Raw genomic sequence first — 72,089 nt, 5'->3', positions numbered from 1 at the left:
TTGAAAAGCCTGCTAATTTTGCAGAAAGCAACATGGGGAAGATAAACCAAAAATTAATGAAAGCATTTGTGCATAAAGGTGGATAGGAATGAGGTGAAAGGGACAGGCGAAGATTTTTTTTTTTATCATTTGAATTGGAGATTGTAGTTAATGATTTATATGATAAAAAAAAGAAATAATCAAAGATGGGGAAAATGCTCTAAATTGAATACAACCCAAAACAAACGTTCCCTTATTTCAAATGAATGAGATACCCACAGTGAAGAAAAGAAGAACTCATCTAAGTAACTTCTGAGCATAATATTTTACCATATATCCACAGGACCCTGAAGTCTCTTAGCAGGTTTATTTTTCATGGCACAGTGGAGTGATTCTGAAACAATTTGGGGTATGTTTAGAGTTGAACAAATGAGCAACCACATTGATTGAATTAGGAGCCAGTGTTTCTAGTGTTGAAATTATATAAAAATATAAGATGGCAGAAGGCAAGGAAGGACCCTGTGTCGTATAGTTCATAGACATCATTCTGGACTCAGAATAAGACTCAGAAGTTTCCCATGAAGGCCTGGAAACGATGGCAGCCTCGCCGGCAGCAACGAGCACACCTTGCATACAGATCTTGATTTCTCAATACCATTCCATACTGAAGGGCACCCTAGTTACTGGGAGAAACAGCTGACTCCAGGGAAGGGACGGGAAAAGTAGAAGATAAACCTGGAATATCTTGGGCCAGAGTATAAGAAAGTGCTCAAAAAATGAAAAGGATACGTCAAAATGGCTAAAAGTCAGCTGGAAGAGGTTTTCTTCTGGCCAAAGCTGGGACAATTAAGCACATAAAAACGAATAATAGGCCGGGCGCTGTGGCTCACGCCTGTAATCCTAGCTCTTGGGAGGCCGAGGCGGGCGGATTGCTCAAGGTCAGGAGTTCAAAACCAGCCTATAAAACCAGTCTATAAAAAAATAGAAAGAAATTAATTGGCCAACTGATATATATATATATAAAAAATTAGCCGGGCATGGTGGCGCATGCCTGTAGTCCCAGCTACTCGGGAGGCTGAGGCAGAAGGATCACTCAAGCCCAGGAGTTTGAGGTTGCTGTGAGCTAGGCTGACGCCATGGCACTCACTCTAGCCTGGACAACAAAGCGAGACTCTGTCTCAAAAAAAAAAACAAAAACGAATAATAACAGCAATGCATTATAAGCCATCAAATAAGAATCCACGAGTCCAACCTGGAAAGAAAGAAGAGAAAGGAAGGAAGGAAGAAAGAGAAAGAAAAGGAAGGAAGGAAAGAGGGAAGGAAGAAACATTACTTACAGTAGAATGCAACTAATAAATTTAGAATGATGGAGTTTAGAAAATCAACATTTTGCAAACAACATTCTAATGTTTAATTCAGGCAAGAATCACCAGTGGACACTAGAACTAGTCAGTAAAATATGATGAGGAACAATATATTTATGTGGTCCCAAAGTAATCCCCTCCACAGATACACATGGTTCACTAATTATCAAGGGAAAAGTAGAAACTTTACAGTGGAAAAATTTTGCAGACAGTATGCTAACCAATCGATCAAAGTTAACATGACCAGCAAGGGGAACATCACCATTATGTGTCATCTGATAACCATGCACCGAGGAGAAGCCACCATCGTGTATGGGCTGTTCTGCTGAAAAATGTACACCCTGAATCCAATCATGAGGAAACAACTGAAAAACTGAAATTGGGGGACATTCTACAAAATAACTGGTCTGTACTCATAAAAAAATCAGTATCACGAAGGCAAAGAAAGCCTGGTGGACATTCCACAGATTGACAGTGTTTAAAACAAAGAGAAAACAACCAACAACTAACTACAATGTATAATTCTGCATTAGATCCTTTTCAAAAGAATATTATTAGAATAACTAGTTAAATTCTAATATGAATTATATGTTAGGTAATAGTTTTATGTCAATATTAAACTTTCTGACTTTGATAACTATACGAGTGTTATGTGAATAAAGGTTCGAATTTAGGGATAAATTATGTCTGCAACTCACTCTCCAATGATTCAGAAGATAGGTGAATGGATAGATGGAAGGAAGGTAAAAAATAAAAAATAAAAAACCCTGGACATCAACCATAGAGACCATCACTCCTGTGAGGAAGCACCTCAGACTTTCATAAGAAAAATTGAATGTGCAGACACCATATTTCATTCAATCCACAAATATGATGGACTTTGTGTTCACTCTGGGTAACTGTCTATTTCTATCTACCTATCCCCTTCTATTCTATCTCACCTATCTTAAAATTAAAATTCAGAAGTAAGAAAGTTGTATTCTATCTTATAAATACAAAAATATATGACATTAATATACATATTTGAATTAGAAGAGCAAGGTTAGATTTCATCTAACTGGTATTTGGGTCTTGGCATATAGACTTGGCAGCAGGACTGGCCTTGCCAATTAGGTTATATGACAGACATTCTGCATGACTAAATGAGCCAAATCAGAATTCCAACATTTTGGCAAAAATCTATTTAAAGCATATTTAGAACATATAATATTCCTAAAAATACACTCACTGAAATTATGTAAAAAATTTATAAAACTTGAAATTATGTGCAGAGATAATTATTTTTCAAAATTCTTTAAGGAACTCATGAACAAAATTTTAGAGTTTATTGTGCAAATATATAGGTCAAAGAAGCTTAAGGGAATGAATATAATTTATTTTTACTTTTAAATTTTTATGTAATTTGAGACATAAAGAAAAATTGCAGCAATAGCACAAAGAATCCCCATATGCTATTCTTTACCCAGAATTCCACCCAAGTTAATATTATACCATCCTCTCTCCCTATCCTCACCTTTCCAACACTTTTTACACCTGTGACTGTCCATCTTCTTGGTTATAGCCATCTTAGTGGGTGTGAAGCTGTATCTCATGGTGGTTTTGACTTGCGTTTCCCTAATGGCTAATAATGTTGTTCATCTTTTCTTGTCTTTGCTGACAATTTGTTTATATTGTTTATACAAGCAAGGGGTTTGAATAGAAATTTTTAATCACATTATTTATCTTTCTTTGTTGAGTTATAATTATATGTTCTGCACAGAAAATCATTATCAGATATCTGATTTGCAAATATTTTCTCTAATTTTTTGGGTTGTGTTTTCACTTTTCTGACAGTATACTTTGAAGCACAAAACTGTTTAATTTAATGAAGTCCAATTTATTTATTTATTTTTTTGGTTGCTCGTGTGTATGGTGTCATAATGAAGAAATCATTACCTAACTCAAGGTCACAAAGATGTACTCCTATGTCTTCTTCTAAGGATTTTATAGTTTAGCTCTTGTGTTTAGGTCTTTAATCTATTTTGAGTTAATTATTGTATGTGGTGTGAGGTAGGGGTCCAACTTCTTTTTTTTGCATATGAATATCTAGTCTTCTGAGCACCATTTGCTAAAAAGACTATTCTTTCACTGATGCTTTGTAGTTTTCAGTGGACAAGTTTTGCAACTCTGTGGTTAAATTCATTCCTAAACATTGTATTCTTTTTGATGCTCTTGTGAATGGAATTGTTTTATTAATTTCATTTTCTAGTGTATAAAATAAAATAAAATTTTGTTAGCTTGATTTTCTATTCCACAATCTCTCCAAACTTGTTTATTAGCTGTGATAGATATTTGGTGATTCATTAGGATTTTCTCTACACAAAACCATGTGATCTGCACATAGAGTTTTAATTTCTCCTTCCAATCCATATTAGACTTTTTCCCCCCTAACTGCCCTAGCTAGCAACTTCAATAAATTGCTGAATAGAAGTGGCAAAAGCTCAGGGGAAAAACTTTCAGTTTTTTGTTTGTTTGTTTTTTGCAGATGCCTTTTCAGATTGAGGAATTTTCCTTCCAGATTAGTTTCCCAGGGTTGCCATAACAAAACCCCACAAAGTCAGTGACTTAAAACAACCAGTATTTATTCTTTCATAGTTCTGGAGGCTATAAGATCAAAACCAAGCTGTCTACAGGACCATACCCCTCTGAAGCTTCTGGGGAAGGCTTCTTTCTCACCTCTTCAGCTTCTAGTGCCCCAGGCATTCCTCGGGACATCTAATTCCCAGTTTTTCATTTTACACATTTTTTTTTGTTAACTTATTGTTTGTGGCAGGCAGTCACAAAGTGAAACAATTGTCTCTAATTCTTTCAACAAATTCCCCCAGAGAAAAGGCTTTTCACACTGGATGAGTTCTGAGACAGGTCAAATAAATTCCACTTTGTAAGTGAGGACTTCCAGGCAACCACTAAACAGGTCAAATCGTGATGATTCTTTGAGAAAGAGGCCTTGAGTGAGTGCCTATTCTGCCCTCTCTGGTGACAGCCTGGCTGCTGGTTTCACCACAGCTGTGGGCTGTAGGTTTAAATGCTATAGCAGAATTGGAGAGTGGGAGATGGGAACATGGAAAGTTAAAACACCACAAAGATCACTGTTCTTACTGAGACTCAACTATTTTCTTGAAATACTCCCCCCCTCAACAATTGCTACAATCATTTAGTTAATTTCCAGAGCTTAAAAAAAGTTGATTCTGACCACTTTTGTGATTTATTTTGTTTCTTTTTATGAAAGAAAGAATTTTCTGATATTCTTACTCCACCATTTTTTGCTGATATCATCCCTCACTTCTATTATTTTTAAAAAATTCTGGTAAAATACATAATATAAAGTTTACCATTTTAGCCATTTTAAAGGTGTACAGTTCTGTGACATTAAGCACATTCACACTGTTGTACAATCATCACCACCATCTATCTCCAGAACTTTTTCATCTTCCCCAACTGAAACCCTACTTACTTATTAAATGCCAACTTCCCATTTTCCTCTCCCCCAGACTATGGTAACCTACTTTCTGTTTCTATGAATTTGATTACTCTAGGTATCTCATATAAGTGGAATCATATGGTATTTATTTATTTATTTATTTTTTTTTTTGAGACAGAGTCTCGCTTTGTTGCCCAGGCTAGAGTGAGCGCCGTGGCGTCAGCCTAGCTCACAGCAACCTCAAACTCCTGGGCTCAAGCAATCCTTCTGCCTCAGCCTCCCTGGTAGCTGGGACTACAGGCATGTGCCACCATGCCCGGCTAATTTTTTTTTTTTTATATATATATATATATCAGTTGGCCAATTGATTTCTTTCTATTTATAGTAGAGACGGGGTCTCGCTCTTGCTCAGGCTGGTTTTGAACTTCTGACCTTGAGCAATCCGCCCGCCTCGGCCTCCCAAGAGCTAGGATTACAGGCGTGAGCCACAGCGCCTGGCCTTATTTTTTTTGACTGGCTTCTTTCTCTCAGCATAATGTCCTCAGGTTTACCCATGTTGTGTCTTGTGTCAGAATTGTCTTCCTTTTTTAAAGTATATTAAAACACCATTATCATTAGTGGGCTTTTTCACTAGATGTAAAGTTTCAGGTTGATATTTGATTTTGAAATTATCCTTTCATTGTCTTCTGGCTTTCATTGCTTCTCTTGATGAGTCAGCTGTCATTCTAACTATTGATCTATGAAAGTCATTAGTATTTTTTCTTTGCTTCTTTGTTTGATTTTAAGTTATTCTCTTTGTGTTTAGTTTATTGCAGTTTTACCATTCAATGTTTGATCCAAATTACTTGTTTTTCTTCCTGCTTGCAATTGTTTGGATGTCTTGAATCTGTGGATTTTAGAGTTTTGGAAAAATCTCAGCCCTGTCTTTAAATATTTCTTTTTTCCCATTCTCTTTTTTATTTTTCTGGGGCTTTATTTATATTTTTCCACTATATTCTTCATGATTTTTATTCTCTTCTCTGTTTATTTTTTCCCCAAACTTTTGTCCTTCATGCTTGATTCTGCATATTGTTCTTTTGATATGTCCTCCACTTTGTTAATTCCCCTTTCTGCTGTGTCCAAACCACTTAAACCCAACTAACTGGATTTAAAATTTCATTTTGTTTTTAAATTCTAGAATTTCTATTGTTTTTTCCAAATATACTATTTAATGTTTTATAAATTCTGGCTTTGTGATTATAATTTCAATTTTGCCTTTTGTCATCTTGAATATAGGAAGTTTATTTATCTTAAGCTCTGTATTTAAGAAGTCCATATTCTAGAAGTCTGTATCTACTTTGTGGGTTTTGTCTATTGTCTATCATTTTTTTAATTGTGTGCCATTTTTGTTCATCAAAAGGTGTTAATTCTCTACTATTACAGCCAGACTTGTGTTTTAGAAAGAACTCTGCCCATGATGTGGAAGTTAGATGGAAGTATTCAAACTAAGGAGATAATTACAGTCCAAGAAATAATAAAAGCCTGAATGAAGGCAGCATTAGTGGGGAAGGAAGGGAGAAGAGATCCCAGAAGCACTCAAGAATTATAATCAGCATGATCTGGTGGCTGGCTACTGGAGGTGAGGAAGAGGGAGGAGTCAAGGGCCACATATGTCCTTCAGGTTGGCATTGGGTGGATGGGGCTACCATTAGCCAGGACAGAGAATACAGTAGAATCATTGGGTTTGAGGATGAAAATCCAAGTAGAGCCTTGTAGATAGCAGGTGAATATTCAGAGTTGAGGCTCAGGAAGAGGGTTCAGGCTGGTTAACAGAGTTCAGAATCCAAAGCATATAAGTGTATCCACAGATGTGGGATAAAGGGGGTTAGAGGAAGGTGTCAGCTGAGCTCAAATTTGTTACCTCTTCTCTCACCCAGCAGGCTGAGGAGTGAGCAACCACTGCAGAGGAGGAAAAGGTGACCTGCTGTGGAGCCTGGTGGGGTCCCACCAGCATGTGAGGCCTTGGCTCTGAAGGCCCGTGGGGTGCTCACGACACACGGCGGTGTGGGCACCCTGCCTTTCCGTTTAGAGAAGGGGGGGCTCGCAAGCCCTGTGGGCTGAGGGGCACATGGGTGCAGCATGGTGATTCTTGGCTGCTTAAGAGGAGAGAATATTTCTCCCATAGGCAGGGTGGGTGGCCCACCTCAAGATGTGCAACCAAGGGTGCTCCCTCCTCACCTACCCTGGCTCCTCTGCTCCTGGTTCATGCCCGTGCCCCGACGGGCCCATTATAGTCTCTGGGGCGACACCTGCGTCGCTCCCTCCAGGCACTCCACCTTGCACGGAGGGCGCGGGTGCCTTCCTCGGCTCCTTCGGGACATCCCGGACAGTCCTCCCTTGACTGTCCCAGCCACTTCGAGGAGTCCTCGAGCTTCCCTCGAATGAACCTTCATGTCCAGACTTCAATATATAGGAACAGTGGCATTTCAAGAGTGTAACTAAAGAAGCCATTCAATAAATATTTTGGGAGCAATGCCTATATATTTAGAAGAAAATAAATTTACTAATTTTTTCATAACACATGCAAAAATAAATTGTAAATAGATTAGGAACTGAGTATATAAACAAGAGCATAAGTGAAGAAAAGCACGTGTAGCAGAATATTTTTGAAATCCTGTGGCTGAGAAATCAATTTTATATAAGAAAGTACATTCAGAAACCAGCAAAGAAGAGGACAGATTGGACTACTTGAAGACAAATGCCTATAAGTTAAAGACACTAGGACATGGTATCTGAAATACTTTGTTAAAAAGAAAAAAAAAAAAAAAAAAAAGACACTAGGACAAAGTTCAAAACCAAGGACCAGAGAGGTGAGAACACACATGAGCAAGGATAGATAGCGTGCAAAAGCTTCTGCAGACCAACCACAAAGGCAATCTGGTAGTAACTGGACAGAGCCCACAAGCAGGTCACAGGAAAACAATTGAGGTGACCAACGAGCATATAAAAAGATTGCATGTGGAATTTTCCTGTAGGGAAACTGGCTTGAAATTATGTTCAAGCCCTTGTTTAAATTCTGTTGAAAATGTCTCTCTGCGTTACCTAATCTTTTAATTCTTATCAAGTCTGACAGGCACAAATGACAGCTTGTGTGATTTTTTTAAAATTTGCAAATCTTTATTCATTACACAGAGTGGTCAGTTAAGTTGCCTTATCACTTTAAACACTCTCCTGATTTAGGCAGAAATACTTTCTGTCACCTGTCATAAATAAAATTAATAAAACATTTTAGGAAAATGTTTCTGTTCTTTAACACAGAAAGTAAAAGCTGGGTAGGAGGAGAGTAGCTGGCGATTTATTAATCCTAGGAGATGGTGCAGGTCACATCAAGAAAGCCAGCGGTGTGACTTAAACTGCATTTTAAATTCTCTTAACTTCCCTCTATGAGCTGCCTCTTTCAAGGTGAAGTGAATTACTCCCTTTGCAGCTTCAAAAATAGCCACTAATACTTACATATATATCACCATTCCAACTTTAAAAAGCCACACACATTCAATGAGCCAACTTAATTAAAGTTGGTTTCCAGGGGTGATATATATCTGAAGTAATTTAAATAAAATAATGAAATTAAGGCTGGACTGGGCTGTGCTGGGCATTTCGGGTAAGTCAGGGAGACGGCGGTTTCCCCAGGCTTGCCGGGGAGCACGGCTGATTGTGAGGGCGACACCCCTGCTATTCGTTGCTCCCGTCCTTGACTCTGTCCTCCTGGAGCAAAATTACTCTTGGCTCCCATCTGGCCCCGGACTTCCTATCACGTGCTAATTTTTTGTCTCCTTGTTCCCCCCTCTCTCTGTGCCAGTTTTTACCATCTCTTAAAAGAGATTTCTTTTATGACTTAGCTAAATAGATACATTTTTATTACACAGATAAATGCTTCTGTGTTTAGGAGGAACTCGTAACTTCTTTTTAAGACTTAAATATTTGCAATATGCAGATTATCTGCATCGCTTAATTTTCAATGACAAACACCAGCCGGTACATGGGTCCGTGTGCTGTGAGTATCCGAGAAGGAAGAGTTAGTCATCACCCTTTCAGAGAGCTTATAAGCACAAAACTAGCTTTCACTTATCACAGCCTTCTGTAGTCTCCACCCAAATTACCTCCCCTACATCTCTGTTCCCAACCCCTCTCCTGACACAAGCATTTCTTTAAAAAAATAGTGTGCCAGAAGTCAAATGTCATCTTCCTTTTGGAGATTAAATCAGTCGTGTATATTAAGGGCCTTGGGAATATTCCTGCAGTCGACCAGGCATTTCAGTTATGGGTTCTATCTTAAGGAGCAGATACCAAATATGGAAAAAGCCATGCATTCAAATATATAAATTGTCTCATTATTTATGTGCTGAATGGGATTGCAGTACCCCAGGGATGGCCAAGCCTCACTGTTTCCCAGACGTCTCTTTCTGGACGGGAGGAATGCTCTGTCCCTGCTTGCACAAGCTCTTGGAGAACGTGAAGCCCTCGTTCTTCAAGAAAGGAAACTGTTGGCTGAGTCTCAGTCATGGACCGAGTGAGAGAAGAACCACATGAAAGACCTTGAGAGGGCAAAAAAGGAAAAAACTCCAGGCGTGCTGAGGGGCAGGGGCGCGGGGCGGGGCAGACCAGACGCCCGGGCTGGGCCTTGGGGAGAGCAGCGGACAGGTCTGCGCCGTCCTGGCTGCTCTTGGCAGCGCGCAGTCCTTGAGCAGAAGCGCTTTCTTGGGGTGCTGAGCCTCTTGCTTGGGTTCTCTAGAAAGCTGAGGCAAGGAATAACGTGGTCATGCTGGATTTGGGGGGCACAAACCCCAGGCAGCGAGGCTGAGGCTGAGGACCTGCACCGTGGGGAGTGACGCCCCAGCGCAGGGCTGTTCCACGCAGGGACAGAGAACCGTAGCGGGTCACATCACGAGTGCACCAATTTAGCACAGGGCTGCCAGGAGAAGCCACCAAAAAGAGCAGGGAGAGGAGGGAGGTGTCTGCTGGCCTCCTGTGGTCTGTTTCCCACTGAGTGGTGCTTGCCCTGCCAGGCGGTGCCGTTGCTGTGCTGGGGGTGCCCGCACCGGCGGCCAGTCTCCCCACAGAGGAGGTGGCTGTTCCAGCCCCAGGACAGAGGTGGGCAGAGAGGTGGTGGGCTCAGCCTCTTTGTCCTGGGGTGGCTGTTTGGAAGTCCGGCCACGCCCTGAGTGTGGTGTTGGTTCCCATGCAGCAGAGTGGGAAGAACATGATGCGGAGTGTAGCAGGGCTCTCAGGCCAGGGGCAGAGAGCACAGCGCCCGGTGGCAGGAGGTGGGGAGTCCCTGGGGCAGCACAGTCCGGGTGGGCAGCTCGGATGGAAACCTGGAGGTGCAGATGACTTGTTTCTGGTGTAGGCAAAATTGCACCAGCCTTTCAAAGGAAAGTGTAGGAAACATATTACAGTCATAAAAGCAAAAATTTGAAGCACCTATATGGCTAAGAGCAGGGAAATGGTGAGCAAACAGTATATCTACCTGATAAAAACATTATTCAGTTATTAAAGTAATGCTAGGAAGGGTACACTAAAGCATGAGAAAATGTTTATAAAATAAGCTTTAAAAGATCAATCTATATTCAAAGTTGCTGGTATACTGTGATTACAGCTATCTTAAAGCTATCTATAAAATATAAGTAGGGGGAGGCCGAGGCGGGCGGATTGCTCAAGGTCAGGAGTTCAAAACCAGCCTGAGCAAGAGCGAGATCCCGTCTCTACTATAAATAGAAAGAAATTAATTGGCCAACTGATATATATATAAAAAAATTAGCCGGGCATGGTGGCGCATGCCTGTAGTCCCAGCTACTCGGGAGGCTGAGGCAGGAGGATCGCTTGAGCCCAGGAGTTTGAGGTTGCTGTGAGCTAGGCTGACGCCACGGCACTCACTCTAGCCTGGACAACAAAGTGAGACTCTGTCTCAAAAAAAAAAAAATATATATAAGTAGGAAGATCCACTTTCAAAATGACAGAATGAGGGTCAAAAGATTCTTTCTTCAAAAAGGCCAGGCTCAGTGGTCCTAGTACTCTCGGAGGCCGAGGCGGGTAGATCACTCAAGGTCAGGAGCTCAAAACCAGCCTAAGCAAGATCGAGACCCTGTTTCTACTATAAATAGAAATAAATTAATTGGCCAACTAAACATATATATATATATATATATATATATATATATATATATATATATATATATATAAATTTAGCTGGGCATGGTGGTGCAGCTACTTGGTAGTCCCAGCTACTTGGGAGGCTGAGGCAGGAGGATTGCTTGAGCCCAGGAGTCTGAGGTTGCTGTGAGCTAGGCTGACGCCACAGCACTCTAGCCCGGGCAACAAAAGTGAGACTCTGTCTCAAAAAAAAAATAGATAGGCCAGGCGCGGTGGCTCACGCCTGTAATCCTAGCTCTCTGGGAGGCCGAGGCGGGCGGATTGCTCAGGGTCAGGAGTTCGAAACCAGCCTGAGCAAGAGCGAGACCCCGTCTCTACTATAAATAGAAAGAAATTAATTGGCCAACTAATATATATAGAAAAAATTAGCCGGGCATGGTGGCACACGCCTGTAGTCCCAGCTACTCGGGAGGCTGAGGCAGGAGGATCGCTTGAGCCCAGGAGTTTGAGGTTGCTGTGAGCTAGGCTGACGCCACGGCACTCACTCTAGCCTGGGCAACAAGTGAGACTCTGTCTCAAAAAAAAAAATAAATAAATAAATAAATAAATAAATAAATAAAGCAACTATAAAACTGGACAAAACTGGCAAAAATAATCCTTTCAATGCTCTGGGAATCATCAAAAGTCATACAATAAATTGTATAAAAAATGAAAGTACAACATATCAAAATTTGTGAACCTAGCAATGCTGAGAGAGAAATTTGTATCACTAAATGCACACCTTAGGAAAGAGGAAAAGTCTTAATTCAATAATCTAAGCTAAGCCTTCAAGAACCTAGACGAAGAAGAGCAAGATAAACTCAAAGCAAGTAGAAATAAGAAAGTAATGTAGAGGAGAGAAATCAATGAAATTGAAAACAGAAAAACAATAAATACAATCAATAAAAGAATAAGTTTGTTCTTTGAAAAAAATCAATATAATTGACAAACTTCTAGCAAGACTGAAACAGGAAAAAAGAGAGAAGATAGAAAGGACCAATATCAGTAATAAAACAGTACCACGGGCAACGTGTCCACGGGGGGTGTGGGAGGAATACATGATTAGCGCTAACACGGAAACTCACAGCTTAGAAGAGATGGATCAGTTCCTCAAGAGATAAAAACTATCATACTCACATCATATGAAATTTATATTTTGAACAGCCCCATAAATATTAAGAAAATTTAATTTTTAATTTAATCCTCCTCTACTCCCACTGCCAACCTCAGAGAAACTTCCAGGCACAGATGGTTTCTCTGGGTAACTCTACCAAATCAACACGAATTCTACATAATCGCTTCCAGAAAATGGAAGGCGAGAACTTGTCCCAACTCATTTTATGAGGCTAGTATCATCCTGATACCAAACCAGACAAAAATATACAAGCAAAGAAAACTATAGACTAAAATCCCTCCTAAACATAAATACAAAAACCCTTAACAAAATGTTAGCACACTGAATCTAGAAAACATTTTTAAAGGATTAACATGATCTAATGTGATTTATTCCAAGATACAAGGTTGAATTAACATTCAAAAAATCAATTCTCCTTGTAAAACATATTAATAGAATAAAGCACAAAACCACATTATCATCTCAATAGGTAGAGAAAAAGCATTTTTGAACAAAATAAAAACTATTCATAATTAAACAAAGAAAACCTCTCAACAAACCAGGAGTAAAGGGAGCACCCTTAACCAAATAAACAGTAAGGGACAAGTACGACAAGCCCGCAGCTACGCTCATCCTCAGTGGGTGAGGACTGAGAGCTTCTCCCCAAGACTGGGAGCAGGAGCAGGACGCTTGCTCCTCACACCCCTCCTCAACCCTGCGTTAGGGTCTCACCAGGGCAATGAGGCTCCGTAAAGACATAAATGCTACCCGCATTACAAGAGAAGAAGTAGAGTTATCTGTATTTTCACATGACTCCATTCAATAGGTAGAAAATCCTAAGAAATCCATAAAAAGCTAATAGAATTTGTGAGTTTAACGAGATTGCAAAATACAAGATAAATATACAAAACTCAGCTCTCTTTCTATAGAAACAAACAGGCAATGAACAATCTGAATATGAAAGTAAGAAAACAATTTCATTCAAAAAGCATGCAATTCTTACAGTAGTATGTTCACACCAGTGACCAGGACTTATTTAAGGATAGCCATAGGGTAGCTTAGAAAAGGGGCCCACGAGGCCAGATTCGCATGGGGGATGGGAGAAAATGGTAAGAAAAAAAGAAGTCTTGTTTGATGTCCTGTCGCTGAAGTGTGTGTGTGTGTATGTGTGAGAGAGACAGCAGTGTGGGGCGGGGTGTCACAGCATGTGGGACTCAGCAGACCCAGCTGACTCCTAGAGAGGGCACTGGGACTGGGGAAACTGAGTCTATGCCAGGTGGTGCACCAAGCAGGCTGGACAAATGGCGGCTTAAGAGCAAAGCCCCAAAGAAGGCGTGCAGGGTGTGCTTGTTTCTGCAGTGGCTGTAGTAAGTCGCCACTAATTTAATGGCTTAAAGAACCCAGATTTACTGCTTTACAGTTCTGGAGGTCCCAGGTCTAACCGGGGTCCGCAGGTTTCTGGAGGCCCTAAGAGACGGCAGGTTCACCCCTTCCTCACTTCCCCGGGGGGCTGCAGCTCTCACTCACGGCCTCAGTCACTCTGCCCGAGGTGCCAGCACCTTCCCTCGCACCTGCCCGACCCTCCCTCCTGCCCCCACTGCCAGTGTGATCTCACGGAGGCCGCAGACCTTCCAGAACAGCCCACCCCAAGATCCTCAGCTCCCTTCTGTCTGCAGAGTCCCTTCTGCCGGCTCAGGTTTGGGGGATTAGGCTCAGGTTTGGGGGATTAGAATGTGGACGCTGCGGGGCGTGACTCCGGCTACCACAGCAGCAGGCAGGGGACTCAGAGAGAGGAATGGGAGGGTGAGTCGGGAGGACCCTGGAGCCAGCCGCAGCAAGTGGAAGGTGGGCTTTTTAAAACATGCTCTTACTACATTGTTTTTCCATTTTCATTTTTTTTGCTATTGAAAGTAACCTCAGCTCTTTGTCCAAAATCAAATATAGAAAGCCACTTCATAAAAATGGAGAGTCCCTGCCCAGCCACCTGTTCCTCCTCAGAGGTAGTAATGCACGCTAAGCTGCTGAGTGTGTGCTACAGATTTAAAAAACAATGTTTATGCTTTGCCAAATATTCTAACGTGCTTACTATCCAAATGAGATGGGGAGGTTTGTGAGATGCCTGCATGATGAACAAACTCTTCCATGAAATCCTTGTGTGCATCAGGTTTGTTGTGGTATAATTTACATATATTAAAATTCACCCTTTTAATGTGCAGTTCTGTGAGTACAGTACTGACAAACACACGAGTCGTGAAGCCCTGTTACGGTGGAGAGAGGCGAGTTCCAGCTCCCCGCACTTCCCTCCCACCTCTGGCCCCGGCTGGCCTGCCTCTGGCCCCATACTTTGTCCTTTCCAGAATGTCACATAAAGGAAATCACGTGTATGCAGCGTTTTTATTTGGCTTCTTTCACATAGCATGATCTCTGTGTATTTTTAGTATGAATCTCTGTCCATTATCTCTTTTGTGTCAGAAGTATTTTTGGAAATTTTCTATAAATCTGCTTCACTTTGACTCTGCCCTTGATCTCGTCAGGTGGGAGAAAACCCAGGTCTGCCATTCCCAGATTGTCCTCCAACCCCGCTGCCCCCGACTGGAGAGTGTCACCGTCTCTGGGTCTCTCTTGGGTCCACACCGGGCACTGCTGAGATGCCCACAGGGCACTGACCCTGGGGCCCTTCCGGTCCCTCTGCTGCCCGCCTCCTGGGTGCCTTCGCCTCGAGGCCCAGGGGCACGCATCTCTCCCCACCCTGGCCCCTCCATGAGCTTAGGCTGCTGAAAGCCAAAGCTTGGGGGTCTTGCCAGCATGTCCTTGAAGCAGGGAAGCCCTGAGCAGGCCTCCGTGAACTGGGGAGAGGGAAGGGGACTGCAGGAAGAAAACAAGGTTAGCATCTCGCAGAGCCACGCCACCCCAGACGTCCTTTGGCCGAATGGTTCACTTACCCACCCCCGTACCAGGGGCACCGCTCCGCAAGGACACGTGACCACTGGGAGGGATGGGTGTCGAGGCCATCAGGCTGGGCGAAGAAGCCAGTCTAACAAGGTCACATGCCGTACTATTCCATGCATGTGACATTCTTGAAATGACAAGATGGCAGGGATGGAGGGCAGATAGTCGTCAGGAGGGTCGGGTGCGGGCTTGGGGGCTGTGCTGTGAGGGAACAGGGCCAGTGGTGACGGGACAGCTCTGTGCACCAGTGTGGTGAGGGTCACACAAAGCTACTTAAGTGATAAAACTGAGTGGAAAGGAGCACGCGTGTGCACACACCCAGTGCACTGAACACTGTGACGTCCCAGTGGGCTCCGAGGCGTGAACCAGCGCGCAGGTCTCGGCGGCCATCCTGTACTCCGGTTACGCCAGAGGCCGCCGCCGGGGTCGGCCCCGTGAGGGCGCAGACTGCCCGGCACGTCCGCTCTGCCCCTTGCTTCGGGTCTGTACTTATTTCAAACTGAAGAGTTAAAACATGTGTCCTGTCACATGTAGGCGCATGTTTATAGTTTTGTTTTTACAAAATGAAATTATAATATCCATGTTACTCTTCTATTTTGGAGAAGTAACCATTCTTCACATGTAGATTTGCCCTTTCATTTAGCAGCTGCATATTTCTCACTGTAGGGATATTCCATAATTTATTCACCCAGTGTCCCCTGATGAAATGCTGTCTCCCCACCCGGGTTTCTGCCGTTGCAGTTAGTGCTGCGCAGCTGCCTTCCCATGTGGCTCTGTTCAGTGGTGCGTGTGCCCTTCCGTGCGTTCCTGTTAGCCCACAGACGTTCACGAGTGCCAAGTGCTATTTTAGGCACTGGGAACATAGTGGGGAACAAAAGTCTTTGCCCTTTGAGGGCTGACACTCTGGTGGGAATCGTGTCATACAACATAGCATAAAATAATATATCGAAAGTTGTGGCATGCGCAGAATCGCTGGGGCCGTGGTATGCGCCTGTCGAATTTCGAGGGTGATCTGGTCATCTTTTCAAGGATATGACCAAGGCACTGTGGACCAGTGGGCAAGGGCAGAGATCACAAAGGAAAATTTATAGCCATTCCCAAGTCGTTAATAGATAGAGAATTTTATATTCCTCGTAAAACATTCTAGGAGGAACATTGGTAACTTGAGAGGCCAGAAATACAATTTTAGGTCCCATGAAAGCTGACCGAGGAAATACTTTGTAAAAGTAGCCTGAGATCATTTGCTCAGCCGGTATTTGCAGGGTGGAGTGGACACAGGAGCGCCCTGGCCGCTGGATACGCCCGGCAGGGCGTGCCAGCACCCCTGCCCCAGAGTCCAGGTGCTACGGGGACCCCAGGACACCCCTCTCCACTCTGAACACTTATTTTCCTCATAATTTGCAGCCTAAAGGGAGCAAAGGATGTTACCTTCCCCTCTTCTCAAGGGAAGGGGAAAACCAGGGTCAGTATGTAAACAGTGATGGGGAGTCCCAGCTCACCCTGACTGCGACTCCACGTGCCTTGTGAAGCATCGGGCCGAGGGGACGGCACGACTGGCCGACAGCCCAACCCCTGGCCTCTGGGTGAGCGGATCTGCCGGCCGGCCCTGGGGAAGCAGGGCCTCCCTGCCGGCTCTGTAGAGACCCCAGGCGCCCAGGCGGCCCTTGAGGCCTCTTGTCTCCCCTCGTGGCCGGTCCTCTCTCCGGAGTGGTCACCTCCCAGCAGTGCCTCTGAGGAACCTGACCGTTTCGTGTCCTCCCAGACACATGCCCCTGGGAATTTCTTTTCTGTCATTCTCTCTTCTCTCTCCTCCTGCCCCTCATCTATTTAAACTGCTGCTTGGGAGGTTTTAAGGGCTTCTCTTCAGTTATAGGTCTTCCTTGGTAGGAGATAAATCCCCTGCAAGCTCATCCATTTTCCAGCACGACTTCCTTTCAGGTCACCTTTTCTCCCAGCACTAACTCCGTTTCCGATCTCCTTTCTCTCCAGCGACTGCGACCGAGGACTGGGGCTCCACCTGGCTGCCCCTTGTGCCAGGAGTGCGGTTCACACATTGGTGTTCGTCACCCCCCGCCCTCAGCCTGCGTCTGCAGCCCGCACGGTGTGGGGAGATGACATGGATGTCAGGGGCCTCCCTGTCCCACTCCGCTCTGTTCTGGCAGCTCTTGCACTCACTGCAGAAAGAACGGGCAGGTCTGACTTTCAGGAGGCGTCTCCTGGAACAGGCTCCCAGGTCGGGAAGAATGCACCCTACGTAGAAATGACAGCAGTAACGGGCTGACCCCAAAATAACCATTCAAAGGCACAGCATGTAGAACACAGCAGAGCCTGGTGCCATTCTGCCCTCCTGGGTCAGACCAAACGGGTATTAGTTTGCTGTATAACAAATTACCCCAAAACTTGGTGCATTCAAACAATACATATGTATTTTCTCTCCTGGTTCCTGTGACTCAGGAATTTGGTGGCAGCTCACCTGAGCTGTCCTGGCTTCAGGGTCTCATGGGATCATAGTCAAGATGAGAGGCATCTGAAGGCTTAATGGGGGCTGGTGCACCTGCTCCGTGGTATTGGCTGTTGGCGGGAGGCGTCCGATCCTCTGTAGGTTGGCCTTTCCTGGGGCTGCTTGAGTTGAGTGTCCTCACAGCACAGCGCTTGCTCTCCCACAGCGTGCAACGAGAGAGAGAGAGAGAGAGAGAGAGAGAGAGAGAGAGAGAAGCTAAGGCGGGAGGATCACTTGAGGTCAGCAGTTTGAAACCGGGCTGAGCAAGAGTGAGACCCCCACCTCTACTAAACATAGAAAAATCAGCTGGTGCAGTGGCGTGTGCCTGACCTATGATGATGTCACTCCATTCTAGGGGTGACAGAGGGAGACTCCATCTCCCAAAAAACCAAAACAAAAAAACCCCAGCCTTCCTAGTGGAAGTCACATAGTGTCTCTTCTGTCACGCTCTATTCAGTAGACTTGAGTCATTAAGTACAGGCCACATTCAAGAGGAGGAGAATTAAATGCCTTTTGGAGGGAGGGTGTCAGTTTATGCTTGTGCAGATATTCTGAAGTCACAACACGCTCTTCCCTGGTCGCGCTGCGCTGGGGAGCTGTGTTCACCGTGAGAGGGTCAGGCGTGCAGGCTGTGTGTGCAGGGCAGACACAGGTAGCGAAGAGATGGGGTCTGTGGCACCTGACGAGCCACTGAAAGGGCAGACGATGCTCAGCCTGTGTCGGGGACGGCACGGCATGTTCTGACCCGGCCTGGTTTTGTCTTTATGAAAGTGGAATCATATTGTACAGGTCACTTTGTGCAAGGCTTCTTGTGCTCCCCGTTGCACTGTGAGACTCACACCCACCGTTGGGTGTAGCTGCAGTTCTTCCATTTTCATTACAAGACAGCTCCGGTGCGATCTGTGCTCAGCCTACGCACATGCTGCCGTTATTCACTTGGCTTTCCCTGGACATCGGGTTATTTCCAGTTTGGGGGTGCTGGGGACTAATGGAGTTATGAGCATTCTTGGCCACGTCTGCTGTTGCAGTTCTGCACATTTCTTTGTTGTGTGATGCTTTGGAGGAAAACCACAGGGTTGTGGGGAAGTGCTGTTAAGTGTCAGGAAATAGTGTCCGACCATTTCCAAAACAGTTTACACTCTGACCAAGGGCATGTTAGAGCTTATTAGCAATTGGATCATGTCAGTGTTTTTAGTTTTCGCCATTCTGGTGGGTGTACACAGATACCACAATGTGATCTGGTTTGCATTTCTCCCACGGCCTACAGGTGAGGTGGGTCATCTATCATGACTGTTGGCCACCAGATTCCTCTATTTATTTGTTCGTTTTTGGTGAATTCTTTTATTCAATTCATAAAAGAATTCTATTCAATTCTTTTATATATTTTATTATGGATTGTTGGTCTTTTTCTCATTGATATAAGATGCTGCGATATCGACTTTTTTTTTAATAGACAAGGTCTCACTCTGTCGCCCAGGCTAGTAGTATGCAGTGGTACCCTCATAGCTCACTGCAGCTTCGAACTCCTGGGTTCAAGGGATCCTCCTGCCTCAGCCTCCCAAGTAGCTAGGACTACTGGTGTGCACTACCATGGCTAATTTTTCTAGTTTTTGTAAAGATGAGATCTTGCTATGTTGCTCAGGCTGGTCTCAAACTCTTGGGTTCAAGCAATCCTCCCACCTTGGCCTACCAAAGTGCTGGGATTGCAGACTTGAGCCACCTCACCTGGCCTAAGGCTTGCCTCCATCTGATTTTATTAATACTTATTTTCCTTGCCAATTTATTTGCTGGAGAAATGGGGCTGTTTGTTCCATAAGTTACTAGTAAGTTAGACCTGTGCTATACTAGTGCAGGTGTCATCAGTCCAGGATCTGCCTTCAAGCCTGGGACTCATAGCCACACAACCAGGGAGGTCGAGGCAGCAGAGACTCAGTACATGGGGGGTAGCAGAAGAGGTGACCCCTGCCTGCCCACACTTCATCCGGATATTTCCGCTTAGGCCAGCTCTTTCTGCTTCTCACTACCTGTTTTAAATGGACGTGCTAGAACAAGTGGCTCGATTAGCTTAACTTGCTCTGGGAGGCTCCGTGTCCTGTGGCCCAGGGACGGGTCTGGAGTGCCCTGGAGACCACTTTCGCACCAAGGTCATTCTCACATGGCCATCAGTAAAAGTCCTTTGAGATTTTTATTGCAATTACATTGAATCTATGGATCATTTTGGGAGAATTAACACCTTTTTGACATTTGTCTTCTAATTCTCAGTTCGCTATCTGCCGCTGTTTAAATAGTATATATAGGATTTCCCACAGCGACGCTGTCTCTGCACAGGGCTTTTGCACACCTATTAAATGTATTTGACAGTTGATGTTTTTAGAAATGGTGTTGCCTGTTCAACTGGGATTTCTCTTTATTGCTGGTACACAGAAATAGAATTGGTTTTGTAAAATATTGACCGACCCTGCAGCCAGAAACTTTTTAAATTCACTTATTAATTCTAATTATATTTGAAATCTTTTAAGTTTTCTACGTACAAAATCATATCATCTACTAATAGAACAGTTTTATTTTCCCTTGCCTTACTGCACTCGTGAGGGCCTCTGGCACAAAGCCGCACACAGTGGTGTAAGTGGGCGTTGTCGTTCCAGCCTCCGACAGAAAGCTGTCAGCATCTGACTGCATTTAGTGAGATGCCCTCACTGGGATAAGGACGATTCATATTTTTGTGTTATGAATGTGTGTTTATTAAACACTTTTTCTGCATGCATTAAGATAATCATGTGGTGTTTCTTTTTTTCTTTCTTTTTTGTTAATGTGATGAATTATATTGGCTGATTTTCAAATGTCAGCCCATCTTGTGTTCCCAGAATAAAGCTGGGGTGATCGTGGCGTGTCAGATGTTGGCGTCTATACTCGCGAGGAGTTGGCCTGAGTTTTCCTCCCTTGAAATGCCCCAGTCAGGTTTGCGCGTCAGTGCTGTTGTAGTTTCATGTGATAAACACTCCTTCTCTTATTCTCCGTAAGAATTTGTGCTTGCTGATTTCATTCTTAGATGTTTATAAGAGTTTGCAGGTAAATTCATTTGGGATTAAAGATTTCTTTGTGGGAAGGTTTTAAGTTACAGATTCAGGCCGGGCGCGGTGGCTCACCCCTGTAATCCTAGCACTCTGGGAGGCCGAGGCGGGCGGATTGCTCGAGGTCAGGAGTTCGAAACCAGCCTGAGCAAGAGTGAGACCCCGTCTCTACTATAAATAGAAAGAAATTAATTTGCCAACTAATATATATATGGAAAAAATTAGCCGGGCATGGTGGCACATGCTTGTAGTCCCAGCTACTCGGGAGGCTGAGGCAGGAGGATTGCTTGAGCCCAGGAGTTTGAGGTTGCTGTGAGCTAGGCTGACGCCAGGGCACTCACTCTAGCCTGGGCAACAAAGTGAGACTCTGTCTCAGAAATAAATAAACAAATAAATAAAAATAAATTACAGATTCAGATAGTAAATTCAGATTATAGTTCTAAATCAGGATTAGTCAGGTTTTGGATATATTTTGGAAATTTATACTTTTTAAAGGAATTTGTCAATTTTATCTGAAATTTCATATGTATTGGCAAAAAGTTAATTATAATATCCTCGTATTATCATTGTAATATTGGTAAGATCCTATATGCCCTTCTGTATTCCTGAAACATTTTTGTTCATTCCCTCTTTTACTGTGATCAATCTCACCCATGGATGATTAAATTTTTTAGTTATTTCGAAGAACCAACTGATAGTTTTGTTGATCTTCTCTACCATACATTTGTTTCCTATCATTAATTTTTGCATTTATCTTAATTTTTATACTTTTTTGGGCTTAATATGCTGCTTTAAAAAAAAAACTTCTTGAAATGCGTACCATGCTGTTTTAATTACTATTAATAGATTATCTGGGCTTTTCCCATCCTACTATATGTTTCTAAATTCATACTTCCCTTAAGGCAAGCCTTTAGCTGTAACCTAAAAGTTATTGAAATGTAGTACTTTTATTATTATTCACTTCAAAATATTTTTAAATTTATACCGTGTTTACCAAGTGACTCATGGGTTATTTAGATGTGTTTGTCTTATTTTCCACACATGAGAATTTTCTGAGTGTCTTTGTATTGCTTACTTCCAGTTTAATTCATTGTGGTGAGCGAGCATGTCCAGTGTATTCCACTGTGCAATCACTCTGACAGTGGCCATCCCAGTGGGGGTGAGGTGGCTCTGATTTGCATCTCCCTGATGATTAGTGATGCTGAGCATCTTCCCATGTACTTACTGGCTATTTGTATCTCTTCTTTGGAGAAATGTCTATTCAAGTCTTTTGCCCATTTTTAGATGTTTTCTTGTTGCTGAGTTGTAGGAATTCTTTATATATTCTGAATATTAACCCCTTACCAGGTATATGATTTGCAAATATTTTCTGCCATTCCAGGGTTTGCCTTTTTACTTGTTTGTGTCTTTTGACACACAGTTTTAAAAATTGATGTAGTCATGTTTACCTATTTTTCTGCAACCTCAAACTCCTGGGCTGAAGCAATCCTCCAGCCTTGGCCTTCCAAATTGCTAGGATGACAGGCATGAGCCACTGCTCCTGGCCCCTACTTTTCTCTTGTTGCTTATGCTTCAGTGTCATGTCCGAGAAATAATTGACAAATGTAATGTCATGAAAGTTTCCCCCTGTGTTTTCTTCTAAGAGTTTTATAGTTTTAGCTCTTACAATTAGGTCTTTGATTAATATTGAGTAGTATTTATATATGGTATAAGATCCAACTTCATTCTTGTGTATATGGATATCCAGTTTTCCCAACACGACATGATGACAAGACTGTCTTTCTTCCATTGAATGGTCTTGGTTCTTCTGTTGGAGATCATTTGACTATGTATGTAAGGGTTTATTTCTGGGCTCTCTGTTCTGTTCCATTGGTGTATATGTCTGGCTTTATGCCAGTATCATACTGGTTTAATTACTATAGACTTGTCATAAGTTTTGAAGTCAGGAAGCATGAGACCTCCAACTTCGATTTTTTCAAGATTCTTTTGGCTATTCAAGGTCCCTTGAAATTCTACATGAATCTTAGGATGAATTTCTCTATTTCTGCAAAAATACCATTTGAATTTTCGTAGGGTTTAGAAACCCTACTCATTTTAAAGTATTCTCTCTGTGTTGACGGACATTAGCCCTTTGTCTGACTTGTGAGGTCTTTTTTTGAGACAGAGTTTTGCTCTGTCACCCAGGTTAAAGTGCTATGGCATCATCATAGCTCACCGCAGCCTCACACTGCTGAGCTCAAATGAGCCTCCTGCCTCAGCCTCCTGGGTAGCTGGGACTACAGGTATGCACCACTACTACCTGGCTAATTTTTCTATTTTTTTGTAAAGATGAGATCTTGCTATGTTGCTCAAGCTGGTCTTGGACTCCTGAGCTCAAGTGACCCTCCCACCTCAGCCCCCAGAGTGCTGGGGTTACAGACATGAGCCACTGTGCCCAGCCTGACGTCATGTCTTCACTCCATGTGGCATTGACTTTGGAGTATGGTGTGAGGAAACAGTTTAAATGACCTTTTAAGAATGTATCTCCCGCAATGCTAAGTCATGATGTTTAATCCCTTCCCCACTGACTTTTGATAACATTATATATTAATTTCCTCTATTTACTAGCCAGCTTCTGGTTTGTTTTGATCTGGATTTATACTGTTTTCTTCTTGAAACTATTAACATCTGAAGTTCCTGCCCATGATGTCTGAAACGTCAGCGTGTGATCCCACGAGCAGGGACGGGCCCCTCCTCGGCCGGCCCCCGCCACCCCGTCAGGCAGCCACACGCACCCTTCCACCCGTCCACCCCCAGGCTTTGTTCCGCTTTCCCCAGTTGTCCCAGTGAGGTCCTTTATGGTAAAGGGTCCCATTCACAAGCCCGAGCTGCACCTGCTGTCAGGTGGCTTCTGTTTCCTTCTGCCTGGGACGTTCCTCAGTCTCCTTGGCCTTCCTGACCTTTACGCGGGCCAGCTCCTGTGTGGAAGGTCCTCGGTTTGGGTTTGCATGGTGTTTGCTGGTGGTTGGGGTCAGGCTCTGCCCCTCTGGCAGGAATGTTCCAGAAGCCATGCCCTGCTCACCCCATGGTGTCCTGTTGTGTGTGTGCGTGCCCACACTTTTACATCTAGATTCATTTTGTATCTATTTATATAGAGTGAAAGACCTGAGCTCACGGCAGTGCCTCCAAATCCAGTTCCACACCACAGGGTTCGTTCCAGTTTCCCTGTTCTGTTCTGATCTGAATTCTCAGCCACAGGGTCATCACGGGAGGGGATTCGGTCTGCCTGGCAATTTTTCTAACGTGGAGTACTCCATACAGCAAAGAAAGATGAAATGCTTTTGACAAAATGAATGTTTTAAGCACATCTTTTATAGAGATCACCTGGATCAGACAAAGCCATGAACGGCACTTGCTACCACCTGTTTCCTGCTTTCTTCAGCAGGCGGCGGTCACAGCGAGCATGCCCCTGTCCAGCGGGCCTGTCAGCGGTGCGCTGACGCGACCGGGTCCCCACGCAACCCTCCGCGGGCCTCTCAGTGGGTCTCGTCTCACAGGCCGCCTTTATAGGGCACAAAGTCAGGGGGAAACTTAGCAATTTTCTGAGTTGCATTACTGAGTAATTCAGGTGTCTATACATTAAAACAGAACCAGATAATATCTGCACAGCTAGGCACCTAGTGAGGGGTCTGCTGGCTGAGCTAGCTGGGTCCCCCACCTTCCCTGGTGTTGAGTGTCCTGTCACACGCTGGCGTGGACCCTGGGCTGCCCGGCACACCGCCCCATTCACACCCCATCCTTTCTTTTCAAGTGTGGGAATGATTGGGAGTGTCAAATCTCTATTTTATTACTTTCTATGGAAGCTGGCACTTAAAATTTTTTTCAGAAGGAACATAGGAATACATGCTCACTGTACGATTGCAAACAATGTCGAAGCATGTGGAGAAACAGCTTGCCAGTGGCGGCCTTATGCCAATTATTTTCCAAGAATTAGTTCATTTAATCCTCACCGCAATCCCAAGACTGAGGAGCAGGCACTGTCATAGATTCCACTTTAGTGATGTGGAAATGGAGACACAGAGAGGTTTAGGTGTTTTGCCCAAGTTGCACAGCAGAAGTGGGAGAAAGATTTGAACCAGGCAGTCCAGCCCCAAAGCGAAAGCCCTTCCTCCCCCTCTGACATCCCAGAGCCAACACCCCCAGCGATGTGGTGTCTGCACATTAGACTCATTTGTCCGTGCATAAATGCAGAACTTGGGGTTTGTTGTTTTTCTCCTTTTAAACACAGATGGGACACGACTGTGGGACTGTCTCATTTCCTGTCTCCCTGCAGTGGCCGCCAGTCCCGTGGCACCATCACACAATTAGCCACTCCTGATGATGGCATTTAAGTCGATTCCCACATTTTGTCATAACAAACAACGTCACAACTATCACCATCGTTTGTAAGTTTTGTGTGTACTAGTGGATATTTCTGCAGAAAATTCCTCCTGGAGGTGGATTGCTGGGCAAAGGTTTGAATACCCTAATTGGTGACCAACGTTAACAAACACTTCTCGAAGTGGTAGCACTTGCCAGCGCACAGCCCTGCCTCAGGTGCCATTGCCCACACCTCTCGTGCCACGTGCTACCAGATTTCCAAGCATGTGTCTTTACATTTTAATTCTCAACAGATTCACACATGCAACTGGAACCCAAGTAAAGAGCCCTAAGGGGCCGGGCATGGTGGTTCACGCCTGTAATCTTAGCACTCTAGGAGGCTGAGGTGGGAGGATCGTTTGAGCCCAGGAGTTTGAGGCTACTGTGAGCTAGGTTGACTCCACAGCAATCTAGCCCAGGCTACAGAGGGAGATTCTGTCTCAAAACAGAAAAAAATAGCATAGGGAGACTTCCCCCAAGTGCCACTTTTCAGAGATGTCTTACAATCATCCTGCACTTTACTCCCGTGAACCATCCGCTGTTTCTCCCTGTCCTGCTCCTCCTCTGGCCCAGACCTGGCAGGGAGGACGGTGCCCCATCCCGTGGTCTCCACCAGAACCACCTCCCAGAGCCATCGGGCGCCGCAGCGTGGGCTACTCACACAGGCGCGGCGGGGCCGGTGCGGCCTGTTTGTTCAAAGCTGTGGTGGCTCAAAGCTCCGCCACAAACACTGACATTCTGCCCGGAGCCGCACGACATCTGTTCCAGTCTGACAGGTCAGATGGCCCCGGGGGCCCATGTTTCTGGAAGGCCAGCGCCCAAGGCCGGTGAGAACCGGCTCACTCGTGCCCACCACGCCACGTTCACCAGCTCTTCAGGATGGAGACACCACGCCAGTGACTGTAACAGAAGAAAGGAAGGCGGCTTCGAGGTGTGGCGCCGTGAACCAGAGGGACAGAGCGCACTAACTGTCGAAGGCTCTAGGTTTTCCCTCTGGTAGTGACAGTTTGTTGTGCTTTTTCTTTCTATTGTTGCTGGGAGAATTTGTTGTTGCTTGAGTAACTGGTGCTTATTTGCCTCCTAATCCAAGAGTTGGCAGCTTGCTCTCTGCTCCCTTGGACGGACCCCCAGAGCTGGTCACTAGGCTCTGTCCGCCAAGGGGAGTTGTCCCTGCACGTGGAAATTGCCACATCACTTCCCTTTGCCCGAGGTTATCTAGTTACCTAGGCTGCTGGCAGGAGGGAGAGCATGCAAATGGTGTTCATTACTGGAAAATATATTAACACTTTTTTTCGTTCGTTTCATGCAACCCACTGAAGGCACTTCAATAGCTGTAATTTCCCTCCTGTGTGCTCCCTGCCTCAGGCTCAGGTCCCACGCCGCTGGGCATGAAACTTCCTTGTTCTCTCCGTTTCCTTCCACAGACCCCCTTTCTCCTCCAGAGAGAATCTCAAAATCACTGAAATAAGGAAATAGTGTCATTGTTATGAACCGAAGCCTTAATGTGCTATTTCATGTAGTGGTTCATGTTGTTTTGCTTGCAAAACTGGCTTCAATTATCTTGAATTATATGAGCTGTCAGAAAAGCTGCGGGAGCAGATGAGGGGCACGGGAAGACATCCTCAGCAGAGAGGGAGTGAGACTGGCTCCACGCTGATGCATCTGGCTTGCAATTTTGTAGCCGTTTCTAAAAACATTGTAATTAAATTCAGTCACTGGTGAGAGTGCTGTGTGGCAGTCTTAACGGCAGAACAGAAAAACCGAAGCTATTCTCAAAATCGTCCTGCAGCCTTAAAGTTCAGGGCGGTGCCTGGCAGAGGGGCTGCAGAGAGATGAGAGCGAGAGAAAGATCAAGGAGAAATCGAGATAAATCAGGCAGAGAGCTGTTCTACTTTGGTCTTTCTTATTTTGCTCTTTAAAAAATTGTTTAATGCATTTGGCTTCAGATCTTCCTTAAGGAAAAAAAAGGCAATAAAGTGAAAAATCTGCTACCTCCTCCACAGGCTCCCTTCCCACCTCTTGGGCGCCCTCTGCAGGCTGTGGCCGCCTCCCGCTCAGGCGCTCCATCCTGCGTCTGTGTCTGCACCAGACACACACACGGTGGACACGGTGTGGGTGGCTTTTCAAATAGGCCTCCTGGGGCTGTGCTGAGCATAGCACTCTGCAACTTGTCCACTCAACATCGAGCTTCAGTCATCCCTGGTCATATGCAAAGACCTCGTTGGTGTTTATTAATTGCTGTACAGTATTACATTTCATAATTACATAGCAATTTATAGGCCTATCCCTGCCTTTGGGCGTCTGTATGGTTTCCAATTTTTCACTGTTACCATGAACATCCACGTTCATGTCTGTGGCAGGTAGTGTCTGAGACGTGTTCTCGCTCTGGTGTGCCCTGGGCTGACTTAGTGACCCAGCTCCAGTGGACATGTGGTGAAATGCTGCTGCCACGGCCACGGCAAGGCTGTGGCTTAGTTTTTGAGCTCCTCTCGTGCTCTGAGGGAAGCCAGCTTTCGTGGCGTGGGTTTCCCCTTGGAGCGGCCCATGCGGTGAGGAACGGGGCCGGCCTCAGCCAACAAGCAGTAGAGAACTGAGGCCTGGAGGAGCTGCATCTTTGAAGCAGAGCCTCCCAGAGCCCACGAGCTTTCGGACAAGACGGCAGCCCCAGCTGGCAGCTGCATCACAGCCTCCCAAGAAACCTTGAGCTGGAGGCAGCCAGCCCACTGCACTGGGATCCCTGATACAGGCAAACTTCCAGACAATGAGTGTTTGTTGTTTTAAGTCTCTTAAGTTTTGCGACAATTTGTTACACAGCAATAGAATACTGACACAATGTTGCTGTGCAAATTGCCAGTTTCTCCAGAGTATTACTGGAATTGGAATCCAGACATGGTATGCCCTTCTTCAACTTTACTATACTTGTCAAAAAGTTACATAGATTAGAAACAAGACAAGTAAGTAGACTCAATTACAACTTTTCAGCCAGGGAAATTATTTTTTTATCTGTGCTTGATGTAAATTACTCTAACTATTCAGGCCCAGGCCCGGCTTTCTTCGGCACCCCTCACTGTTTTGTTATTTCACACGTGCTTGCTGGCTCAAGCTCCGTGATTTGGCTGTGCACTTGGTTCTATTTGAGGTAGTTATATTCTGTAAGGTTGCTTTGAACACTTAATTAGTGAACATTGAGCCATTGCTCCTGGGGAAATAGAGAAGGTGGGTTCCTGTGAGCCTTCAGTCACAACATTTTCATCAATTGGTCAAGCCATAGACTTGTCTTACATGTATAAAGACACCTTAATATATATTGTTGACTCATTAACATTGAACTCACAACTGGCTGCACCATAACTCATGCCTGAAGGAAGCTTCTAACATGTGTTTTCTCCATTAAGGCACATTGCAGCCTTGTCGTGCTTAAGAACAACAGACAGCACTTAAGCACGAAGCATAGGGAACATTTTAAACAGTGAAGTCACCAAGAGGCACAAAATGTGAAAAACGTGTCCTTAAATGTCCTACGAAAAGGACGCTCATTAACAGCATGAGAACTGAAGCAAGAAGGCAGGGCGCCCCTGTTCAACCACGGCTGGGAACGTGCACAGCAGGTGACTCAAACTTTGGCTGCTCTGAGCATGTCTGTAAATGACCGTGAAAAGTGCTACGGTGTTGATTTAGGGGTTACAAATAAACTTTAGCGAGTAGGTGAATTCACAAATATGGAATCTGCAAATAATGACTGACTGTATATATCCATATGACTCTAGGCTCCCAGATCAGACTGTCCTCCTCCAACCTGTGACGGAGCACCTCTCCTGTCTGGCCACAGGGTCCAGGGCAAATGCTGTGCCAGGCATGTGGCACCCTGAGTTTGTTAATGTTCCTGCTCTGTGATCATGGCCTGGACACCAAGCATCTCTCCTTACAGGGGACACAGGGGACACTGTGGGAGGCAGGGGGCTTAATTTCTGGGTGGAAAGTGCAGTCGCACATTTTCTTGCTCCTGTTGCAGATGTGTGTGTGGGGGGGTATCCAGTGGTGTTCTGACCAGCTCTGACCTCAGGGACATTGCATCCCGTCAGAGCCTGGTGACCCTCTTGCTGTGACCCTCTGGACACAGGAAGAGGGCTCTCCAGGCCTCGTACTGGTAGTAGTGCCCTGAGTCCCTGTGTGTGGCTGGCCATCAGCCCCAGCCAGCCTGCACCCCAGAGGTGTCCCCCACCTGCCTGCTCTGTAGACTGCTGAGCCCAGGCCCCTGGAGCCCTTGGTCATGGAGGGCTGTGAGAACACTTCCCTGAGGCCTGATGCCAGCCTGGGTGGGGGACCCTGTCCATGGCTGCACCTCCCTGTATCCTTCCCCTGGGCCCTGGCGTTCCTTCCAGCCCTCTTCACACCTGTGTAATCATTTGTATAGTAGTTTTTTGTGATGGACTTCCCTCCTTGGATTACTGCTGCGGTCTGCACATGCCCAGAGCCACGGTGCCCACTGGGTGCTGTGTCCCCTCCTACCTCCAGCCTCTGCAGCCCAGGTGTTCCTAATTGCCTGTTGCCTCTGGAGTCCCATCTAGCCTGGAAATCCCAGTTTCAGGTTTATTTACCCCACAAAGCAGTTGCTCGAGTTCTGCTTCACAGGCCTAGCCCCACTGACTTCCCCACCCTGCAAAGTATTTACACAAAACTGAAGGGGCTTGTGTGTCATTCCTGCACAATTTGTAACAGAGAAAAACAAGGTGCCATCAGGTTCTCCCCCAGCCCTCCCAGACAGGTCACTTGTTTGCATGGTCTTGTTTCTCCACAGGCTGCGAGTGTGGGTGTCATTCAGAAGAGGCTGCTGCAAAGTCCTGGCATCCTTAAGTACCTGAATTTTATCCAGGTCTTCCAGGAGCCTGTGGGCTCCATGCCGCCATCCCCAACCCTCTGGCCCCCCCACCCACCCAACCACATAGCCCCAAGCCCCAGTGCACCCTACAGGCTCCTCCTCCATCCCCTCCCCCTCTGCTGTTCTCCCCTCCTGCACCTGGGGGGGGGGGAAGCCAACTCACCCTCCTTCCTGCTCCCAGGTCCTCACCTCCTTACCCAGCACTTGGTCCCTCTGACCACAGGCACTCACACACATCCACACGCCAACACCCATGTGCGCTCACATCTATACACTCACATCTGCACGTGCTCACAGCCACACACATCAACACCCAGATGCAGCCACCACACGCACTCACACACCCTCACCCACTCTGGCACACACCTGCCCTGCCACCAGAGGCCCCTGCCCCTCACCCCACCCCTGCTGCCCAGTTCACTGAGCTTAGTGCCGTCTATACTGAGTACTTTGTACTTTTCCACAGTAAAAATATTTCTTGAAACATGCAGCTTCAGTTAAAAGTCATGGAATTTCAGACACCTATTACAGCTCCACTGAATGTTTTTCAGCAAATATTAACTCACTATATGGTCTTTGAAATACTGTAAAAATAATCCAGGCAGGGGATGGCACTAAGTTTCATTAATCTCAACTCAGAGTGGCGTGGGTGGCTTCTCCAATCCGCCCATTAAAGTGGTCTTTGAGCCCCGCTGCCTGCCATGCGTGGGAGGTGGCAGCAGTGACAGTGCTGTGCGCCCTCTCCTTGCCCTGGCGTCACTGCTGCAAAACTCCCAGAACTTACTCCTCCATCACTCCGACCTGTTGTTTTGCAGGAATGTGCATAAATAACATGTGTAGGCATGCCAGAATGGCTATTTTGTTGCCATCAACTAAAATTTATGTCCTTAAAAGGGTTATATTCATTAATATTTGCTAAACCCAAAGAAGTTGGGCTGCCATTACGGCTGCCTTTTATGAAAAGGAGCACCCAGGGAGGATATTGGGATGGCTGACATGCAATTTACACTTCCCCCACAAAGATTCAGTAAGACAAAGTGTCCATAAAACCAGAGTATATGAACAAATCACAAGTAGAAAAAATACCATATGAAGAGAATCAGAATAAAGTAAAATCACAGGCAAAGTAAAACAATACTAAACTTCTTCCTCCCCTCCCATTCCTTCCACTGACACCTTCTCCCCCAACCCCACACTAGAAAGAAACTACACCCCAAGACCAAACTGAGTATGAGAGTTTTTTTAATTAAATTTGTAAAGGACAGTTTTAGAACAAAATGTCAGTAACACTCTTAGAACATTGGTTTGTTCATTGGACATTTTCTCTATCTGCACCAATTTTTATTACAAAAATCAGAAAAGTAAAAATTCATTACAATATTTGCACAGTGCAACCACTAGTTGCCTAAACAAAAGCTAATTTCTATAAAATCTTGAATTTAATGCAGTCTGAGAGAGCCAAAATTCTCTCAGTTAATTGGATATATAGTGGTATATATTTAAAGCAGAAAACCCCAAAAAAACAAGGAAAAAGAGAAAATATAAGTCAAAAGAGTCAGTTAAATATTTTGACCTGACAGTTCCTACAAACAGTAACTTCTACTACATATAAAGGAATCTGTTATCCGTGGTAGAAGTTCTAGAGACCAAGTAGGAGATGTGGAATAAAAACACAACAAACAGAACAGTCCAGGCTGCTGCCCAAGGCAACAAGCCACATCATTACAGGGGCTTGTCGACCCCCAGCCACTGTGTGTCCACAAGGCAACTTGCCAAGCTTCAATGACACACACTGGGAAAGACAATGTTCTTTTCTTCATACAAATCACTGCCAAGAAGTCTTTGTACCTTGCATAGGGAAATAGCTGTGTGGTGTCACAGATTCTACAGGGAAGAGTGAAAGCAAGCTTTGAAAATGACTCTGTGCAAACAGAGATCAGGTATCAGGCACCTTCTTTACTGCCCCAGTTTATCTTGAGCGTGTGATTTAATTTGACAAAACGAAAAATGGCAGTATCTGGGGACAGTATTAAAAACTATTGAGACTGGCATCAGAAAAATTAACCTCCAAAAGTGCATTTTATAAAAGGGCCAATACCCCACTGGAGAAACATCTATGCACTAGGTAAGCCCTACTCATGCACAAACAAGCACTCACTGGGAACTTGAGTTTACTTTTTCAGAAAGTATAAAAAACAGTACAAGTCATGACATTACTTTAAGTTGATGCTACATCAGTGTTCTGAGTTGGCTACCAGGAAGAATGGCTGTGTCTCTGAGAGCCAGGCTGCTGTCCTTAAGAGCCGTGGTACAGGTGCATGGTGCCCAGGATGGCACAGTCGTACCGCTCCTCCACCTTCACCGAGTTGGAATGCTCGATCACACTGTTCAGCTCAGGGATGCTTTCAGCAGTGTCCCCAAACCCGTGGTAATGTCCATAGTGCAAACTGTCCCCCATGTCTTCTGCCCAGGAAGGTCTACTGGCTATGCAGCTGCTTGGACTCCCATTCAGGTGCAGAGAACCGCACATCTCAGGGTTAGCACTCATGGTCTTTTCTGGCTCCTCAGTCCCGTTAACAGAGAGAGAACCCTGGCTACTGGGAAACGGCTGTCCTGGGACTGATCCACTGCTAATGCCAGTAGATCCTGCCAAACACTGGCCATTCCTGCTTTCCATCCCACTGAGCTGGCTCGTGGAGGAGAAGTCCAAATGTCCACTGATGACACATCCATTTGTCAATGTATTCGATACGGAGCTACTGTTTTTCATATCTGCATTAAGAAATACACCTGTCACCAAAATTCAGAACCAGTGGGAGAAGAGAAACTATAAAATGCTTCACTGTTGCTACAATTTTAAAGAATTTGTTTCTTTTCTTTTTTTCCCTTTTAAACAAACCAGTTTATTTTCCAAAGAAAAAACAATATGCATAGGTAGAGTTAAAAATAAAACAATAGTATTTTCCTAGTAAGATAGGAAAAATACATGCATTTTAGTAGCAATGAGTAGCTAAACTAAAAAATATAAGCCAACAAATATACTTCATGAAAAATACCAACACAGTACTAAAAAGCCGTCAAAAAACTGTTCTCATTTTAAGATTACTTTCACAGAGCTGTTTTAAAAATCATTCCTGAAAAGGTCCATCAGAACTGAAGGTTTTCTACAAAGGGTTAATATTAATACAAAACACAAAAATTCTCTAGTTCTTAAGGAAAAAAGAGAGATAAATGAAGCAGGTAAATCAAGAAAGCTCTTCACACTACGTAGGACAGCATCATATAATGTTTTTAAAAATCTTCTCAAAAGTCAGGGAAGCATGCACAGGAATATTAAAAGGAACAAATTTTTTCTTAGTAACACTCAAATCTATGTAGTACTTCTGCAAAATGCCACATTAAAAGCATTGGCAGAATACATAGAAATCAGCAACTACAGCAAGGAACTATGAATATTAATGATTCTAATGCACACAGTCTTGGGCCAACAGCACAATTCTAAATAGTTTCTTCTGAGTCCAGCAATTAAAATGACTATGATCGTCACGCTTTCATTTTATTACATTATGCTAGAAAAAAAGCTGATAGTTTATTTAGTTTTTGTTTTTTTTTTTTTTTTTTTTTTTTTTTAGACAAGGTCTTGCTCCAATGCCCAGGCTAGAGTGCAGTGGCATCATAGCTCACTGCAACCTCAAACTCCTGGGCTCAAGTGATCCTCCTGCCTCAGCCTCCCGAGTAGCTGGGACTATAGGTGTTCGTTCACCAACACACTGGACTCATTTTTCTATTTTTGTTTGTAGAGATGGGGTTTTGCTATATTACCCAGGCTGGTCTAGAACTCCTTGCCTCAAGTGATCCTCCCACCTCAGCTTCCCAAGTGCTGGGATTACAGGCATGAGGCACTATGCCCAGAAAAAAATGCTGATAGTTTAATCTGTATATACAGACATCCATTAGGAGGGAGATGTCTTACAGAAAAAAAGCCCATCACAAAATATTTGGGCACACTGGGACAGGCAGTGACAAGTTATTTTTCTGTATACTGGAACTTGAGAATTAATAATATTCACATTCACAGGAAGTCACAGAACAGTATAGACAATAATATAAAATTATCACTTGCTCAGTGATGTTAAATTTTATCTCAATATTCTACATTATCGAAGCAAGGCACAATATTAAATATAGAAGAGCTCAGTTCTAATAACTTTTAGAATAAGGACAGAGTTTAAATATATCTGATCACCCTAACACCTCACACACCACACGGCTCTTCCCATGAAGGGTTCCCTTCCATTTCACCACCTATCTACCTCTGTAGAGGTTTCTGTTATGTCCTGGAAGTCTTCCTGCCAACAAAAGATAACAGCTTGTTCAATGAATGAAAACATCTTCTAAACATTTCATTAATTATCAATTTTTTGGCAATTTAAGCAACAATCATAGATTATAACTACTACAAATTCTTCAGAAAATGGAATTTTTTTCAATTTCAATGATAGCTTTTCTATTTGGTTAAAACTCAAGACTAGAGAACAAGTGTTTCAAGGACTAAATATAAAATAAAAACAAAATGAAATGAAAAAACAAATTATTCCCAGGGGAAATTTAAACTAATTGTTTTCAAAAATAAAGTATAAGCAACCTTTCCTGGATGATAAAACTCATTATTTATATGGCGGCAACCTACACAGTTATTATGGTTTGCTACGTGTGTGTGGAATTTTTCTTTAATGACAAGAAAATTTGTTCTATTACTTAATCTCAAAATCAAGGTTAGTCGATAACTACCTATTGTTATGGAAAATCTAATGAAATAGCAAAAGCAGAGCAGATATTCCAGAGACCTGCAGACTGGGCCCACACCGCCCGTGGCTCTCACCAATGCTCTCCCCTATGCGCTGAGCTGCCTGTCAGGACTTGTGCTTCCTTCTCACCATCTGCCCAGCCACCCTGAGATTCCACTAACATTCAAAGGACACAGTTTGGGCAGCCAGGATCAGCCTGGGATGAAGCTTCTGCCAACATCCTCCCTCACCTGCAGCCCCTCTGACGTAAGATCTGGATTGCTAAGGAAACATCTCCTAGTGTGAGTCCTCCCTCTCTGGAGGTAAGGACCTGTCTCACCCCTACCCTGAGTCTCAAACTAGGGACATTTAAAAAATGAAGACATTCCTGCTGAATTGGGGCAAAAAAATAAAAAAAAGGACATTTGTAGATAGTTTTTCAGAAATGTATAATCTTTGAAAATAATCTCACCAAAACAAAAAACAATGGGAAGTATTTAAAGAACACCCTGACTTTTGTGATGTTTCTCAAAGAGAAGTGGCAGTTCCCTCAGCTTTTAGTGGACATGGAATGCTACTGCACATCAGGAAAACTGTGAGTAACCGCCACTGATTCAAGACATTTTGTTCATTCAGACAGAGTGTTACAAATCACACAATGGAGAGTGGAGAACGTGTAGGTGGCATCTGGCGTGTGGGCTGGGAATAAAGCCTGGCTTTCTCACCATGATACTCAACCTCAGATGAAGTTCACCAAGGAATTAATGTTTGAGAATCAAGAGGGATTACTTCCGCCTGTTCAAAAGCATGCAATGCCATTTTTTAAAAAGCAGGCTTTGAGTTCTGTTATATATCTTTAGCCACAGTCAAACAGCTCCTAACTACAGAAAACCTATTATTTTAAAGGTACTATCCAATCAGAATTTCTTTTGGAAAATCTATAGGTTTAATTTAGTTATTTGGCAGAAAGGCTACACTATCTCTAACAATTCTGTAGCTTCCAGAAAGAGGCATACATTTCCTTTTAATGAACAGAAATGATTTTTTCATATGGATTTGGTAAACAAAATATATAATCTTTTATCTCTAGTGAAGAATTTAGCATTAAGACATAATAATATAACTTAAAAATATTAAGTATCTACTTCTGTAACATGTTAAGAGAATGACTAAAACCTTACTGTAATCATTTAAATAAAAGAACAGTAGAGGCCCTGCGCAGTGGCTCACGCCTGTAATCCTAGCACTTTGGGAGGCGGAGGCGGGCGGATTACTCAAGGTCAGGAGTTCGAAACCAGCCTGAGCGAGACCCCGTCTCTACCAAAACTAGAAATAAATTAATTGACCAACTAAAAATATATATACAAAAAATTAGCCGGGCATGATGGCACATGCCTGTAGTCCCAGCTACTCGGGAGGCTGAGGCCTAGGATCGCTGAGCTCCGGAGACTGAGGTTGCTGTGAGCCAGGCTGACGCCATGGCACTCACTCTAGCCTGGGCAACAAAGTGAGACTCTGTCTCAAAAAAAAAAAAAAAAAAAAAAGAAAAGAAAAGAACAGTAGAAAAAAGCATTAGCTAAATGGACAAATCTTTTTTAGATATTCTAAATGCTATAAGAACTGAGCTTCTTCTGCCTTCTACAAATTGGAAATAGGACTACTGTTTTAGTATACTAAAAATGTTAACGTTTAAAATGTGTTTTGTGAAACAGTGTTCAGTATTTGAACAGACTTAAGAGTGAAGGCCACAGAAACCAAAACCACCAAGAGTGTTGGGTAAAAGATTCTATATTGTCAAAACCACATCTATGAGTTCTCAATGTTTACTGCCAGTAGTCATCCTTGCAGTAGACTGCTTTGAAAATACTAGTCATGGCATGGTTCAGTATATTCACCCAAAGGTCACGTCAGAAAATTAAAAATGCAAATTTCATCAAAAATAAGCAAGGCACATTAAGCAACACCTTCGAATCAGAATAGGAAGATTGCACTTGTATGTTTCATATCCACAGAATACACCCAAAACACTTATCCTTTTATCTACAAACTTGCCCAAGATACGCAAATTATAACATTTTATAAAGACACTGGACAACAAAGTGCAAAAAAAGTTTAAGAAAAATGTATGTTAGAAATAATATGCATACTGATTCTTGCAACGACAAGGAGTTTGCATTGCTGAAACAGTATATATTTCTATTTCTTTTGGTCCAACAGAAGCACTCTCCTGTTGTTTGGTGTCTTCGACCACTGGACTGTTGTTGCAGCTAACAGGAAACTGTCCACTCCCACCTGTTACAACGGCAAACTCTCTATCAATGTGCATTTTGTCAGCCTCATCTTCTGTCTCGCCATTCACTAGTGGCATGGCATGATCGAAGCTTTGAGCTGCACAGAAAACAAAGACTACATCAGTTTCCTTTGTATGTAATAAGAAAATCTAAAACTCATGTTTTCTTTCCTTTGGGGGATCACTAAATGCTTTAAACTGTTAAATAATTAAAATCTCTACTGACCAGTAATGAGCTTAGAACATTACTGAGAAACTTAACTTTTCCACAGTAAAAAAAATAACCCTTGAAATGAGCAGTTTCAGTTAAAAGTTATGGAATTTCACATACCTATTACAGATTTACTTGATGGCAAAAATCGTAATTTTCAGACTGTTATTTAGAGAACACAAAGTAATTATATAACCTAGAGACAATTCTAACTTTTTCAAATTCATCAAGTGTTTTTCAAAAGAAATACTAACACAATTATTAAGTGACAACACATAAACCATTAAAACAATCCTGATTTTCAAAAAATATAAACTAATTTCATTAACAAAAAATAATGTAAAGTCTGAGATTCAAGACCAGGCTGTGACCATACTACCCCTGATTGGCATTTGATCTGAGCACCAAAATACAATAAAATTGAAAACATTACATTAAAAAGTCTTAGTTCTGAGAACTAAGACTTCTGGTAGAGCTGAAACAACACATGCACACTGTGTACAAGATTATCATCTCTGTATTTTGGAGATGCTAATGCACATGTCTAATCACTTTCCCCCAAGCAATGCATACTGGGCACAAATACTGTTACCGCAGACCCTGGTAACCCTCACTTCTCAGGAATAGCCCCTCCCGTCTGATAGATGGCATCTCATCTTAATGTGAATGTGTTTTTACCAAAAAAGATTCTAACAAATCACTGCTACACCTTACTTTATCCATTTACCATGGAATGAATCTCATTATCAACTCATCTTTAATCTGCCATAGGACTCTATTTATAATACACCTAACCAAATTCCCTGTAGCTGTCTGGGTTGCTTCACTTTTCTTTTCTATCATGAACATCATACTTAACATCCTCATAAAAACAGTTTTATGCACATTTCTGGCTCTTAAGTACCTAGAATTATTTCTGGGCCAATGAATACACATAACAAATAACTCTGTGCTAACTATTTCTCTCAAATAAACATTTAAAAATAGGGAGAACTAAATTTTGCAGCTTTAATTAGTTCTGATTTTAGAGGCACATGAGTCATTTCCAATTATACTGCGTATATCAGTTCTAGATTATTCCCTGACGACGTTAATGTACAAACCCAATTTCTGAATGATTAATATGTGAGAGAGACAGAAACAGAACAGAGTGATTTGTGTAGTTGGGAAAATAACAAAAGTCTGCAGAGGTATGAAGCAGAAAGCATTCTTCAAACGCAGGTGTGCTCTAAACCCAGAGGCGTCAGACTGCAGCCTCCATTGGAGCTTTTCTTAATCCTCCGTGGTCCCCACGGTTGCATCATGGAACAGGCTGTCGCTTTCCAGGAGTCAGTGGCAAGCAGGGCACCTCAGGAAAAAAATGATGGGAGTATGGCGAGAGGTAAAGGTACAGGTCCCCCAAGTGTGCCAGGCGACAAAGTCCTCACAATCTCTAGGGAGTTCACAGCATTCAGAAATGAAGAACCAGCAGTAAGTAGTGGGTCAGGTTTGCTCCTTCCACACTGCAATGCCACTAAACCTAACCATGAACATGCTTTGCAAAACACAGGTCACCAGGAATACAAAGAGGACAGCTTCAAGTACCCATACTTAACTTTAGAATTCATATGCTAATATCCCTTGGGTAAAGTGGATTTGGACTTGACTCTGCTTCCTCCAACCAAAGATCCTACCACCTACAGCACTTTCTCATACACGTACCTATGGCTATTGCGGAAGGAATCATTTAAACTTTACACACACTGCATTTGAGAAAGGTGGTCTGTACAGACATTTCAGAAAAAATGTCTTCTTCCAGAGTTATCAATTTTTATTCTACCTAGTTTTAGAAAGAAAGCATTTTGTCTTCCCATCTTTGACTGTCACAGCTAAAAGCTACTGAATGTCTCTGGAAATGTTACTTAACATAGTCAATTTTTACAGTGTCCTTGCTTTTTGACTGCCACAGCAGGCATCTGTTGAGAAGACAGGCTTCTAGTACAAGTTAGACACTGAATATTCAGGATAGAAAACTACCTAAGATTGGCTCAAAACCTCCCAGCCTCCCTCCTGAGAGGCACAGGCACTGCCAGGTGTGAGAACTGAAGCCTCTGGCCGGGCCTGGAAGAGATGCTCCCTTTGGGGCTGGCATCCAGGACAACTCAGCAGTCAGTATCTCTACTTACATCTTTCCTAAAGCCAGTTCTCAGCAAGATTGTAACTACCACAACTATTTATGATCAGGCAGTTGGAAAGTTGGAAAAGGTCTCACCCAGCTTTAAATGCAGGGTAAGGGAAGTTCTGCTGCATCACAGAAGTAACGCAATCAGACGCCAACGTCCTGATGTATTTGTGCTGACTAGGTTGACTTAGGATGCACTCTGGTGCACCCCTCACACTGACACACACAACACGTATATAAAAACAAGACTGCTAGGCACACCTGCAGAAGATATATCTAGGGCTTATGAAAAATGCCTAGTCATACTTACGCTAATCTCTTAACAGGCCAAGGAAAAAAGCACTCTACTCACATAATAAGACATCGATGAAAGTGTTCTGACCCACCCCATCCTGGTTATGTTACAAGGCCAAAGCAGGAGAGACAGTTTACAAATGTAAAAACTGCCAAGTAGTTTCACGCAATGAATTTAAGTTTCGGATTATGGCAGACTGATAAACTACCTTCCACTGTGCCTCTAGGTGCCATGTGGAAGGGTTGCTGACTCATAACCCTTAAGTGGCCATGTGACCAGAAACACCTCATGTTCCTGCAGCCTTTTCACTGAACTGAGTGCTCTCTGCTATTGAGAATGCTATAATGACTGGGGAAGCCTCAATTTCTCCATTTAAGGAGCAAGGAAGGAGAAACCTTTTAATGATTTCTCACCAGCCATTATTAATTAGAACCACTGTTCTCCTACAGAGCACATTTTACACAAATAACTATCTTCTTAAAGGTCTTGTTAAAATCAAAATACCACTCAAGGCCAAAACAAAGGCTCTTTTACTACAAGGTGACCTTCTGTTGGACTTGGACGAAATCCCAGCAGAGCAAAGGATGGCAAGGACCCAGGAAGTGGCAGTAGTAAGGGGAGCAACATAGGACAGAGACCCACTAGTGAGTGCTTTGGAAAGACTAATGAGGGATTTGGGGTTTTGTTCAAAGAACACAAAAGGGAAGCTACATGTGTAAGTCTCGGTAGTTTCCCACCAGTGTCCACCTCTGTGGAAAACAAGTCAGGTGCCTGAGGCTTGCTGAATTGAAGATTTACAACTTTGGAAAACACAGAAATTGTTTGGTCCCTAAATATAATTCAGATGATATTTCCAAGATGTCACATCTTTAGGGATTCAAGACAAAACAATCACTTCATAGTTGAACACAATTAGGAATGTTCTGTCATCCTGGTCAAATTTTTAAAAACAAATATATTGTATATATCTAATTAAATTAGAAGGAATGAAATTAAAATGTTACTCCTGGCAAGTGTTTTATTTCTTGAATCTCAAGTTCCAAGCAATTAGTGACCATCTATTGCTTAACAAACCTGCTGGTCACACCCACCCTCTGCCAGCCCGTTTTTCAGCCTGCTCAACAAGAACAGTAAATGGAGGTCCTTTATGCATGTCAAATTCATCCTAGGAACAAGTGTGCTGAGAAATTTTTCATTGCTAATTTTAAACTAAATCATAATGTTGTATTTTTCCTATGAAGTGTTTTTACATTAAATAACTACACATTATGAATGAGACTCTAAGATCAGTAATATACCTATTTAATTAACAGGACCTTGAAGTCAATTTACCCTGTGGGACCCGGTATCACCACAGCCTACTTCTTGTGACAACTGTGAAATTGAAGATTATTGGGTAAGTTTTTTTAACTCACATTGCCTCCGCCACCTTCCCCCAAGACTCTGGAACTCCAAGCAAAACAATTACTAACAAGATGAAGTTTTCACTCATGGAAGGGATTAACATTCTTTTCTAACCAGGATCACTGAAAAATTTGACAGCAGCTTTCAAGAAATACACATATATTAATAAATCATTGCATTATTTCTGAAGATTGACCAGGAATGCTAACCACCTAGTTTTACACAGCAGGTGTAGATGGAGCCCTGAAGTCCATCTGTCTTATCTTTAGCATATGTTGATAAACAAGAAAAAAAACAAAATATTTATATACTGAGGTTTCCTTAAAAGGACACCATCTCAAATAAACAAAACCCCACATTTGGGAGAGTAGTACCTTAAAATGCTGTCCGCTCAAGTAATTATGGATCTTACTTCACCCTCCAGAGTTCATGTCCCATTTGCCTATGTTATCAAATTGCATTTTCACGCTGACATGAATGATTTTTTTTGAGACAGAGTCTCGCTGTGTTGCCCAGGCTAGAGTGAGTGCCGTGGCATCAGCCTAGCTCACAGCAACCTCAAACTCCTGGGCTCAAGCGATCCTTCTGCCTCAGCCTCCCGAGTAGCTGGGACTACAGGCATGTGCCACCATGCCCGGCTAATTTTTTCTATATATATTAGTTGGCCAATTAATTTCTTTCTATTTATAGTAGAGATGGGGTCCTGCTCTTGCTCAGGCTGGTTTCGAACTCCTGACCTTGAGCAATCCGCCCGTCTCGGCCTCCCAGAGAGCTCGGATTACAGGCGTGAGCCACCACACCCGGCCTATGAATGACTTTATGAAAGTTTTTTTTAATAACCCCTTTTCCAAAGATGGAAGTATGAATTCTTGCAGCATAACTTGTTCCAAAGGACAGTTTATACTCAAGCAATACCAAAAGGCAAAGTCATTATTCTCCATTTAAGATCTTTCATATCAACAAAGTCTTCAAGGGGAAATTACTCCAATTTAAGATACTTGAAAGTCATTTATTAAAAGCAGAGAGACACTACTTTCTATGGGAAGAGTGGCTAACTTTCAGACTCATGATTCCAAAGCATAAAAAAAGCAAAAGAGTGAAATTTATGCTGGGCAAGGTGGTTCATGCCTGTAATCACAGCACTTCGGGAGGCCGAGGCAGGAAGACCGAGGCCAGGAGTTTGAAACCAGGCTGAGCAAGACCCTGTCTCTACCAAAATAAACCAAAAACCAAAAAAACAGAAAAATTTGCTGGGTGTGGTGGTGCACACCTGTAGTCCCTGCCTACAGAGGCTGAGGCAGGAGGCTTGCTTGAACTTGTAGTGAGCTATGATGACACCACTGCACTGTAGCCCAGGGTAAAGAGGAAAAACCGTTTCAAGTTAGAGAGAGAAAAAAAAAGGTAGTACAATGTATAGAGATCTCTTTAAAAATTAGCTTAGCCAAGAAAAGTGCTGGAAGCAATTGTTTATATAAATATAAACCCCACACTAAAAAATCTGTAATTCTTGAATTCTAGAAGGCAGAATGGACTGTTTTATTAATAAGGTCCAAGTTATGTATCTATACAGTTATATTATCCCAGGCACTTATAATTTTTGAAAAAGCCAAAAAATGACAACTTTAACTCTTTACATGTTATTTTCAAAAGTATTTTATATTCGTGTGTTACAAGAGTAAAGAACTTTATTATGGCAGGAGAAACAACAAAAACTTATCTAATAATTCAGACTAAGCAAAACTTAAGCTCACATTTAGATAGTAAATCAAAATAAGATGCCAGAAGTTACAATGAAAACAAACTAAGGCATTATCTTGAATTACTAACTGAAAAACTGGTCAAAGAATGGAAATAGTTTGAAATAATTCTACTTAAACCAAAAACATCAGGTAATTGGGGGGAAAAATCCTGTTTCAATGATTCTCACTCGCAATACCCCACATTTCACACTGAGTATGTAACAGTAAAAAGAAACAAGACAAGCCAGCATTCCCTGGAGCGTGGCAGGTGGTGGGGGCTGAGATGCCCATCTATGTTCACACAAGTACAAAATTAAAGACACACACTTAGGTGGCACGTGAGGCAAATCTAAGGGCTGCCACCTACATAAAGGACTCAACTACTAGAAAGCTTTAGGAAATGAGTAATTCAAACTATAGAAAGTAGACAATTCAGGAAATTAGCGATTCAAGTTACGGTCAGCAGACTGGGAAACTAGGGACAGCAGCTTTAATGTACATCTTGGTATAAAGATCTCTACTGTGATGTTCACAGAAACACTCATCGCTCAGTGTGCATGTGGACAGCTGTTCAACCCTTTAGGTCTACATAGTCATGTGCAACACAAGTGCCAGGCTCAAATGCCATTTTCTGGCTCCCTCGGGCTGAGGACTGGGAACTGCATTTTGGGGAGGCTGCAGGGAGAGTTTAATGTGCAAGCATGAACCTCTAGCCACTGGTCAACCACATGGGATCCTCCTCTAGAGAAGGAAAATTAAATGTCCTGAAAATCAGAATGACTCTTCAAACTCAATCCATGTACTGACAAAGTTTAGGAAATTTAAGGAATCCTGCCTGGGACAGGTTTTTCAGGATATACTTAAGCAATGTGATACTGGCTAATTCAACTGACCTTAAAAACTAGTTTTAAAAACCCTTTAGGTACATTTCTGAATCTGATTAGAATGTTAAGTAACTTCTTTTTAAAAATACTAAACACAGAATTTAAGATTATCAGCTATGAGGGAAAACAGCATAAATCATTTTTAAAGGACATGTAAACTATAAACATACACAGGTAGACATGTATAATTAATGCATGAGGGCATAATGAGGATAAACACCACCATTCCATTAAATTGGGCACTAAATGAAACTGCACAGATTATTTTTAAAAACATACCAGAAAAAATGCACTGAAACATGATACAAATAAATGACAAGGCTGAACACATTAAAAAAAACCCACACCACTTTGAAATCTACATGCATACCATCATGCCATGCTTATGATCTTCACAGCACCTTTCTAGAAATTATGTCTATAACTTAAAAAAATCCTTTGATAAACTGTTCGGCTTATTCATTTCTACAAAAAGTAACATAATTGCAAGAGTTTCTACAGTGACAAGATTTAAACAGTTGTGAAGTAGATAATACAGAGTTTATCAACTTTAAAGGAAAAAGTTTCATTTGGATATATTTCAGTTAAATTAAATGAGGTAATAAAAAAGATAATGCTGACTCACATGAAATTTAAAGTCAACTAAAACCTCTAAATCTTTAAGTGATGGCCTGATATGCAGGCTCTCCCCATGCTACACTTACACAGTTAAGTTTTTAAAACCAAGGCTACAACTGTGTGTTTATCCTCAGTAAAACTTACTGGAGGTCATGGGTTTTGTTGTTTTTTTTTACCTTATACTCTCATACCTCTCCCTTTCTGTGTTTACTAAGTATTTCTGCCAAGCTATCAAGTCTTCTGATTAAGGTATTTGATATACAGATGTAATTTTTTTCCTATATGAAAGGGAGGTTTTTCAAATTAAAGACCAGCTGACTCTGCTTATATGCAAACTCTAAAACTACCTTTAACAAAAAAGATGAAATACTTAAAACTAAAACAACTTACCTTGGAGACTTAAACCCTCGATATCAAACTGACACACCAGATCTCACTGTGGTAAGTGAGCACACATTACTATGTGGGGTATGAGGACCAGCTGAGGGCAGATCACAGTGCAAATGTAAATAGCACAGAAAACATTTACCTTCCCAAATGTGAAAATATGTTTTACTGCCAGACCACTGGCAATTTTAATAAGCTCAGGAACATTCACAAGAAGCAAATAAAAAAAATCAGGCATAATGGCAGATTTTTTTAATAGTTATATTTCAGACAGATACAACAAATGAAAAAAGATCTTTCTAATTCACGGCAGGTAAACACGAGTACTCAGAAGTTATGTTCACATTACACTTGGGCTGTCAACATTCCCTTTACACCCCCCTTTGGTTAAGTGGCCCGTCTTCACACAGTGGCATGCAGGAAACACCTCCATCACTGCACAAGAACCCATCAGGCACATTGCCACTTCTTAAGTGAAGGTCCCATCTTGAAGGCACGTTCAGCCACAAAAAGACAACTATTATGGAAAACAAGTGTTTTTTCCCACCACAAAGTGGTCTCACCTGCAGTTCTAGCTTTCTTTACTCCAAAGGATTCCGAGTCTTCCAAGCTTCTCTTTCGATTTGTTCCCATACTAATATGATTAGGAAATATACTCTGATGACCCCCATTCAAGGTGCCGTTACTATAGAAACGGTTCAGATGACAATTCTGGAGGTTCAAGAGAAACTGGGCACACTCCTGGAAACCCTGGGTTTGTGCAATGTCTGCTGCCGTCAGGCCACTGGCATTTCTCAGGCTGTGCGACACAAAAACACTGAATTACACACCACCCCACACGCCAGCCTGGTCTCTGCTCCTGCTGAACTGACTAGCTATCTGAAGGTGACATGAAAGAGTAAACAAAATTTACAGCAAATCTTCATTAAAGAAGTAGGTAATCAACCTAGCTCTGTAACTAACTTCTCTTACACACATTTGATTTCTAAGCAAGATTTGGGAGATATTAATTAAAAAAAATCAATATACTAAACTTTAAAAAAAGGCATCTTCCTATTTAACTTCTCAAAATCATGATTTTTGTTAGTCTGAAGAAATCTAAATTTATGCTAACTTCAGACTTTACCTGAAACTGAATTCTATTATTATCTGCACTTAATTTTAATAACCCATTCCTTTAGCTTGAGTAAAATCATAACAAACAAACATGTACTGAAATTGTCCATGGCATTCATAACTGGCTTCCTAAAAATAAAAGTAATGGCTTACCAACAAGCCAGATTTTATGCTAACATGTGACACTATAAGTGGAAGTTTAGAAGGACATCCTGCCATTAAAGTAACTTATCAGACTTGAGATCTGTAAAGCTGAGTGTTTTTATGTCTTATTTTGATTTTTTGGCCTTGCTTAGGAAAACTTGCAGGAGTGTTACATTTTGGCACTCCAGAGCATTTGAGTGGATGTTTCCTTTGAACAGCCTATTACTAGTATCCTCAAAACTCATCCCCTAGACTAAGAAATCTACGAACCAACATCTTGTCATACTTGGCTAATCACTAAAGAGTAAAGGTCAGTGTCTTCTACAGTAGCTAAGACTCATATTAAAGTAGGAAGTGATGGAAGAATATAAGTGAAAGATCTGAATAAAATATAAAAGAGTAAGTTGAACTTATAAACCTTTAGAACACTGAATTAAAATTGAGGGACCAAAAGCAACTCCATGTTGAAGTTCCCCTGGAAGACAAGAATATACACTGCTCTGTGAATTAAACCTGTAAAAAAGCAAACATTCTGTTAGCTGCAGGTTGATAAACTGAAACTGGAGAAGTACTAAACAGCAAAGATAGCTCCCGCACCTGTTCAGCAAGCTACACTAGATACATAGTAAAGATGTGATAAAATAAAAGCCTTATTTCGTGTCACTGAAATAACCAATCCAGAACCCCAATGCTTGTACATATGCATACAAAAACTCAAAACATTTGAGAATGAAAACTTGAGAATCAGCGACAAATAATGTTTCTTTTTAAAAGAGTAACAATAGCCTTTATTCATATTTCCAGTCATCCATAAATCAATATCAGAACTAAAATATCTCTGTGGACATTCACTAAAGATGTCTCTGCTTTTTAAAGCATGAGATAAATGTGTTATACATTTTGAAGAAAGATCCAAACCCAATTTGATCAGATAGAAAAGAGGAAGACTTGAGAATCCCAGAAATCAACAAAATGTTCTCAAAAATAGAAGGCAGCTATGTGCAGATCTATTAGGGACTAAAACCGACATTATTTGTCATAAGACTTCACAGCTGTGAATTTTGATGATTATAATACTAGTATTCCATAATATTTTTATTTTGATAAAGACTTAAACGGAAAGGAAATGCCAAAGTGTGGGTAGATTAAATTAAATTATAATGCAAACTATATGTGAACAAAATCAAGCAGTTATTGAAATTTAACATACACAAATATTAAGTGTATAGCTTAACTGTATAGCTGGATGATTTTTTAAAATGGTATTTTCAGAAGATATCAGAAGCGAAGGTGGCCTAGAAAGGTCTACTCTTGTCAAGAATGTGAATATAAAAATGAGTTACCATATGAAAATTTAAAAACTCTTCAACATTTGAAAAGATGAAGACTGAGAACATAAAGTTTATAAAATGATCTTTTCTACAGAAAAGGATGGACTTGCTCTCCAAAAATCAAAGAATACAGAAATAAGAAGCTATTGCTTAGTATTAGGACAAATAAAAGTACCAACTTAATAAAGCTGACAGTAAGGATTACTCTTTAGTGGATCAGAGAAAAAAGAACAGCAAACAGGTTTTTTAAATGGCATTTATTAATACAATCATAAATGCCAGTTCACTGAGGAAAATTAAGATGCTTAAGGGGTATGCCAACATCTGAAGTTGTTAAAAGAACATCTAAAACACAACTCCTTTACTCTGCGTTCAGAAGCTGAACACTAGACTGAATTTGGGTGAGAACAGCAAATTTACCGTTCTTCCAAGGAACTATAACCTTAAAAAAAGGCAACAAAATAGTGTCAATATGTAGAAATTACTGGAGATTTTAAGTGTCTGGGGGTATGTGCCTGCTTCTGGCTAATACTGGTAAGGTCTCCCACCTTGCTTCCTCCCCTACCAAAAGCAGTTACATAACTGCACAGCACTGCACTTGCACTAGAGCCAACCAAACTTCCATGTGGTTTTACATATTAATCCTAAAATTTACTTTAACTAAAAGAGCTCAAAAGAGGAATTAAGCCAACTCATGCTATGTGCTCCCATGTATGGACCAAACAAGTAGGAAAGAATAATCGCAAATCAAACAACTTTCTACTGGCTTCTCACATAATTCTGGGGGACTAAAAGTTAGACATGATAAGGAGATCAAAATCTGAGAATACAGTAATTGTGAAAGCATTAGAGATTATAATTTTGCTCAACATTTTCATGGCACTATCTGTGTAGTACTATCAGAAACAGGAACATATAGTGCGTGTTCCTTCTCTGCTTCTAGTGAGTTATTTCCACTCTGGTATCTCTCCTACTAGGGACTGGATGCATACAACATATAGTTTAACTGAACGGTATTTATATTCTCAAGCAGAAGGATCTGCTAATGCCTGACTCCGGTACACAATAAAACCATCCACACTCCTCTCCTGCTTTCCTACATGCATTACCTTCACTCTCTTTCCTGTTTGAAATATCCCAATTCTTCTCTGCTCACATTAAACTCGCAAGTAGTAGCTCAACTGTGTAGTGCACATAATAGAAATCAGCTGGAAATGATCATTAGTGATCACCTAATCCAAGGGTACTTTTTCTATAAACAACTAGACAGTTCTTTATAGACAATATTTTAGGCTTTACAAAGCCATATATCCTCAGTCCCAATTACTCCATTCTTTTGTTACAACCTGAAAGCAACCTCAGTCAGTTGAGTGTGGCTATTTATGGACACTGAAATTTGTATTTTATATAATCTTATGTGTTAGAAAACATTTTGATTTTTGTTCAGCCATTTTAAAATGTAAAAACCATTCTTAGCTTATAGACCATACAGAAACAGGCAGCAGGCCAGATCTGGTGAGTAACATTTAACCAAATAGATGATACTGATAACTATTCTACTTTTATCAATATTTTAATTGACATAATTGTACATATTTATGGGGCACCTTGAAAGTTTCAGTATAATGCACAGTGATCAAATCAAGGTAATTAGTATCCATCACCTCAAACATTATGATTTGCGTTGGGAACATTCAAAATCCTCTCACAGCCATTTAAAAATGAGTTATCGTTGACAAGTCCCCCTCGAGTGCTACAGAACATTAGATCTTATTCCTTCTATCTAGCTATAATTTTGCATCCTTTAACCAATCCCTCCCTATACTCTCTCACCTTTCTCAGCCTCTAGTAACCACCATTCTACTGTCCACTTCTATAAAATCAATTTTTTTAGCTTCCACATATGAATGAGAACATGCAGTATTTATCTTTCTGGATCTGGCTTATTTCACTTAACATAATGTCTTCTAAGCTCATCCATGTTGCTGTGAATAAAATTTTCTTTTAATGGCTAAATAGTATTCCATTGTGTATATAGACCATATTTTCTTTATCCATTCATCCACTGGTGGACATTTATGTTTATTCCAAATCTTAGCAAAAGATTAGAATAATTAAATTATACAGTTCTCAAAACACTTGCATTTAACAAAAAGATCAGGTCTTTAAATTTGATTTTCATATATGCTTTCCTATTAGTTAAGCAATATTTCAATTTTGATGTTTTAATGTTGAACAGTAATCCTGGCTAAAATTTGTCAAATTTAAACTCCATTTAGTGTTCCACGTTAAAGTACATACGAAATCTAAGCTATGCTGCTTTATTTCCCCAAAATTCAAGAGGTTTTGGGCACATAAACGAACCACTTGATTTATAGGTTCTTTGTTAATTTCACATTTGAATCTAGTACTTTGTTCTGTCACAGTACTACTTAAACAATCCATCCTTCACCCTTCAATCCATGGTAATTTACTGAGTGTATTATGTGGACAGGGGTGCTTGCTACCTGCTGACTGCTCCTGTCAACCTCAGTGAAACATCAGTAAAGACCATGTTCATCTATTTGCACTGCAGTATTTGCGCACAGTACTTCAAAGGGAAATTTACAGTATCTGCAAGAAACTGTTTAAAAAGATTCTCAAAAACTGTATTTTGAATGAAAATTGTGGTAGTTATGAAAGTGTGCACATTATTTTTAGACTGGATCTTTAAAACACACAGACTTCTGAATTTAGCACCTTCAGTTTGAAGCACATGGATGCACACAGACTGTACCTAACCTAAAATGTGTCTTTGTCCATTTCAGACAATAAGAGGAGTGTGCTGTGAGGTCATTCTAAAGCTCTAGCCCACCCTCTCTAGTCTTCCCTAAGGTCCATTGGAAAAATCTCTGAAAATGGGCAAAGACTAGAAAAAAAATTAGACAACAGGCAACTTGATGTTCAAATTGGTTCTAGTTTGAAGTTTTAAACACTAATTTTCTTTAAAAGAAAGTTGGCATGACCAGATTTTTAGGCTAAGCTAAATTCACTGCAATTTATCATGGAAACTACAATGACTGCGTAAATCTATAAATTCTAGCTTCTGTAACACTCACCAAGACTTTGACAAGCAATCACTGAGCAGGCCACTCATTTCTCCCAATAGTTCCTACTATTCTTTCAAAATGGGAATATTAAAACATGAGATGACATAGAATAATCTTTATTATTAATTAAATGTTCTGCCAAATAACTGGCAAAACCAAATCAAGATAGCATTAACCTTATAAAAGACAAATGCTTATATACTCTTTTTTCTGTAATAATATTCTATACAGCGTATTACAATTTATATCTAACAACTACTCCCACAAAAACAACTTCAAAGTTCAACTCCTCTCTGCCACCAGCCCCTGCTGCTGGCCAGTGTCCCGTCTAGTTTCCACTTACAGTGCCACAGTCCTAGATTAATGAAGCCATTCTGATAAGGACAGTTTTTGTCGTTTTGTTTTTTAATTTTGAAAAACCACAGATCAGGAAATACCTGAAATCAATTTTAGAATTCGAGTTGTCACATCATCTTCAGAATGTTTACTTATTGTTAATGCCATGTGACAATAAAGGATAACCACAATTTTTATATAAATAATATTTCTGTTAAAATTCTGATCTCAACTTAGCTATTGTTAGTTTACAAATAAAAAGATAGATATCATAAATTAGGGTAAGCAAAGCATGCAAATCTAAAGAATCTATATCTGAATTCCTAGATTAGCATTAAAACCAATCACCGCAACAAATACCTCAACAGTATGCCTTGTGTGCAGAAAGGAAGCGATACTGAACATTCAATGCCACAACTGTAAGGTTTTCGGAGAAGCACCTGTGGCAGTTTCAGCAGTTTCTATATGGAATGCTCCCCCTTTCTAGGATTACTTGAAAAAATCAAGTCAATTCGAATTACGTAGCTGTAAAACATTGACATGTGTAGTTTTTACAGATTCAGAATCTTCTGTGTGATTTAAAACGGGCAATGGTTCATAAAACAGGAAACTTAAATAATAAGGGATCACATATTTGCAGGCAACATTTGGATTAAAGACACAAACACACGCATGAGGTGCAGAAGCACATTCACTGAGCTTAAGCCACTGCCGTGTGACCGCCTCAACCATGAGCGACTGCTCCAACACACTGCCTTTTAAATACCTTCAGTAATTTTTAGCATGAAGCCAATTTAAATATGTCAATAGTTTAACAAAAGTTTAACAGTATGGACTAAAAACCATCAACTCACGATTCTGGTTACTTTAAAATTTGGTATGCTGTATCTCAAATACATTAGTAACTATTCCTAGATGGAAATAAGCAAATACATGGAATCATTAAAAAAAGAAACATTACTAAATGTCCATTTGTACAGACAAAACATTAGCAAACATCTAAAATTTCTTCAGTAAAAGAAATTTTAACCCTTTGGTATCCAAACTCTTATATAATTATGAAGACTTTCTTAAATATATTCTTCAGTTAACAATAGGAAGAAACTTTTCTTTTAAAAGTTTCTACCTGAATAAATTTGGTGCCAAGTTTTCATTTCAAGTTCAATACTACTGAGGATAGTTTTACAATGTAACTGAACTATGATTATGTTTGCATACATTAAAATACAAGAGCATCATTCAAGGCGTTGGATGTAATTATTTAACATGCTCTCACTATAATTTAAGAAGGATTTGGATTTAGAAATCATTGGTTTTACTGGCATGCACTATAAAAGCAGTGATTACACTAATATTAAAGCCTATACATTATACAGTTGTATGAAATATAATCACAATTTTAAACTCAAATTTGTCAATAATTCTGGAATACCATCAGCCCACCATCTGCTCCTGTCTGGCAGCCAAACCTCAATAGCTATCTCAGGAAATGATTCCCCCATTCTGAAACACTTTAATAAGAACAACAACCAGGAAACAGCAAGATCACAGAAGTTTGCTACAGTGATGATTAGGTAAAAGAGGCAAATACCAGGACGTAAGGATGACTAGAATTCAGAGACTCTAAAATCAGAAAATACTAATTCAGAGTCTTAATCCTGATGAATTTCATAAGTAGACTATTATTCTAAGGGTAAATGAACAAATGACATAAATTTCCAAAATGAGTGGCTAATAAAGTAAATCTGGGTTACATTTTGCCAAGGGCCAAAAGTTACAAATGAATTTCTGACCCTAATATTAAATATGCTCATCATCTGTATTTGCCATAATGAAAATCTGGCTTCTAGAAAGAGATCTATAGTAAACAAATAAAGGTGGGTCACAAATGCCACCAATTATAATAAACCAAATAAATTGGTTTAGTTTGGCTTAAAAATGTCTAAAAGTTCAGTAGCATTCTTTATAACAGTAATTCTATTAACATCACATTCTAAGCTTTTGTTATTATAGCCAACTGTGTCTGTTTTCTAAACTAGGCAAGAAAGACTTTTCTAGAATGAGTCATTGAACTTGCTTATATAAAGCTATAGATGCTTCTCCAGCTTACTAATGATTAGTTAAGTTTCTCTTGGGATCAAGATAATTAAGCTAAAATATATTACTATGTAGCCCACTTGGTATCTAGTTACCACAGAATAAACAGATGCTAAGGGAATCCTCTCCTACAGAAGGGTATGAGACTTTGCGATTAAATACTAGCATCTATGTGTTCATCTGTGTATGTGGTATTAAGATGGACTAGCAAATTTGCCTGACATGCAAGTAATTCTGGTTTCACTCTAAATCCAGCTAAGTCCCTTTATTTCTATTCAGTGGCATAAAGCTATTTTAAAATCTGGTTGATATGGAAACATTCTCCACTTTATCTCTCAAGAAAATAAAGATCAAGAAGTAGGCAAAATTAACTGGTACCAAGTTACTAAAAGTAAAGCTAATCCAAGGCTCAAAAGCTGCTATTTACAATGTTAGTAGTAAAAAGCTCTAAGTATCAGCAGATAGTCAGCAACTTTTCAACAGTCTTTTTCCAAAATCACATTAAGACTTAACCTTATGCTGCTACTTATTTGATGATCCAAAGGAAAAATGAGGTGACCACTTTTTCATGTTAGTATATGCCCTTCTTCCCATCAAAACCCTGAGGGGGAAACAAGCAGTGTTCAAATCCTGGCTGTGATGAAAAAACTTAACTATACCAACCAAGAAAGATGAAAGGTGGAGAAAACACACTTACTGAAAACTCCAGGCTTAGATACAGAAGTTTGGATCCTTTAAAGTACACAAACATTTAGTTTGGTCACAGAACTGAGATTTAATCCTGTGTATTTTAATTTTTAGAAATAATGGCAAATAATGACCATTCTATAAGCCAGAAATAGAACTTCACATAGAAAAAAAAACTTGGCACCAAAACTCAAGATTTAAAATAAGAAAAGAAAAAGAAAGTCCATTAACATACTCACGTGTGGTGCTAGAAAATTTAATACGATGCACAGCAGCTGAAATGCGTTATCTTACAGATGCAACCTACATTAACAAGTAAGTTATGTAACAAACCATTCTAGCCACAGATACTTAAGTGTACTTGCCCTCCTCATCTACCTGATGTCCAAAAAAAAAAAAAAATCACAATTTAAGACTTTGGCCACTTTATGTCACAGAGATATGAAAAGCAAAGCAGGAATTAAGAGCAAAATTATTAATTTAAAAATACTGACATAAGGCAGCTTTTTAATCTATTCACAGGAAAGGAAAAATTTATATTTTCTCCTAAATATTATAGCATGTAATATGAAGAATAATTCAGTCCATCTGAACAGGAAAAAATACATAACTTTAAATAAGCTGATCTTTAAAAAAAAAAGTAGGGGGGTGTATTTTTGTTAGGACTACACTTTACCATATGAATAGCATTATAAGGGAACAAATAAAAAAGACCTAAATACCATTATCTGGGGGATTCAAACTTTATAATGTTGGTAAGACTTAAAGGGGTAAATTATAAAAATGGCAGAACAGATATCAAGAAGCAATTTACAACTTAAATTACTGGCAAAACTGATATTTTATCTGTATGTTAAGACTAAGTAACCACATATGCAAAAGCGATAAATTACAATTACTTGTGCTTTATCCCCAGGCCAAAGACATAATTTTAAGAATTGCTTTTGGCTAGGTAGCTCAGGTTAACTCTCTTCTAAAAAAATCTGAAAGCTCAGTCCAGGGAAGTCACCATAATGCAGGGTCTTGAGGGGTGGCTCTTATACTGAGAAGGAAAAACAGACTGGCACCTGAGGCCATCTCAGCCACACCTGGTAGAAAAGAGACACTTGAGGGCCCTGTAACCAAGGACAGAATTATAAATAAAAATTCTCATTTTTAAAAAGACACCTTCTAAAAAAGGACATTGTGATAGATATTTATTGGCTCAAAGGATTAAGCTATCCATTAAAATGAATGAAACTAACATCTTTGTAATGAAATGCTCAGGACCAATTAGAGTATTTAGAAAAATAAGTCATTAAAAAATCAACTAATTATTTCAATAAATGACAATTAAGCAATTTAATAAATTATGTTATATGACTCTGTATTTTATAATCAAAGCTTCTGTTATTAAACATTTGTTTAATCTAAATACAGCTAAGAAAATGGCTATGTAACTTTGCTGTAAAGTAACCCATTGAGAATTCTCCTAATATTCTCATAATATATAATATGTATTCATATTATCAGTTCTTTTTACATTACCTTATGCCATAGCTAGATATGAAGTCACCAGGGTCCCTGCAATGTAGCAGTAGATAAAGGCTATATTTATAACACTATGTCACTATGTAAGTAAAAGATCCATGCCCAATCTAATGATTAATCTTGCCAATAAACTTAATGAAACAGAAGCTAAGAGACTAATGACAGCCTCTGGTACTTAGACATGCCTTGCATTAACCTCTATGGTTTTGCTGCCCAGGATCTATTTTCAATATTTATTATAATACAGAGTCAAAGCAATGAAATGGAAACCAAAGGGTTAAACTAAGTTAGTTTTGTGGGTTTTACTTCTCGCAATGTCTAAATTTTCACATTTCCAATTAGAAAATGTGGTTTATAATTAATCATTATGAATCATTCATAACACTTAAGGTAAAACAAAAAAGCTGGTATTATCAGTTATTTTGGTTATTACAGCTCTATAGCTTACACTCAACATTTAAGGGTGAAAACCGCATCCATTTTGTTAATGCTGTGAACTGCAGAAGAAAAATTTTTATAAAATAAATTTTTAAGAGAAAGTTAAAACACATGAATTTAACACCTAAAATAAACGTATACTGGCATGGCTAGCTAAGGTCTGCATATAAGATCTCATTTCTAAATTAAAAAACTTAAACATTAAGACTGTTCTATCAAATTATAATCTAGTTGATGTAAACTGGGCTAAAACATTCTAGAACAATGCAATAGTATCAGAAACTCACAAGTTTGAAGTCTTTAATGTACATAGTAATACCTTCCTAGGAGCTATAAATCATTAAGTCATAACAGGCTTTAAACATCATGTTCTCACATCTACCAAGATGAGGAAATCAAAACGTAGAAAAGCTGTCTTCAAGAATTTTTTGAGCCAAAGAGGCCTGAAAAGATATTTTAATCCAAGCCAAGCTTCTTGTTTTGAAATTAAAACTTGGCAAAGAAAAGTCTCAAGACTCGCCCATGGTGACACAACTAGTTAGTGGCAGAGTCAATGATGCCAAGTCCCAAATCTAATTAGTTAACTGTTTTTTCCATCCAAATACTTTCTCTCATGACAAGAATTCGGAGGCTGTGAAATTAAACCCCCTTCTGCTAGTGGTCAACTTATGCCACACCACTGTCCTCACTGACACCAACTAGTCTAAAGGGCAATCTTACATTACTAATTGTAAAAATCAAAGCTTTAGGGCTTTTGCTTGCTCTAAGTACTGCCTTTAAACACAACATCCTTGACTACATCTTTACTTGGGAAGAATAAATGAAGACACTTACTCGATGTAAGCCCCATTCGCCACAAGGGCACTGACGCATTCCAGGCTCCCAGAGCGAGCCGCCTTGTGAATGGGAGTTTCACCCTCACAATCCTGAAACAACAAAAAGCAACACATAAACACTCAGACCTAAAAAAACTTCTGCCATTTTAAATTAAAATAATTAGCATAGGCCAAAGATGACCTCATCCATCTTTGAAATATAACACTGTGGTGAGCAGGATTTGAAGCAGAACACATAAATCTCCATGTGGAGAGATGATAAGGCCAGCCAGGGAATGTTTAGCTAAAGTCAATGACCAAGCATCCCAGGGCTCCTCCAGTCCAAAGGGTGTGAATGCTCTCAATGGTGATTCACAAACCATTTTATGGTAGATTTTAGCACAAATGTATTGTACATTAACCCAAAATAATCATAGCAAATAAAAAAAAAGACACCTCACATTAAAATAGTAGTGGAGGCCAAGAGATAGCACATAACAGCTACCATATGGCCTGATACACCCATGTTCCTTTGTGCCTACCACACATGCCTTTGTGCCTGAGTCAACGGCATCAATGTCTCACTTGAATTTTCTATTTTGAACTGGAACTGGGAACACATTTTACACAAGATGGTTTGGTAAAGAGAAGGGAGAACAACACAAAGGTCAAACACAACAAGCTCTGCATAAGAATAGGATTTATGATTTAGAACTCCACGATGGAGGTGGCAGGAAAGACGTAACACAGGCAGAAGGAAGTGAACAGACCCAGGGAAACTACTGCAGAGACTAAAATCATCTAAAAAAAAGTTTACATTGTCAGGTAAGTAAGAGACAAACAGAGCAAATGTAATCAAAGGTACAAGCCATCAAGAGAAGAAAATCATTTCTGTTAGAAAAATTAAGAATTTGTGGCTGGGAGTTCTGAGGGCTCAGCAGCAATCACACTTCAAAGCCACAAGCTGGACCTGGCAGCAGGCGGACCACCACATAATCAAGGGATAAAGATAAAAAGCAGGAGTGGGCAAGTGTGGCTGGAGTGTGACACCAGAAAAAAACAGTTCACTCAACATTCAGTAAATATCCGGGCTCCTTCACCAGTGCATTAACTCACTGGAGTTTTAAAGCTGGGGTGGGGGCCACCTGCAGCTAAAACAAACAGTGGTAGATTAATTTACAGAAAAACAGAGTAGGAAAGGCTCCACTGCTTAGCAGGGAGCCTTTATTTAAACAGGGGTCTACACAACCCTAAACAGAATACAAACAAAGCTCTAAACAGAAAAATCTCATTTTTGAAGAGAAACACAGAAAACCATGTGTCTATGTAGGAAAACTATTTAGTGAACTCAGATTTTTAAAAAAGCAAAAACCTAGCCCTTGCCTCCCCAAAAGGAGAGGACAAAGAAGCAGTACAAAATAAGGACAAATAAAAATTACGTTGATAATGCCAGGGAAACTAAAATTTAGATTTAGATGAGGTTTTTGCCACCCCAAAAAAAGTTTTTTAAAGCTATCCTCAGAATAAGATGAAATAAAAGAAAGGGTTTGTTATATTGGGATAGTAACAGATGACAAAGAAAAATCAAAACTACCCAGCTCCTGTTTAGTGTTATATATACAAGGAGAACAATCTTTAAAAGCAGAACACACAGGACACCAGGAATGCACACACAGAGTAAAGTCCACGTGAGGACACGATGAGGCAGCAGCCAACTACAAGCTTCAGAGATGTTTCAGGAGAATCAAACCTGCTGACACCTTGATCTTGAATAGCCTCCAGAATGGTGAAAAAATACATTTCAGTCATTTTTTTAAAAAAAGGGGGCAGAACACACCCTGTTTAAAGAAATTTGCCACCAGAAGGTTCCAAGAGTAAAAGCCACGTGAAGGGCACCCAAGTCTCCAGTTCCGACTAGTCATCTTTAAACTATGGCAAACTCTGGTTGATAAAGGGACGGGGAGTGGTGCTAGAAATCTGAAGACAGGTCAGGCACCTTGATTTTTAATAAAGGTGCCTAGCCTGTCTAATCTAGATACTACAAACTAAAGGCAACATCAAATGCCAGCTAAAATCTACAAGGAGTATTAAAGAGAAGGCTTGCAAATACTTACCTAGGCTAGTCAATATAGACTCTAAAAACAAATCACATGAAAGTTGACTTCATTTCCTTTTGGGGAAACCCAGACACTGAGGCTGCAGAAAGCACATCTGCGTTTTAGTAACCGCCTAGGCTCACCTAAGAGACGGCCAGTCTGTAATATTCACCTTGAGAAAAATGAACTTAGAACTGTTAGCAGCTAACATGCCAAAAGACTAACAGACTAGAAGATGAGTTTGCTACGCCAGGTTCAAAAAAATTAAATGTACACAAGATGAAGAATGAGAAAGACTTGGATCTGGCTTTGTAAGAGATTACAAACTGATTACCTCAAGATGAGTCAACAGTGTGTTGGGGCAGCTAACAAAAGGGCTATCGTGACTTCAAGGGTTAAGGGTACCCATCACAAGAGAAGTCTGGGGACTGGTCCAAAGCAGACTCTCTATGGATGCTTCTATACCCAGATGCCTGCCTTGTGCAACCAAGTCCCTAATAATCTGAACACCTGTGTGCACATGTGTTTCATTTAGGTGAAAAGATCTGAAAATACACCATAAAAAAGTGGCACAATTATGTTCAAGTTTGTATACTTAATCTTAAATCCCAAGTCTGTGCATCACTGACTGTTCCCACTTAGTAAATAACCCTTAGCTACTTATCTGCATCCAGTCATCATCCCTAACTTGTATCTGAAGCAACATTAACTTCTTGAGAGCTGACTTAATAGCTCTATTTTTGCTAGCATGAATGTGTTTTTTAAAATAATTACCTGTGGGAATGAAGCTAAGGCAGCTGTGAGCAGGGAACCAGGAAACTTGGACTCCAAGCCTGGCTCCTTTAATTACCAGCCACAACCCTGGGCAAATCACCCTGGACACAGCTGATTATCCTGAGTCACATAATAGTCACCTATAAAGCACTCTTATAAACACAAAGCATTGCTACAGAAAGGGCCTATTACCCACAAATAATTGAAGAAACAAATTCCAGTTTGCTCTCAGGTAAAGATATCAAACTCTAATTAAGGTCTCAATTTAAAACAGTACCACCACGTGCATAATTATAACTAGAAAAAGAAAAAAACAAAAGCAAACAATCACCTGTTTGTTAATGTTGGCTCCAGCTTGAATCAGCCAGACTAGGCACTGAGGATGTCCTCCAAAAGCAGCAATATGGGCTGGTGTCTGGGAGTACCGCGTGGTGGAGACGTTGAGTGTGGCTCCAGCTCTCACCAACTGTATTAAACACTCCAACTTCAAAAATAGGAAAGGGGTGGAAACATGCAGACATGTCAGTTTACTACTAAATGTTACACAAATAGCCTAAATTCTATAATGGTGATAAATGGTATTTTTGTTATTAATTTTTTTAAGAGAACAAATTAAGTCCTTCCTTCTCTGATACCACACAAATTTTAAAAGGCATTTAAAAGAACATTTCTCCTTGTCCTTATAAAATAAGTTGGCACATAGGAATAGAAATAAATGCAAAAAGACTAGTACTATACAGATTTAAATTTTTTTGGTTTCCCTACATTGAATAAATCCCCAATCAGAAAAGATTAAAGTGCATTATTCAAAGCCTTCTACCAAAACTGGTTTTTTTTTGCACATATTATTCAACACAAAGAAAACGTTAAAGTAATTCCTAGGTTACAAAACTTTTCCGTAGCCACAGTAAACTATAGTCAAAGACTGTTTCCTGTGCACAACTGCACACTTTCATACAAGGCAGTACTGAGTATTTGTTCATTATACAATACTCAATTGAGGCCCCTTCTGCGTATTAATTTCTTAGTCTTTTAAAAAAGCTATGCAAAAAAAGGCCTGCAGCACAGCTGAGCTCTGCACCTTACAGGTGACTAACAAGAAGACTGGCAAGACAAGATTTTGTAGCCAGGTATGAATACTATGCTAGCCTCTGGCTAACAGAATTCATCTCGTTCAACAATGCCAGAGCCTACCATTTTGTCAAGCAATTGCTCAGCTCCACATGTACTCTGATGCTGGCCTCCCTGTTTTCCCTCCTGGATCACAAAGCATCCAGTGAAAAAGCATGAACTGTGAGCAATTCTCTTTCAAGAGGAGAGACCGCACATGAGAAAAGATATCTGACACTCCCATCCTGATCCACCTGTTTAGTAATTTAAGCCTTTCCTTGCAAAGGATAGATCACTTCAATAAACACTTTTGTGAAATGAACTCACAGGTGGGATATACACTTTTCAAACATGGTATGTCTTCAACATACTTGAACCTAGGAGTAAAGGCTGATGAGACAACTTTTGTATATTTTGATTTATTGCCTTTATTAATTTACTAAGTGAAAAATGAACAGATTTTAAAATCAATAAAAATGAAACAAAGATGAAAATCACTTTGTGTGCCAAAGTGGTTAGTCTTTAACCACTTTGGTACGGTGCTCACCGGCCGCGAAACCTTGCCCACAGCTGGTACTCCATAGTCCGCAAGATAGTTTGTGCTGTGCATTGATGACAAATCCGTTTTACTCTTGTGTGATGAGGAAAGCTTGAAAGCACTGAAAGCTTGTTTTACTTTACAGGCAGCTTTACTTGTATTGTAAATCAGAATAGGTAACATATACATTTATGTTTTTATTACGTTATTTTTAAATGTTTACAATTTTATTTTGATAAATGAAAAATTAGAAAAGTCAATTCAAAATTATAGACTAAAGTCGACGGTTGGCTGTGTGCCTTCATATCACGGCTGGCTACAGTTGACGCTGGGCTGTTCGAGTTCATCTGTGGCTATCGACTATAGTCCACACTTGTACCAAAGTGGTTAACATCAACCGAGAGCTCACTAGACTTAAATCTGTTACACGTTGGTTTAATTTAGGAAACTGGGTTTGGAATTCTGAAAAGATACTGTTCAAGAGTGTATTTTATAAAAGCAAGGTATAATTATAGGTTTTAAATAATGTTTAGTCGTCTGGGAACAAATAAGCCTCACAAACAATGAGGTAACTTGTGCACCATTGGCACATTTCTAAGAACACAAGCCTGGACCCATATACAAGGAGGGCAACTGCTGGCAAGGTGGGGCGAAAGCCTGTCCTGGGAAGCTGTAGCCCTGAGTCCTGGCCTAATTTCTGCTCTGCCAGCTTTTTCTCACAGATGGGCATGGACAGGAGAGAAAGGTTTCTAAGGCCCCTTCTGTAGCTGAGCCCATATAGGCCTAATGATTAAAGACAGCTGAAAACAGGCCAGGCGCGGTGGCTCACGCCTGTAATCCTAGCACTCTGGGAGGCCGAGGCGGGCGGTTTGCTCGAGGTCAGGAGTTCGAAACCAGCCTGAGCAAGAGCGAGACCCCGTCTATACTATAAATAGAAAGAAATTAATTGGCCAACTCATATATATAAAAAAAATTAGCCGGGCATGGTGGCACATGCCTGTAGTCCCAGCTACTTAGGAGGCTGAGGCAGAAGGATTGCTTGAGCCCAGGAGTTGGAGGTTGCTGTGAGGTAGGCTGATGCCACGGCACTCACCCTAGCCTAGGCAACAAAGCCAGACTCTGTCTCAAAAAAAAAAAAAAAAAAGACAGCTGAAAACAATAAAGGAGATGCCTCTAGTAAAAACATTTGGCTTCCAAGGTAAATCTACTCAAGTTCCTCAGAGACAGAGACTTTTTTTTTTTTTGAGACAGAGTCTCACTCTGTTGCCCAGGGTAGAGTGCCATGGCGTCAGCTTAGCTCACAGCAACCTCAAACTCCTGAGCTCAAGAGATCCTTCTGCCTCAGCCTCTTAAGCAGCTGGGACTACAGGCATGCACCACCATGCCCGGCTAATTTTTTTCTATATATCTTAGTTGGCCAATTAATTTCTATTTTTAGTAGAGATGGGATCTCATTCTTGCTCAGGCTGGTTACGTACTCCTGACCTTGACCTTGAGCGATGGCCCGCCTTGGCCTCCCAGAGTGCCAGGATTTACAGGCATGAGCCACTGTGCCCTGCTTGAGACAGAGACTTTTTCCAAGTGATTTTACTTGGTTTCTTTAAAAATATTCTGGTAAAATACACTTAACCCAAAAATCTACCATTTTAAAGTAGTTATGGCAATTTTTATCCTCAGAGATAATTGGAAGCATCCCTGGGTTGGTATTTTAAGTGTCCATTTGTAATGAGGCTTTAAGCAGTCTACAGATTGTACACTGATTATCATGAGACACTATCATCCTCAACCACGGTAGAGGAGGAAACCAGGAGGAAACCAACCACAGAGCGAGTCTGCTCAAAAAATAAAAGCAGTCCTTGATTGTAAGAAAACTGTTTTCTCCCTGAAACACAGGGACAGAAAAGATGTCAAGAACCAATGCTTTCAGTTTCCTAAGGCTTAATGTAAAAATAAACCAGAGCAAGAGGCCCTCTGATTACTCCAATAATCCTCATATTACTGACTGCCTTGGGAAATCTATTCAAGGCTGGAGGCAGAAGGGCAGGAAAGAGAGTGCTTTAACTTTTGTTTGTTAGGAAACTGATTTCCCATGGGCACTCGTTTTCTGCAGCTGGTACTGGAATAGCACAACTTTAGACAGAGCTGGGGGCTGATTAACTTGTTTGCCCCACCCTCACTATCAAAACTGGTTTTCATTTCTTAAGACTCTGACTTTTCTATTTTACAAGGAGAATCAGGAACTGTTGCCCAAAAGATACAAGGATGCAGTGATGTAGCACTAGGGACAAGCAAGGCATCTGAAGCTGCTTCAGCTGGTACAAGAATCTCCTATATATTTCAGTAAAACCATTTCTTTATTTCAACCTAACCTCATTTATGAGGGAAAACATTTATAAATGTTGCTGAATTTGGGAAAATTAAAAAAGGTTAATCATTAAAGTGGATCATTTTTGAAATGCATGGTAAGCTCAGTTTAAGACAACTACTTCTCTGAGCAAATACCCCAATCGACTTCACAGATGAGAAAACTAGTTACATAACCTTTTTGAAACTCAAAATAGCACTATTTCCCCCCAAACCTTCAATTAAAGAAGCTGAAGGCAAATGTAAAGGCGCCAGAGGAAGATGGTGTTGCTTAATTTTTTGTTTTGGTGACATCTCGCTGTCTCCCAGGCTGGAGTGCAGTGACGTCATCAAAGCTCACTGCAGCCTCCAACTCCTGGGCTCAAACGACCCTCCAACCTCAACCTCCCGAATAGCTTGGCCTATAAGCATAACCACTGCGCCGGCTAACTTTTCTTTTTTGTTGAGACGGAGTCTCGCTGTGTTGCCCAGGCTGGCCTCAGGCGATCCTCCCCCCGTCAGCCTCTCAAAGTGGGATTACAGGAAAGAGCTAGAGTACTTGGCCAAGGCTACTTAATCTAGCCACTGTCACGGTAATTGAGAGCCAAGACAAATACAACTACTAATTTTACTACACCTGTGCAAGCTAAGAATTTTAAAAACAAATATGTGACTTTCTACGCCCTAAAAACATGGAAAGCGTCAGCATTCCACTTACACGACCACCTGGGGACTTCCCAATCAGGTCAGTCCACAACCGACAACAGCTCAAATACCACCTACAGCTAAAAGCGAAGGTGCTGCAGGGGAGAAGCGGAAAGGACAGTCGCCTCGGGGCTACGGGTAACGGGAAGCCTCCGGGACACCTGGCTCTCTCGAGGGCTCAGCGCCTCCCGCGGGACTCTCGCCCAGGCCCGCGCCGCGCCCTACGGCCCCGCTCGAGCCCCCGTGCCAGGCGCCGGCAGGCCGGCCGGACTGCAGAGCCGAGTCTCCCGGGGCCCACCCCGCTGGAAACGTGCACAGCCCGGCAGTCGCCGCACATGCGCCCTGGGCCCCACCTGCCGCCCACCCCGCTTCCGCCCCGCGTTCCCGGCACGCCACGCGCCCACCCCATGCCAGGCCCCGGACCGCGCGCCGCCGCACATGCGCCCTAGGTCTCTCCAGCGGCGGTGGCGCCGACCCCGCTTCCGCCCCGCGCTCCCGGCACGCCCCGCCCCCCAGCCCCTGCCTTCCCGACCCCCAGCCGGAAAGCCGCGGAAAATGGCGTCTTAAAGCACCCGCGCCCACCTTGCCGAAGTGCGCGGCCCAGTGCACGGGCGTCCAGCCATAGAAGGAGTCCTCGGCGGCCAGATGGGCGCGCGGCGTCTGCTGCAGCAGCGAGCAGAGAGTGACCAGGTCCCCGTCGCGGCAGGCGCGGTGCAGCGGGAAGCGGAGCGAAAGCAGCTCCTCGCTGGAGAAGCCCGCCTCCACGCCCGAGCCCGCTCCCGCCGCCGACATGGTCCGTCACCGGAGAGCGCGAGGCTAGCGGGCCGAGAGAACGCGCGGGTGAGGAGCTGAGAGGCCGCAGCCGCCCGAACACAAAGGAGCAAGAGCTGCAGCGCCGCCGCGTTCCACAGGCTGCCGAGCGGAGCGCGTACTGAGGGACGGGGCGGGGCCTGGAGCGCTGGGGCGGGGCCTGCGCGGGGGCGGGGCCTGGAGCGGCCGGGGCGGGGCCGGGGCCTGGCTAGGGCCTATGCCTGGGGCCGCCAGGGCGGGGGCGGGGCGGCGTAAGCCAGGGCCGGGACCAGACTGAGCCGCCGCCCTGAGCGGCCAGGACAGGGGGCGGGGCCTGGCTAGGGCCAACGGCTGGGGAGGCCAGGGCTGGGGAGCCGGAGCGGCGGGGCGGGGCCTGGGCAGGAGGCGGGGCCTGCGCGGAGGTCGCGGGAGCGGCGCTTCGCCTGCGCCCGCGGTCCAGGCTCCTGGGCGGGCCGGGGCCTGGCCGGCCGGACGAGGGAGGTCGGGCTGCGGGAACCTTCCCACGAGAGAAAGCCCTTCCCTTCAGCGAGGACGAGGCTTTCCGAGTTGCACGTTGCGGGGGTTCTGCGCTACTCCCCGCCCCGCGAGCAGGTGGCACTGCCGCGTCCCTGCGGTCCGCTCGGCAGCGCGCCTCGGGTTCCTGCGAGTCGTATTTACTGGGCGCCCGCGGGCAGCCGCGCTTCTCATTACAAACCTGAAAACCGACAAGCCCTAGTTTCTTTACAGAGCAGGACAAATTATTCGGCTTTATCTCCTAATTAGGAACACCTGCCTCGTAACCAAGCACAACTTGAAAAGCTTAATCATAAGACCAGACAGCCAAAAATGAAAGGCTTTTTATTGAGAAGTATGTTACTGTAAGGAAATATTAAATTCCTTGTTTCAAATGATAGAATGTCATGGTCGTTTTTAAATAAATAGTTTATTTCTGATTTTGAAAAGCATCAATCATTTCACTGTCAATAACTATTAATGTTTATGAATATTTTCTTTCCTTACAAATATATGGTCTTCTAATCACATTTTGTTTTATTTGTATGAATTGTTTTTCCTTGTGTTTATCGCTTTTCCTTTTGCAAAATTCTACATCACAGGCATTTAACTTTAATGAGATGTCTAGGGAAATACTGATGCATAAGAAAGCATATTGCAGCATTAGTTAATAAAGCCAGAAATTGGAAACTTAACAAAAGGAAATTGTTACCTGATAGTGTAAACATACAACACAGCCATCTATTCATACAACACAACATTTGTCGAGTACAATGGAGAATGAAACAGATGCTGAGAAATGCCCTAGATATTATCAGAAAAGCAGCAAATATTTCAATTCATTGAGAAATTACTAATTAATGGGAAATGTGAATGAGACATAGAATCTATCTTCTCTCAAGGAGTTTACTAGATGTATCAAGAAAAAAACATTTTAATAGTTTAAGCAATACTTTTTGTTTGAACCAAAAGAATAGTAATAAGCTATAAACTCATTTCAAGCCTTGTCCACTCTAGAATTTAATCATTTTTCTTTGCACATTCCCAGTTTTAATCTAGTTATCTCTTTAAGACATATCCCCTGGCAATGACCTCCACCCTTCTTAGAAGAGAGGTGCAAAAGGACATAAGCATTCTTATGTCTTGTCATCCACAATAATGAGAGGGAGATGACTCTTTAGGCTGTGTTCTGCGAATGGTGAAACAGAGACACAGATAAGCTTGGGAGCTTGCCCAAGGACAAATTGCATGCCTGTGGCAGAACTTAGAATAATATCCAGACCTAGTTTCCAACCCACTGTTAGATATATTTTTTTTAACCTTGGATTTTATTTTGCAAAAAGAGTCTTTAAGTCCTGGAAAATAAAATAGGTTATGGTGATAGGATACTTAATGTCCATCTTTCTTCACTTAAGATGACTCTGGTTTTTTAGGATTATTTGGACTATATGTGTATCATGTAGCTGTACAGAAATAGGCCAACATACATATATATGGTGATGGATCCCCAAAATACGTCTTATGACAATTGTGAACGGGATGGTATCTACTCCCAAATGCCAACGTTCCAATTGGGTGATCTCCCAAGTTTTGCCCAACTCTTTATCAATCACAGATTTTCTTTAGGACTCTTATTTCTAAAAAGCTCTAGGGAGAAGAAAAAAAAAGTAAATTCATAATTAAGATCTTTTGTCTTTCATTTGATAAAGCAACCATAAAAAAGCAAACTTAGGTATTTGAACATATGACTCAAATACATAAACAGGGTGTGGCATGGTGATTCAGACCTGTAATCCCAGCACATTTGGAGGTTGAGGGAGAATTGCTTGAGGCCAGGAGTTCAAGACCAGCCTGGGCAACATAGCAAGACCCTGTCTCCACAAAAAGTTAAAAAAGAAATTAACCTGGCATGGTAGCACATTCCAGTAGTCCCAGCTATTTAGGAGGTTGAGATGGGAGGATTGCTTGAGCCCAGGAGTTTGAGGCTGCAGTGAGCTATGACCACATCCCTGCTCTCTAGTCTGGTGACAGAGCAAGACTCTGTCTCTAAAAAAAAAAAAAGAGAGAGAGAGAGAAAGAAAAAAGAGGAAGACTAGAAGAAGATTCAAACCTCAAAATATTAAAAAATAAAAAAACCCAAAACAAAATCCTGCCTTTAGGATTGACCTTGTATTTTTTCAAAAAAGGATTGCATTGTGTGGGGCTGGGCTCAGTTGCATGAATGGTGCAGTCACTGACGCTCAGTGTCCATACCTGCGGCAGACATTGGTGGAGTGTCTTCTGAGTGCTAGTATTACACTAGGTTGGTGTAGTACTCCTGGATTGGAGTGCAATACAGTGGGATTGGAGAGGAAGGCAGGTCCCAGATTTTTTCCCATAGTATCATGCTAAGGGGCTCTTTTTTAATTTCAAAAAGTGTTGGGAACTAGTGAGGGGGTTTGTGGTGCCAGTTAATGGGGCAGTGAAGGTGTGGGTGGAGGGCTGCTGTCTGGTTCTGGGGTTGGGGCAGGGAACCCGCTCTGCTGACGCCTCAGCCTGGACTCACTTGGAACCAGAGTCCCCTGTCCTCTCCCCTCCCCGCTGCCCGCCCATGCCCCACCACACTGGCAGATCTACATTTTGAAAAGGCAGAGCTGTTTCCCTAACTTCAGCCATTCGGATACTACCTTTCTGTGGATTTTCACCACCTCCGTGTGGATTTTTGTGTCTACACAGACTCTACATAGGATTGATGTTTTTCTTAAAACAGATTCACTTTTTGAAACTTACCAACTTTATTCACACCCTCTTCGTTAACCAAACATTAGTGAGTTTATAGTGCTAGTTATGTTTTTTCCATACCCACCTAAACAAATACATAGCAAGATACAGTTTGTTCCCAGGACTTCCCGACTGGCTGCTGTCATCTGTGGTACTTTGGAAAATGCCCCAGAGGAGCAAAGCCGCACATCTTAACCGGCCTGGAGGTGTCTCCACAGCAGGGCCTCCCGCCTCCCTGTGGACTCCTTGCTACCGCTGCAGGGCTGTCTGCTGGTGCATCGCATCCTTGAAACTAAGGCTGCTTCTGCCTGGAAGTTTTCTCCCTGCCCTGCCCCCCAGCATCCACTCCCTCCGTTCTGAGTTGAATTGTGTCCCCTGAAAACGTGTTGAAGTCCTAACTCCCAGTTCCTCGGAGTGTGGCTTTATTTTGAAATAGAGTTATTGCAGATATAACTAGTTGAAATGCAGTCACACTGGAATAGAGTGGGCCCCTCATCCAGTGTGCCTGGTGTCCTTATAAAAAGGGGACGTTTGAACACACACCTGCACACCATGTGAAAACGCAGGTAGAGCTGGGGCTGATGCTTCTACATGCCAAGGAACGCCCAAGACTGTGGGCAAACTGCCAGAGCTGAGGACGGCCTGGGACAGACCCTCCCCCACAGTCCCAGAGGGACCCACCTCCATCTTGGCCTTCCAGCCTCCAGAATGGTGAGACAATAAATCTCTATTGTTTAAGGCACCCAGTGTATAATATTTGTCACAGCAGCTCCAGCAAAGAACACTCTGTCCCTGCCTGGGTCCACCCCTCTCACTGAGGCTGGGCCTGGTGTCCCCTGGAGCCCCCAGGGTGGCCCCACTCCCTGCACCTCCTCTCAAAGCCCTTACCCCAGTCGGGCCTGGAGCTGTCCTCCCTTCAAGCAGACCCAGAGGGCTTTAAAACAGCCTAGAATTCTCGTGTCCTGTCATCTCTAAATGAAAAATGTAAAAACTGGATAAGAAAATGTTACTCATTTTTACAATTTATATAAAGAACTCAATTATAAAGACGTCAATTGAGACGTTCTCAATTATAAAGAATGTCAAGATTTTAGAGTCTTACTAATTGTCCTGTATCTTGCTTTTGTCTTGTTAAAAAAGTGATTGGCAAAATCACTTTAAATAAGCAAAAGTGATTACCCTTTTTTTTTTTTTTGAGACAGAGTCTCACTCTGTCTCAGTTGCCCTGGCTAGAGTGCCATGCTGTCAGCCTAGCTCACAGCAACCTCAAACTCCTGGGCTCAAGCGATCTTTCTGCCTCAGCCTCCCAAGTAGTTGGGACTACAAGCATGAGCCACCATGCCCGGCTAACTTTTTCTATACATTTTTAGTTGGCCAATTAATTTCTTTCTATTTTTTTTTTAGTGGTGATGGGTCTCCTTCTTGCTCAGGCTGGTTTCAAACTCCTGACCTTGAGCAATTGCCTGCTCCCAGAATGCTAGGATTATAGGCATGAGCCACTGCACCCGGCTCCCTTTTTTAAAAAACAGTGAAAAGGTACCGTTAGGCTTAAAGAGTTCACTCTCCCCAAACTTCCACATTGAGGACTAAACTCTGATCTTTTTCTTTTGCTAAAAACTCCTGCCTAAGGAGGCCAGCTGGGTCAGGCTGACAAACGCAAAATTCCCACTAAGCGGCTTTTGTTAACCAAATAATGCAGTAGTTTACTTCCCAACGGATTCTGGTATGGCATTAACATCACCTAAAAGATAAGAAGCCTCTATCTTAACTCAAGCATCCTAGCAGATGCCTGTCATAAATTTAAAATATCTTGACTCAAGCATCCTAGCAGATGCCTATTCGTAAATTTAAAGCATCTTAAGGCGTCCTTAAAGCATCCTAGCAGGCGCCTATCATAAATTTAAAACGTCCTCCTGTCTGGACCTCCCAGAGTGCTCACACCCTTATCTTAAAATAAGTGTATCCTTTCTGGTCTTCTAGATAAAGTCTAACTCTCAGCCAATTGCCAGCCAAGAAATCTTTAAACCCACCTATAACCTGTAAGCCCCCACTTCGAGATGTCCCACCTTTTTGGGCCAAACCAATGTATGCCTCTCATGTACTGATTTGTGACTTTGCCTGTAACCCCTGTCTCTCTGAAATGTATAAAACTGAACTGCAACCCAGCCACAGTGAGCCCACTTGCTGGAGGCTTCTTGAGAGTGGCTCCGGGTCATGGTCTCAGATTTGGCTCAGAATAAACTTCTTTCAAATATTTCAGGGCTTGGATTTTTTTCATTCACAACCTAAACCTCCTATAAAACCCACCCTTCTCCCCTCCTAGGAGTGTGTTAGGCAGGTAGCCTTTGCCAGACCCCTAGGGAGATAAAGTAATGAAATGCAAAAGGAGAACTTACTTTCCTTATCCTCCCAGTTGTTTGAAAAGAATTTATTTACTGCCCCCAGAAAAACCTTCTATAAAACCGCAAAGCTCTCACCTTTTCTTTCCTGTATGCCTTTTTTGGCCTCCACCCATTTGCACCCAGATGCTCAAAATAAACAGCATTTTGCTACACATGAGGTTTCTCTCTTGGCTCTGGACCTAACAGGTCCCACATTCTACTCTAAAGCAGGGAGGGCTCATCTGCTCGCAGGTGAGGGCAGAATGGAGAGGGATGGAAGGTGAGGGACAGAGGGAGAATAGGAAAGGACAACTCACTGCCTGCCACCTAAAGAGAGAGCCAGCCAGGGAGGGGCTAGTCCTGAGAGGGGCTCCTGGGATGAGGACGGCCTCATGGTGGTTTCCTGACATCTTGGCCCTTGATTGGGCACCCAGGCTTTAAAATGTTTTCAATATATTTCTGAATTTCTGTACATTATTACCTTAGAGGACATCCCTAGTGAGTCAAGTCATTGCTAGTATTAAAATGTGCTGTGGCTGATCCACTTGGGGGCGGGTACTGGACCCCTCTGCGAAGTGGGCCACAAGTTGCTGGTTGCCACCCAGAGGCTTCTCCCTATAGGCCCAGCCACGCTCCCAGGAACAGGCTGCCTGCCCCTCCTGGCTGGGCCAGACTCTGAGGCCTGGTGCAATTGAAGGGATTTGTATCTTCCTTACCCTTGAAATTGCCACTGTTGTATTTATTCCTTAAGAACGTTCTAGAAGAAGCACTTTTAACCTGATAGGAATCTTGGTTACCTAGGATAAAATAATCTTAACCATTTCATGTTATAACTGGAATTGGGTTGTTGTTATTACCTAACACACAGCACTAAGTGAAGGTGGGAAGCCACGTGGGATTGTCACAGTCCTGTTCACAGCTGAACTTTGAAGTGTTGCCCCAGTTCTTGGGCTCCTGGCTTGGAAGAATTGTGAACCTTGGCCTGAGAGAGGGAGAGAGTTGACAGACACCCAGTAAGTGTACGTGAAGACGTTATTGAAGGGAGGTTTAAGGGTGCAAAGCAAAAGTACGTTACCTAAAAGGAAACAGGTCTGTCTCCAAGAGTGGAGAAAACCCTGTCTACTTCTATGTTTTTCCGTTTATTTATTTATTTATTTATTTTGAGACAGAGTGTCGCTTTGTTGCCCAGGCTAGAGTGAGTGCCCTGGTGTCAGCCTAGTTCACAGCAACCTCAAACTCCTGGGCTCAAGCAATCCTGCTGCCTCAGCCTCCCGAGTAGCTGGGACTACAGGCATGCGCCACCATGCTCGGCTAATTTTTTCTATATATATTAGTTGGCCAATTAATTTCTTTCTATTTATAGTAGAGACGGGGTCTCGCTCTTGCTCAGGCTGGTTTCAAACTCCTGACCTTGAGCAATCCTCCTGCCTCGGCCTCCCAGAGTGCTAGGATTACAGGCATGAGCCACCGCGCCCGGCCTTGTTTTTCCTTTTATATGCTAGTAGTTTAGGTAAATGTTAGTTATAATTATTCATAACTATATGTCATTGTTTTGGAGATTGGATTCTTTCTGTTTGGACATGACTTAAAGGTTATGTTCCAGTAGTTCTTTCTAGTATGTATGATGGGGAAAGTTCCATAACTGTTGATGGTGTTTTTTTATTCCCGAGTGGTCAGTGTTCCGTGGCCTAATCACCCCATTCTTTAAGACTGAAATAGCCATTCCCTCTTTATATTTTTCTGCAACCATTTCCTCCTTATTGTTTTTCTATGACTGCTTTCTCTTCCTGTCTTTCTGGTTTCCATTACCTCTCACTTGTGTTTCTGTTCCCAACAGGA

General features: G+C 42.0%; 1 protein-coding gene across 4 annotated transcripts; it reads right to left on the bottom strand.

Annotated features, from left to right (window-relative positions):
• Positions 1-31,107: 31,107 nt before the first annotated feature.
• Positions 31,108-64,753, bottom strand: ANKRD10 (ankyrin repeat domain 10). Of its 4 annotated transcripts, none has more exons than XM_012751989.2 (6): positions 64,390-64,753; positions 59,443-59,595; positions 56,261-56,352; positions 45,222-45,457; positions 36,962-37,057; positions 31,108-32,654 (listed from the first exon to the last, which is right to left on the bottom strand). In XM_012751989.2, the coding sequence occupies exons 1-6, from the start codon at positions 64,597-64,599 to the stop codon at positions 32,179-32,181; spliced, it is 1,263 nt and encodes a 420-aa protein (XP_012607443.1). In that variant the 5' UTR covers positions 64,600-64,753; the 3' UTR covers positions 31,108-32,178. The 4 variants fall into 4 exon arrangements, with proteins under 4 accessions (XP_012607443.1, XP_075865395.1, XP_075865397.1 ...); XM_076009280.1 differs by lacking the exon at positions 64,390-64,753 and adding an exon at positions 60,769-61,624; XM_076009282.1 differs by lacking the exons at positions 31,108-32,654; positions 36,962-37,057 and adding an exon at positions 46,337-46,431 and having other exon boundaries at positions 44,896-45,457.
• Between the last annotated feature and the right edge of the window lie 7,336 nt (positions 64,754-72,089).

The sequence above is a fragment of the Microcebus murinus genome, chromosome 13, assembly GCF_040939455.1.
Source record: "Microcebus murinus isolate Inina chromosome 13, M.murinus_Inina_mat1.0, whole genome shotgun sequence".
NCBI classification, from domain to species: domain Eukaryota; kingdom Metazoa; phylum Chordata; class Mammalia; order Primates; family Cheirogaleidae; genus Microcebus; species Microcebus murinus.
This window is presented reverse-complemented; position numbering and strand designations above follow the sequence as displayed.

Excerpts from the sequence above, each read along its gene's own strand:
- ANKRD10 (XM_012751989.2), bottom strand. The coding sequence starts at position 64,599 with ATGTCGGCGGCGGGAGCGGGCTCGGGCGTGGAGGCGGGCTTCTCCAGC. Across the intron at positions 45,458-56,260 it reads GCGAATGGGGCTTACATCGA|CCTGAGAAATGCCAGTGGCC; the intron begins GTAAGTGTCTTC and ends TGTGTCGCACAG. Across the intron at positions 37,058-45,221 it reads AAAGAAAGCTAGAACTGCAG|CTCAAAGCTTCGATCATGCC; the intron begins GTGAGACCACTT and ends TTTTCTGTGCAG.